Raw genomic sequence first — 70357 nt, 5'->3', positions numbered from 1 at the left:
CCATCTCCCCCCCTCAAGGTTGAATTGAAACTTAAGACAGCTTGCAAACATCCACACCTCTCTCTCTCCTCCCCTGTCTTCATCCCTGTGTGTTTCAATAAAACATGTGAATATTGGCTTCTTGAACGTGTGTGTGTGTGTGTGTGTGTGTGTGACTAAACCACCCCTTGGTGCTGTTTGTTTGTGTGTCCTTGTCCCTCCCACTGCCCCGCCCCCTTCTCATGTTCACACCCCTCTACTTTGTTACCCAGGTGCCCCTTCTGCATCTACTCCACCAATCGGCCGGCGGCCATGGAGTGCCACCTGAAGACGCACTACAAGATAGAGTACAGGTGCCGCATCTGCCAGGCGCTGCGGCCCGACCAGCCGTCGCTGGAGGCGCACGTGCGCGGCCATCGCCTGGGCAACCACTACAAGTGCGAGCAGTGCGGCTACCTGTCCAAGACGGCCAACAAGCTGATCGAGCACGTGCGCGTGCACACGGGCGAGCGGCCCTTCCACTGCGACCGCTGCAGCTACAGCTGCAAGCGCAAGGACAACCTCAACCTGCACAAAAAGCTGAAGCATGCGCCGCGCCAGACCTACGGCTGCCCCGAGTGCCCCTTCGCCACCACGCACCCTTTCGTCTTCACCCGCCACCTCAAGAAACACCCGGCGGGGGGAGGAGGAGGGGGGGGAGTGGGGGGAGGAGGGGTGGGGCCGGGGGTGGGAGGAGGAGTGGGGGGGGGGCGAGGAGGAAGAGGATGAGGAGGAGGCGGCGGCCAGAGAGGCGACGGAGGAGGAGATTGAAGAGCTGCTGCTGCGTGACCAGCTGGGGGGCAGGTCCTCCTCGCCCCAGGGGTCGTCCGCGGGGCGGGTCCAGGAGCACTTCCTCCTGGGGGGCGGGGCTGGGGGCGGGAGCAGCGGGGGCAGCGGCAGCAGCAGCCCCCTGATGAGCCTGACCGCCTCCCAGGCCCTGCAGTCCGTGGCCCTGTCATTCACCCTGGGGAGGTCGGCCCACCAGGAAGTCCCGCCCCCAGCCTCCCAGCACTACCTGGCCAACGCCAACGGAGGCGGGGGCGGCCCCAGCGGCGGCCTCTCCCTCTTCTTCCCTTCCTCCCGCCGCGTCTTCGAGGAGTACAGGAACTGCGAGCGGGCTCACCTGATCCCCCTCACCACCCTCTTTTCCCAGCGCCGTTTCACATTCCACCCCCCGCCCTCCTCCTCTTCTTCCTCCCAGCTCTTGCCCCTCTCCAGACTGCAGAAGTCCACCGGAGCCTCGTCCTTCCTCTCCTCCTCGCCCGCCCCCTCGCCCCCCTCACTCAAACACTCCTTCCTGGCCTACCTGGGACTGACGGAGAGGCCCAAGACCATGTGACCTCGACCGCCCTCTCTGCTCTCTCCGCCTGTTTCTCCTCCGCTCTCTTCGGCCCTCTCTTATTGGACAGTGGTGTGAATGATCCTTAATCCACTGCAACGGGAGACACTTTCCAATCAGACCAGCAAAATAAGCTGGACCAGACAGACTCTATGGTTGTTATTGTAGACAGTGGGGGGGGGGGGGAGATTTATGAGAGAAAAAGGCTGTATGTGCTAAAACGCATTTATATCAAAAAGCTGCTTTTCTTATCTCCTATATCGATTGAATAATGAAAACAGTTTTTTTCCCGTTTTTTGGAATTTTGAATGACCTGGACCCAACTGCATTATCAGAAACGTATCCCTTTTTTTTTTTTTTTTTTTACGTTTCAGTTTGACTCGGTTGTTTGACGAGATAAAATGTGTAAAGAAACAGAACTTGCAAGTGCTACATTTTAGTGCATTTTTGTCTTTTATGCTACGCATCAGAATAGCATGCCTGCCTCTGTGTTTCCGCTAGCTTTGACGTCATTTCAGGGGAGCAGATATGAATTACCCAGAAGTGTTAGCGATATGACCCCTGGACAGAACCAATGAAACGGAGCGCTTTTGTTTTGGGGAAAAAAGCTTGTTTCCAAAGCAACGCCTCAAACCACGCACTTAATTATTTATCAAACATGTATATAGTTTTGTAGCCTTTCCCCCCTTCTCTCTGCTTTGGCCTCTGTTGGTTTTGTATAATGCAGAAATGCTGACTGATATCACCTTGTCTCAGGCAACGGTTGTTGTGGTAGCGCAGCATGGATTTTGCAGTCGATGTCGTACGTTTCATTCTCTTGGCCCAATGGCCAATTAGAACAGCTGTCACTCCTTCGCCACCAATCAGGCCTCAACTCCGACTCCGAGCCCTATCTCCAAGCATATGTTGCCCAAACATGTTCAAAAATTCCACCTAACCATCAAAACAGATAAGCTGGTTCTACAGCCATAGTATGTAATCAGTCTAAGGTTCCAGGTCAATGTGGCGGATGCTATTCAGCTTCCTTAACTCACACCAGAAGAAGACTATCGGCCAGCCCAACCCTGAGATCCAGTGGGTATCAGTCCTGGCGTCTGATGTAGAGCTATGTAGACGCACCTATACTTAGATGAGAAAATATGAGTGAACAGTTTTGTGGAGGTGACCGTGGCTCCGTGGGCCTAACCGGCCCACAGCATCCGGCCACAACAGACCGATTCTATGGTGCTTTTGGGGCTTTTTTGTAATTTTTGTGAAACGGAGAAAAAAAAAAGAAGAAAAATAGAAACAAAACTGTTCCAAAATGACTTGAATGAATGTATGTTTTTCCGTTGATGTATCTGATGAGAGAGTTCTACAGAGGTGTAGCATGGCAGCGTTCTGCCGATAAAGAGGACGAGAGGCGTGCCGGTGGCCTTCTGTGTTTAGCCTTGTTTTTTTTGTTTCTTGTATGTTTTCTTTTTTTACTGAGCCTTTTGATCGTAGGTGGAGAATTTTCTACTAACATCCATTATGAACCCATTGTAAATTAAGGAAAAAAAGGTTCCTGTTGGTGCAATTAAGAAGCGGCCATTGCTCTTGTTCAGGATTGTTCTGTGCCGTAGTTTCTGTAAAGCGGGCAGACATGGTACTCCGTTCCCCCCCAACCCCCCTTCTTTCTGTATCGTTGGACTTTAATTGCACTTATATTAGACACATTTCAAACCAAAAGCACTTAAGACCTATCCTTCACTGACAGCGCAAACTAAACCCGTGTGATGAAATCAGCTGTATCATTCTCTTTTTGAGATGGCTTGGAATGTAGCTGAATCAAACCCTTGACTTTACTTTTGTGTGTAGGCATTTATGGTTTTACAGGGGTCTTCCTCCGCAAAATTGGAGAACACAGATGAAATTCTAATTGCATGAATTAGACTGCAGAAGTCAAGATCTCCCTCCTGGGTACCACAGGGCCCAGGCTAAATTGTGAAAAGCCAATTTTGCACATTGTGGCACTTTTGAATATGAGAAATATGTATTTATCCGTACAAATGGACAAATTGAGAAGGAGAGTACCCATGATACCACGACAGTGTACATTAATACAGGCAAGGCTTTATTTTTATTTTCATGTTACCCATAATTGACAGCGCCTAAGTGGTCTTTAAGCCAAAATGGTTTCTTATTTGTAAAGGGATTATTATTATTCATTTTTTGTTTGTTTGTTGTACTTATTATTTTCTAATAATTTGTTGTTGTGTTTATTTCTTTGTTTTTATACAAAATTAATACAATAAATGGCAATTGAACAGAGAACACGCATTGTCAAGACCAAAATAAAGCTTAGAACAGGATGTGATGTTAGGATTCAATCCGTCACTTCCTGTAGGGTAATGGTTTTAAAGTACCCTCTCCTGCCCCTGTAATGATTTTCCTCAGTTAATTTTGCTGTGTCAATGTTGTCAGGCATGCTGTGCCAGTTGCTGCATCATAGGAGTTCATGGAGCCCTTGTCACCCCCCCCCCACCAACCCCAGTCAGACAGCACCCTCTACTATCTGCGTAATCTTTTATACTATAGTGCCACTTGGTGGAAGGGGACCGACTGTTGAGAATTAGTCTGACTGGTTTTCAGTGTCCAAGCCTCAAGGAAACGGAAAAAAGTAGAAGAAATCTAAGAACAGTGAAGACGCTGCTCAGACTGTCCTGCCTTTTAATACTACATATGACACCATCCGGAATGGCTGCCGTTTCCCTAGGCTCCCCTATCTCCTAGTTAGATGTTGGAAAAAGGCAACAGGGCTCTGACCTTAGTTCGGACAACCAGTATTTCTAAGCACTTATTTCTACGTTTTTATTTTTATTATTTTTGCATAATTGTAAGCAGCACACAGTGACTTTTAATGTTAACCGCGTGACTACCTTTTCAGCACTTCGGAGTATGCATGACATTTGCTCTTCTCTCTCTCTTTCTCTAGTTCTCTGTGCTTCTCTAATCTCAAAACTAACTTTTTTTGGGTTGCATTTAGTTGTTAGGATCGAACTGCACGATCTACAATCTGTTAGCTTTAAGTTCGGTTGTATTTTTATGACTCAACAAGGCTCAACTGTCTTTCATTTCGTTTTTTGGTTAATCTTTTGGCACTCAGTAAAAATTGTATTTGCTGTATAAAGCTTTTTATTACTCCATTGTTAAGGCTGTACAGGGTTGTTTGTGACGATAACTGGTAAATAGACCATTTGTACCTTTTTTGTTTTTTTGTATATTTTTTTTCTTTGTTTGGCATTATTTTATGTTCAAATTGCCAGTTCTAAATGTAACAGGATTTGAAAGTAAAGCTTACATCAGATATTACCGTGGGTGTAATGTTTTATTTTTAACCTTGCTATTTATTTGCGTCACATTGCTTCTGTTGGCTTTCACAAGTTGAAAATGCTCCACTGAAAGTTCTCTTCTTTCCGGGTCTCACAGAAGAATCCTGACACTCAAAGTTTAAATCCTAAACAATCCAACGCTACCACTACCAATTTTTCCCCAGGATCAAGAGATGGTCTGCTTTGCAATCGCAACATAAAAATATGGCTGAACAAAACCATGTGAGAGGAGGATGAAGAATTATTATTCTGAAACGATAAGGACAATAACAATAACATAACAACTCTTAGGTGTTTCAACGAGAGACAGATGTGGATTTACAATGTGGGAAGCATCTCTTCTCTCTGCGTCGTTGCAACAGCAGCAGTAGCACGTTCCCTCCCAGCCAAAGGTTGGTGCTGCCTAATGAAAACAGATGAAGCAGAGATAAAGTGTTTGCAGACATTAAGGGACTCATTTATCACTGTTAAGCCTCAAGCTATAGAACACCTTGGTCCAGAGTTCTCCTTTAAAGGGCCCTGTCTTGCACTAGCACCGGAGGGAGACAGGCTGCATCCTCACGCACTCACACACACACTCACTCTTACTGTTTCTCGTCCTCACATACAGCACACGCACGCTCTCACCATTAGTGTTTTTTTCACATGCACAGAGAGAATCAAAACAGGGTCACTTTCTCCTAACCCTCTCGCTCTGTCTCGCTCTCTCCCTTTCTTTAGTTTTCATTGCAGTACATCATCTTTGGCTGGACCTAAATAACTACTACTGCATGCTGAATTTTACATGCATAATATCAACTCAAAGGGCTTCCCTTAGCAGCTCTGAATCTCCATCTAATTTGCAAGCTTCTGACTTAAGTCAGTGACATTTTAATCCAATGCTTTCACAGATGTACTGTACATGCCTTAAATATTATCCACTACTTTAAAGATACATCTAAAAAGTATGGTTGATGAAAAACGCTTTTGGAGAGATTCAAGCTAATCCAAACATAACCCGTAGATCCCCATGACCCCGATATTGACCTATTTGTGGTTAGAACATCGAGCTCCAGAAAGAGAGTCCTCGGCCTCTTCTTCCTCCCAGACACAGCCATGTTTGCGTTTTGGCCATTCACCTCCTTCTCAGTCTTAATGAATCTTCTCCGCTGTGTTTAAAGCTGCTTAATGAAGTTCAAAGCAGCGCTCGGGGCACCACGCTCCTGCACAACTGACCTCCCTACAAGTGGAAGTGTTGATTAGGCGGTGGAGATGAACCACACTGGTACACACACACGCACACTTCCAGCCCTGTGACATGGATGGAAGGGCTTGTTTTGAATTTTGTGGTTGGGATCTAGGCTTCGATAGTAAAGATATTCATAAACATTTACGGATTCTAACTTTCTAACCCTCGCACTGACCAGTTGAATGACCAATTGTCCAGAATGGAGCATTGTGTAAAAAAAAATTGACACAGGAGCTGGAGTTTTTTGGTGATTTTTTGAAACCTCATCACAATAATAGCCCTTCGCCCCCAGCGCGAGCTGTCTGCACAGAAGCGACCTATCGACACGTCCTCGCCAAAGTTGGCCGGGGCGATCGATAGCGTGTTAGCTTTTTGTTTGTAGGTTCAGGCCGCCTTGGCTTTATTACAGCTGGTGGGAGTCATGGGGGAGTCGCGCGCGGCTTTGCGAGAGGAGCTCCCTCTTGTTTGCCAAAAGTGTAATCCTGCCGTGACCTGGCGTGACCCCGCCCTGAGAGGAAAGCTGCTTAGACAGAAGTGCATGTCTGCGGGAGCTTTCAGCTGCCTGGCTCCTCTCTCTCTCTCTCTCTTTCTCTCTCGTCTTTCTCTCTCTCTCGTCTCTTTCTCTCTCTCTCTCTCTCTCTCTCTCTCTCTCTCTCTCTCTCTCTCTCTCTCTCTCTCTCTCTCGTCTCTCTCTCTCTTTCTCTCTCTCTCATCTCTTTCTCTCTCTCTTTCTCTCTCTCTCTCGTCTCTCTCTCTCTCTCTCTTGTCTCTCTCTCTCTCTCTGTCTCTCTGTCTCTCTGTCTCTGTATCTCATGCTGCTTTTTTTTATTTCTTCTCCCCTCTTGCTCTTAGTCTCTTTCCGTTTCATCTATGTTTTCTCTCCATCTCACCCTTGGTCTCTGTTTTTGCTTGCCACTTGTCTGTTAGTCTTGCTCTCCGTACATCATCTGTAGTTCTTTTCCCGATTCCTCTTTTTCCATTATTTATTTCTCTCTTTCTCTCAAAATACTTTCATCTCTCTCTCCTTCCCCCTACCAGTCACGCTCCCCCTCCCAGCAACAACCCTTCCCAATCTCCCTACTCTTACCCTCTGTTTGCGGTCGGCTTTAGCATGCGAGGACACAGAGACTTTAAGTGAAGACATACAGCGCCCCCCCCCACCCCCCCACCCCCACCCACCGTCTGCACGCAGCAAAGAAAACAAAAACACCAGAGCCATACACAAGGTCTGCCACTGGGAGACTGTGGTTGTGGAGTGGGAGAGAGGAGGGCCACAAGGGCCGAGGAAAGAATCTCTGGAATCAATTTGGTACGGAGCACGAGCCATACTTTGTCGAAGCAGCCTGTCAATCTGTGGGGGGAAAAACCAGTTGTTTTAGTCTAGAAACAGATTATTATTCGTTTATTTTTCCATACACATACGCGGTGTGATACACATTCATTTTTACTTGACGTGGAAGATTGTTTTATCTTATGGAGAACAATGGTACTGTATTACAGTACAAGTAAACTACATACACATAGAAGTAAATGTATATTCTCCATATAACAATTAAAATATTCTTCCATTCCTTAAACGTCAACATTGGGTGTACACAGCAAATTTGGGATATTTCCGTGGATGATCCACAGTCTCATGCGGTGTCTCACTCATTAGACAATTTTGGATCGGCGCAGGCAGGGGCGAGTATTTACATGCTCGCCCACTGGCGCCTGAGCTGGGGGGCATGTGTCACTAGGAGCCCCCGCGCCACCCCCACCCCCTCTGGAAGCCCCAGCTCCCAATCCTCGGGTGAGACATCACTCTGTGGGGTTCAACGACTATCTGATTCAGAAAGCACCATGGGGGGCACCACTGAGGAAGGGGGATTACCCACAAGGCATTGGGGCCTGGCGTGTCCAGACTTGGTGCAGCCTGAGTCGGTAGGGGAGGGTGGGTGCAGGGGGGGGGGGATCATGTGTATACAGGCTTGTGCCTCAGTTTCACTGGGTAAGATACACACACATTCACGCGATCACACACACACAGTTTGCATGCTATGAAGAAGAGAAGGGGATTGTGAAACACATTTTTTTAAGTGTGGGGGGGGACCAATCATACCACTCTGCAAAGAAATCCAATGAAACGAATATTACACACTCTACTGTAATTCCCCTATTGTTAGGCTAGACTGTTACCATGGCATTAGAAGACTACGACCATCCTTAGGTTACTGTGTTTCTATGGTTAGCTGTTGTGAGTCATTACACAATGGCATGAACAGTGCCTTTCATGCCTAATTTGACATTAAGCAAAAAATGTCTGTAATAAGGAACATTTGCGCATCCCTGGGTTTGCTCATGTTATAATCTTCACTCTGGTATTCAGGTTTAATGTGTTTTTGTTAACATTGTTAACATATCAAGTTCCCTGTACACCATTCCTTAAAATAAGATCAAGCATTCCAGTGTTCCAGAATGGATCTGATCCTTGTGTAGCACAAGGCCTGTGTGATATTGATCTACCGTCATGTTAATAAGATATCATGTCTCCATAGAGAAGTGTAGTACAGTAAAGCTGATCTCCCAAGAACGTGGGGAAAAGCTGGTCTTAGTAGAGCTAGCCCAGGCCTCACAGCTGACCTGCAGCACATGTACCTGCACAGGGTCAACATGCCGCTGCAATCAAATCTTTCTTCCAACTTATGTTAATTGGATGTTAAAATAGGATGTTTTAGCGTTGTTGCTTCAGCTCCCTGACGGTTCTGTGGAATGGTGATGGAAATTGAGCATGGCAAGTTCAAGTTTTGGGTCAGTTGCACAGGGTCCATTTCCTGCCTAAAGTAATGCATTGCCTTGGTACGTCACCACGTTGGAGCAGATCTGTGCCCACAAGGCAGCGTGGCAAGCTGTCAGCATTCAGGTTCAGTGTAGCAGCAGCTCATAAACATGTTCATCTAGCCAGCTAGGAGTCATGTTTTCACAGAGAATTGAACAGTATCTAACAGTTCTAGCCTCATCGTCAGCTCAAGTCAAACACTGAGTCGTGTTTTTGGTCCACAGAGGCCATTATTATATTGCCATGACAAATGTTTCATTTAGCTTAATATTGTAACAAGTGGTGTGTCATTTTAGCACTGTATTGCTCTAGGTTTGCCACTCTCTGATGCGGAGAAGCCAGGCATTCACTGACAGCAATGAATGGATCAGAATTTCCCATGTTCTCGTCCTCCTCATTGCATCTGAATCACTCTCCGCAACGTAAAATGGATGTATTTACTTGGATACCCCTAATGTTGACTGTCTGTGCGCCAGAGGGAGTGTTCAGTGATGGGCACTACAGCCCAGAGATGAGGAGCCAGAGCCCTGCACCCAGAGCCCTGCACCCAGACTCCTGCACCCAGACTCCTGCACCCAGAGCCCTGCACCCAGACTCCTGCACCCAGACTCCTGCACCCAGACTCCTGCACCCAGAGCCCTGCACCCAGACTCCTGCACCCAGAGCCCTGCACCCAGACTCCTGCACCCAGACTCCTGCACCCAGACTCCTGCACCCAGACTCCTGCACCCAGACTCCTGCACCCAGAGCCCTACACCCAGACTCCTGCACCCAGACTCCTGCACCCAGAGCCCTGCACCCAGAGCCCTGCAACCAGAGCCCTGCACCCAGACTCCTGCACCCAGAGCCCTGCACCCAGACTCCTGCACCCAGACTCCTGCACCCAGACTCCTGCACCCAGACCCCTGCACACAGACTCCTGCACCCAGACTCCTGCACCCAGACCCCTGCACACAGACTCCTGCACCCAGACTCCTGCACACAGACTCCTGCACACAGACTCCTGCACCCAGACTCCTGCACACAGACTCCTGCACACAGACTCCTGCACACAGACTCCTGCACCCAGACCCCTGCACACAGACTCCTGCACACAGACTCCTGCACCCAGACCCCTGCACCCAGACCCCTGCACCCAGACTCCTGCACCCAGACCCCTGCACCCAGACTCCTGCACCCAGACTCCTGCACACAGAGCCCTGCACCACCACCTGTACAAGCTCGCACGCAGGGTCACAGACGGACACGTCCAATCATCTTCCAGGAGAGGACCAGGTGTGTTGAGTCTCCTGTCTGTACTAAGCTCCGCTTACGCAATGTGCCTAAGAACTGCTTTACAATCCAGAGACGGGAGGAGATTTGATGTCGTACATCAGATATGATGATGTTGGATTGGAACACTGACGGGAACACTAAACTACGTTTTTCTAGTCTTTGGTTATCTGCCGCACTTATTTGCAACATTTTGATGTTGGTTTGCATGAAAGTATCTACTACAAATACATTTATACATACATTTCACAATAGGAACCACAACAGGGAGCTCTGAAATAATTAGTATGGGCTGATTACATCCTGGCTACTTCACTAAATAAATAATCCCATGTACTTGGGCTTTTAATGATTTTCACAATGCGATTCAATTAGCCTAACTGAATTCCTGTCTTCGATCAATTAAGCCACCGTACACTCATCTGTCTCCCAATCAGGACGTTTGGAATCCCGCCATCAATTCTCATTTGGAAGGGAGAGTGGGTCAGACAAATTAGCGTTGATCACATTCATCCAGATGTATGTTTTGTCTTTCTTTTCTGTCGATTCTGTGTGGTTGTTTGAAAGCGAGATGCGTGTTTCCTCATTTCACGTTGTGTTTGGCTGACTCTTAGGCCCTCCTAAAGGAGCATTTCCATCAAACCTGAGAGCATGTAGTCTACATCTATACCCTTGTTATCCTTGTATTCAGTAGCATGGCACGTGTGTGTACATCACCATTGCATCATTCTCTCTCTCTCTCTCTGAGATGAGAGTTATCTCTCATGTGAATGTGATATACACACACAACTATTTCAGCCCCACCTGGTGCCACCTTGTTCACCTTAGCTCTTGAGCTTGACAGATCGTGCAAACTAGTAGTCTTCACCCCTGGTCCTCATACAGTGCTGTATGTTTTATTAGATGTTTCCGTGCTGAACACACCTGATTTAAAGGAATGGATTGTTATCTTCTAGGTCTGCATATATATTATATATTCATATATTTACAAACGTCAGAAAGGCTTCTGCTACATGTTCCAAGAACCCTACATAACTAGGTCTTTATTGCTTATAATAATTTTACCTCAATGAAATAGAGGTGGCAATGCTAACAAACATTTACTCAGCACCTTGGCAGGCAGTATAGTTCACCCGGTTCAGCCCCGACTTCAGGAGAAGTCGCACAGCGATGGTTGCCAAGGTGCCCAGATAGTCATTTAACCCTCATTGGTGGAGAGACAAACGGAGGGCAGAATAGCCTTTTCACACTGTGCTCTTTCCATTTCCATTATCTCCCCTGTCTCAACCCAGATAGCCATAAATATGGATTCTTTGAAGGACTTTAGCATTCTTTTATATGTAAATACCAAGGCCTTCCTCTTTGTAGCTGTGGGGAAGGGAAAGGACATTGGCTTTTGATGTGTTGACAGAGAAATTGCCTGCTTTTCGAAAAATCACCATCGTTTCTAAACGCTATTATTTTGTTTAAGGGCATGATTCTTTGAGGGAATCATTGGAGATATTGAAATACTGTAGCCCTTAAAGAATAACAGATAAAGATTCAAGTTCAAGGTAGTTTGTCATATGACAATAGATGTGGAATAAACATGCCACGTATACACAGAACAATACAATTCGTATTGCGAGTAGGCTCAACATTTTAACGTCAACATAGGACATGTATTAATTAATTTCACTTCATCAATTTCTAAGTAAAGATGCAATATACTTAGAAAGTAGAACACTAAGTAAGCAGTTCTTTACATTTAAATACTCTGTAATTATGTAGTTATATTCTGTATTACGTAATACAGAATTATAATACTGCCTCGATCCACAACACAGATCCTGAATATAACAATTCCAGGTGTCGGTAAATATCATTATGTGGACCCTTGAGCACACACAAGCTCAGTCAGTTCCCAGGGACATAGTATGTGGGTGTGCATACATTTCTGGGCACCACTTTCATTCGACCCACCCCTAAGGCCCTTAAGGAATGGTTATCACAACAATAAGACCGACAAGTCTTTTATAAACCACCCTTGATTTATTTGGTCTGCCTAAGACGAATGTTCATACTGCATGGTTGGCTGAGAGGTGCACTATGGGAAATGACAGGCATATGCGCGTGCCCACACACAGAGCAAGTCATACTGGGGGATTTATTTTGACACGTTAAATGCTGCCTACCACAGTATGACCCCCCCACACACACACACACACGCATGTTCCCCCCCTCCCCTTCCCTGCTTGCACACAGCGAGAGACACCTGGCCCTTCTCTAACTGCCAGAGAGACTGCGCTGTGTCCGGCTGGCTGGTACACACTTGCCAGGGCCAGTGGTCCGGCTTGGTCCAGTGTGCTTGGCACCAAACCCACAGTCCATCTGCCTGCTTTGACTCTCCCGCTCCCTCACCACTTGTCCAGCGCCCTGGCGCAGGTCCCTCAAAGGTCAACCATGGCATGACAGGGCCGGACAGGGCCGGTGCCCCCGTCGTACACAGCCGGCTTTGTGGGGCCAGGCCCCAGGATCAGACGGCCACGCCAGGAACATGCCAGGGCAACCGCGAACAGTGACCAGCTATCTGGGAGCTGCCATCTTGCTGAGGTGTGGCAGAGTGTGAATGTATGGCAGGTAGCCCCAAAACACTGCAGGCCAAACCCCAAGCACTTCAGCCAGACAAAACACCAGTTAAGAAGATATCTTCTTTTAAAGAATGCAGTAACACGCTGGATTGGCAATATTTTTGTCCATAATGTAACCTACACAAAGGCCCCCCCCCCCCCCCCCCCCCCCCCCCCCCCCCAACCACTGTGGCCGGTAAAGGGAGAGCGAGGGAGTGGACTTTAACGGTAGTTAACGACCACTATCCAGTCCAAAATTCTCCTCACAACCGAAAAGGAAAGCAGGGAGTGGGGTGTAAGACAAGAACACTTTTTACTGGTGGCCTGGCCTTTAAGTGCAGCACATTAATGCCCACCATCATGGAAGACCTTTAAAATAGAGACTGGGGCGGGGAACACAATGGGATAAAATAGAAAAGATGTACCACTTTATTTCGGCTTCTTCTCATGGCACAATTATGCTGAGTCTGGGACTGTGGCTGGGGGTTGTTATCCACACACAGCAGCTCTCCGGTGTGTGTGTGTGTGTGTCTGTGTCTGTGTCTGTGTCTGAGCCACTACGTTTATATTGTTATTCTGTGTGTGTGTGTGTGTGTGTGTGTGTATGTGACCCACTGTGTTTATATTGTTATTCTCTGTGTGTGTGTGGCAGTAGTAGAGCTGTGGACAGGTATGTCAGGCTGACCTGCACATGTAGCCAGGGAAGAGTGTGTGGCCCAGTGCTGCCTGTCAAAACATGGCCTGTCTGGGACCCTGGGAGCCAGCCTGGCCAGGCCACTGGGCAGCCAGAGATAATAGAGCCTGGCAAGAGAGGAGGGAGGGAGGGAGGGAGGGAGGGAGGGAGGGAGGGAGGGAGGGAGGGAGGGAGGGAGGGAGGGAGGGAGGGAGGGAGGGGAGGGAGGGAGGGAGGGAGGGAGGGAGGGAGGGAGGGAGGGAGGGGGAAAGCAAGACATCTAGTGACTGAATGAACAGCCAAAGATAATGAGGTAGAGCTGGTGGTTTAAACCACAGAGAACGAGAGAGAGACATTGAGAGATATTGAGAGGGACATAGAGATCGAAAGAAAGAGAGACTGAAAGAAAGAGAGACTGAGACTTGAGACTGAGAGAGACTTGAAAGAGACAGAGAGAGACACAGAGAAAAGAAAGGGAATGAGCAGGAGAGAGAGAGAGAGAGAGATAGAGAGAGAGAGAGAGAGAGAGGAGAGAGAGAGAGAGAGAGAGAGAGAGGAGAGAAGTGGCTGCTTTTCACACTTTCATACAACTTATCTGGAACACAGTCTTGCAAGACAGGGGAAGATGAGACTGAGAAAGGAGAGCGAGAGGGAGAAAGAGAGGAGAGAGTGCAGCGAGGGAGGATTCCATACCAGGACCTCACTGATGCCTTTTGATGTCTCTTTCACAGCTTGAGAACATTTAGTACCCGTTCGCTCTCTGTCTCTTTTTGTCTTTCAGACTCTTAGGGGCAAACCGCTAACTCATGTCTCGCTCTTTCAATACATTGACCCCTATTACAATCCAAACAATGTTAGGTTTTCGGGAAGAATGAGTGGCCATTTTGAAGAGCCTAATTAACATGGCCCTGCCTGTTAAGCGTTACGGTCGTTCCAAAAAATAAAATAACATACCATAGTACCTGGACTGAACAAAAAACATTTCCATAGAGAGAAAGAGAGAAATTGCTGCTCCTTGCTACAGAAAGAGACCCGAAATAAGAGATACCAGGGTCTCATCAATAACTGCGGTGCCTCTCTGATCAGTCTCCCCTTTGCATGTGGGGAGACCAGGCAGCTGGATTCTGTTAATTGAGAGCTGCCAGCGTTGGCGCCTTGCTGCCAGGGTGAGTCACGCCACTGGACCCAACTCTCTCTCCTTCCCTCCCTCTTTCCCTCCTCCAGATCATCTTCCAACCAGAACTACAAATAATTATTCACTCAAATCCATTACTAGGGGTCAATCAAGTTCCCCAATCGCTCCGAAAGTCCAATTACCGGCGCTGAGGAATGTTTTTCGGCTGCGCACACGCGCGCACACGCGCGCACACGCACTGATCTGACCCATAGGCTGTTGACCAAATTATACAGCGCAAACAGAGGTGTGTGTGTACGCGCTTGGGTGTGTTTCTAGAGAATTTAACACTTATCAGGTAGGCCCTAGGTTATAATATGCAGAGATGGGAACTAACGAAGTACAAATAGCCTACTTAGTTACTGTACTTGGGTAGACTTTTCTGGTAGACTATCAGTACTTCTGTATTTTTCGGACAACTCTACTTTCACTCCTTACATTTTGTCCCATACATGAGCTCCCTTGTCCCGTTTATTGACTGCTGATGCAACAGCAGCAGTCCTGATCACAACACTTTACACTTCTTTACTTTAACTTGAGTAAGTATTCTACTTGAGTGAAGGATGAATGTACTTTTGCCATCTCTGATAATATGTGTGGTGGTATGAGCTCCTCCCCTCCCCCCCTCTCCCCCCCTCCCTCCCTCCCTCCCTCCCTCCCTCCCTCCCTCCCTCCCAGGGTACTCAAACCACTGAGTCCAACCCACCGTGTTTGCCAGGTTAAACAGTCACCGCCCACTTCATGACACACTATCAATCCTTAGCCAATCAGCACGCCCCCTTTACATTGGTTGAGAAATGGTTGTTCTGTGCATTGACATCGCGCACCATAGTTGGGCCCGAACCCAATAGGAATGGCACTGTGGAGCACTTTAAAATGTGTAGGCCACTTACAGAATTACAGAGTACAGTTAGAGCATGAACGCACACACCCCATCCTCACCGCCCTCTTGTCCAATCCGGCCCCCATTAGCGGGTGGCTCCTTGGATCGTTTTGCGTCCGTCTTGAAACTGAGCTTCGAGTCTAGAAGAAACACATTGCATACTCATCTGTCATGGCTGCAAGAGAGAGACGGCTAGGAGGGGAGAGGAGGGTGTGTGTGTGTGTGTGTGTGTATGTGTGTGTGTGTCTAAGAAGCGGAGCGAGCGGGGGGGGGGGGGGTGGGCAGGCCAGGTTGAGGGAGAACAGTGTGTGTGTGTGTGTGGGACGGGGGAAAGGAGGAGGGGGTGTGGAGAGTGTGACGAGGAGAGCAAACAACAGGAGGGGGGGGGGGGCTTTGTCAATCGGCAGACCATGACCGTCAGCACACTGTAAAACCCTCTCCCCCTCCCCCCCCCACCACCACACGCCTCCACTGCCCCAAATCAGTGTGTGTGTGTTTAGGGCGGCGTGACATTTTTCATTTGGCTGTGTCGCACGCCTCTCACTCTGATCTGTGTGGATGGAGGAGCACCCAAAAATGGCAGAAACACCCATGACAGAAACACCCATGACAGAAACACCCATGACAGAAACACCCATGACAGAAACACCCATGACAGAAACACCCATGACAGAAACACCCATGACAAAAACACCCATGACAGAAACACGCATGACAGAAACACCCATGACAGAAACACCCATGACAAAAACACCCATGACAGAAACACGCATGACAGAAACACCCATGACAGAAACACCCATGACAGAAACACCCATGACAAAAACACCCATGACAAACAATTTGCTGTCCACAACATGCTGCTTATTTATAATCCCCCCAGCAGTCATTGTCATCAACCATTCTTTGTGATCTGTTTCAATCTGGACTCTTGTGAAACATGAGAGTGAACACATGGTCTGTTTATTGTTGTTCCCGTCTAAAACTGGTGTTTTATTTTATATATGCTGAAACGTGACAGAATTCCCTTTGCAGAGTCAAAGTTCCAGTCTCTGTGTCCTGCCTGCATGGGAGACTGCCCTAACGTGTTTGGGCTAAAATGGCTGAAGATGTATCGTCAGTATTTGAGTTAATCTTCCCTCACTGAAACCGCATGGCGTGTTTACACTGGAGCCTGGCACTGTTTGTGTGTGCGTCTGTGTGTGTTTGCGCTCTTCCGTGTATATGGGTGGTGCCCAGAAAAGCAGGACTGCTTGTTCCCTACCCACAGGGAGAATGGTACAGTGTGTGTGTGTGTTTGTGTCAGGTGTGATGGAGGAGAAGGGTGTTGCTCAGGCCTAATGAATCCATCTGCATTCAAGGGGCATTCTTCTCCCAGGCGCAGACAGGAGCAAACGAATACCGACCTGGGAGTGGGGGATGGGAGGCTCTCGCCTGGTCCTCTGGAACAGACACATGTAGGCGATCAAGGAGAACATCCATGAACCAGGGATTTACTGCTATACACAGGTTCCCTCTCAACAGAGATTGACAACAGGCTGTAATGTCAGAGTTAGAAAAATGGTTCTTTATGAAATGTATCCTTCCTTTGATAATTCCCTGCAGTATGCTATCGAGCTGGCATCAGTGACGAGGTGAACACGAGCTCTGGCACAGCTAAAGCTGACTGGAGGGAGGGAGTCTCTCCGTGACCTGTCACTCTACACGTGTGTGTGGTTGTGTGTGTGGTGGTTGTGTGTCTGGTGTGGTGTCACTCAAATCTTAGGACTCATTAGGGTAATGGACCCAAAGAGCTGGCTTATGGTCAGTGGTGAGAGGGAGACCTCTGGTGGTTAATAAACGTAACTGCAGAACATTATTGGGACTGAAGTACAAGCACACCTGTGGGGGGCTATTGATACTCACTTAACTTCCTTTAAAATTGAAAGAATGAACAAGAGTGTATCGTGTCATTAATTTATCCAAAAACACAGTATGCAAAGTACTCCTGGAGTATAAACTGTATTGTCCAACTAAAATGTCTGAAGGCAGTGTATTAGGGGATTGAAGGTTGTATCTCAGTACTAAAAGATCATCCCCTCCTCTTTGACTACGGTCTAAGTATTGACTTGATTCCTTATAATGCCTTTCCCAGGATTTCCCCCCAATAAATGTGATGTCATGTTTCTCCCTGGGGACCTTCTCCTTCCGGGCGTTCTGAGGAGAGGAGACAGGGAATGAGGGACAGATCCAAGCAGACCCGTCCACAGGCAGCCCCCCTCAGTCACTCTTTCTCGTAAGAGGACACTGAAAACATGCTCACGGTGAAGTGACCTGGTCCTCGTACACCTGTGCTTACAGTCTTCCTTCAATCATAGTCTGGTAGGAACTCAAACCAACACAAGTCAAATCAGTTCCTTCACCCAGATACAGTCCTTATGAGGAAGAGGCGAAGGCTTTTAGGAGCAGGTCGGCAGCCAGGCCTGGTGAGATGGCTCCCCTGGTCACTCTGGCCTCTAGGTGGGGTAGCTCAGCCTGGATGGCTGGGTGGTTCCGGAAGTGCTGGAGGACGTTCTCCTGGATCAGGCTCCACATCCAGACCTTCTGCTGAGCTCTCCTCCGGACCAGCAGCTCCCCGCTGGCCAGGGCAGCGTCCTGGTAGCCCGCTATCTTGCCCCACAGCTCGACGATGCCCTCGCCCGTCTCGGATGACACCCGCACCACCTACAGGGGAGGACACGGGGGGGGGGGGGGGGTACTTGTGAACACACGCATGTACATTCACAGACCCGGCATGTCGAGTCTATACGAGCCCACAGTCACACGTGCAACAGTTTCACACCTTCTCTTCCCACACACACACTCAAACCAGCATTCCCCGCACGCTTACAGACAGACACACACTCCCACAGCAATCAGATACCCAGTGGGGTCTCTGGATTTCCATGTTCCCCCCAGGCGGCAGTCAGCCTGCTTAGACGAGCACTGATGAGGAAATAAGTCACACCTCCAAATCTGGTCAGAGTTCAGTCATATTCAAAACCAGTCTCCCTGAACACTGTCTCAGACCTACAATTATATTAGATGGTAATGGTTTCCCCCAAAATATACTTTTGCTATCCAAGAACAGGCTAGAACCGATAGTCACACAAAAAAAGTTCCATTGGATAGAAATCCTATGATTACGTTCTCAACCAATAGAGTAGAGGGACCCGTAAAATCAATCACGGAGCGGATATTTTGTCTGGAGCTGATTACAGAGAAAGCATAAGAGGTAGATATAGATATAGTGAAACTGAAGGAATGAAAGAGAGAGTGAGTCCTGGAAGGCTTTTTATCTGAGTGGGTGGGCCTCTAATCAGGAAAACGCATGACACAGCAGCTTGCCATTCACAGTTCCCAGCCCTTCCTTCTCCCTCCCAGCAGGAGGGCTGTGTGTGTGCGTGCGTGTGTGCGTGTGTGTGTGTGTGGCCCGATGCCAGCAGAGCAGATGCAGCACGGGGCCGACGGGAGACAAAGGGACCCGGCTGACGACACGGCAGAGTCCCAAAAAAAGACTGCGACACAGAGTTCCTCTCAACAACGCGGCTATTGAGGTAAAACGTTATGACCATCGATTTCATGTCCATGCCTGGTCAACTGACTCCTTCATTGGATGACTTGTTGGGTTATGAGTGTGTGTTGGGGGGCTATAATAAGCCTTTATTTCATAAATTGATTGGAATAACGGCGCTTGAGCCGACCTGCCACACACAGATAGGCAGACTTCCTGACCTTGGGGTTCCAGGACTTGGACTTCTTCCTGAGGAGTTTGAGGGCACTGGTGTACTCTGCCTGGATCCTCCGGGCAGGAACCACCAGGTCTCCGTCTGACTTGGTCACCACCACCAGGTCGGCCATCTCGATGATGCCACGCTTGATGCCCTGCCAAGCAAGTCAGGCCTTCGTCAAAAAGTCTTTTGACTAAAAAGTAACGTTATTTGCAACAAAAAATGATCTGGGATGCATTGACTTAGCAAATTACCAGACCTGTCCCATAATTAACATGTGAGATCAAATAAACACATCCTAGATGACTTGTAGTTGACCCAGGTGCACTATACGGACGGACAAGTTTACATTCATGTAGGAATAATGGGGTAAATTATATGTACTTACGTGTATTTATAACTGGGTTTGTTTACAAGGCTGTGTTTAAAAACAAAAAAATCTGTACTGTTAAATCTGATGTCTAGACATGTAATCTGGTAGAGGGCTGGGGGGGGGGGGGTGGAATCTGAATCTACAGTCTTTAGATCTAGTATCAAAACAGAAAATATAGCAAAAAATATCAGGCTTCATTCAAATTAATTTAAACTATCAATATTCTGAGCAAAAGATTACTTGAGATGGAGGTAGGAAAGCAAGAAATTAGATAAGAGGGCCCCTAAAGCCGTGCTGCCGCTAGTTACCTGGAGTTCATCGCCCCCTGCTGGTGGAATCAGCAACACAAACATGTCCACCATGTCTGCCACAGCAAACTCTGACTGTCCCACACCTGGGGAAAACACAGACCAATATGAATCACACCATGTGAACTAAGATGGCCAAATCAACCTTAGCACACAAGTCTATGAGAATGTCTCCAGCTATGTAATCATCTGTGTCCATAGTGTCATCCGTTAGCAGACGCTTTGTGAGCCGAGCACACAGGGATCCTTACCCACGGTCTCTACGAGCACAACATCGTACCCCGCCCCCTCGCAGAGCACTATGGCCTCATTGGTGGTCCTGGTGACTCCGCCCAGGGTGCCGGAGGTGGGGGAGGGGCGTATGAAGGCACTCATGTCCCTGGAAAGCTCCGTCATACGGGTCTTGTCGCCCATCAGGGATCCTGAGGGAGGGAGGGAGGGAGGGAGGGAGGGAGGGAGGGGGGGGGGAGGGGGGGGGGGTTGGCACCAAAATCCTTCTGAAGCCATGATGTGCTTACTTCAAGCTAGCTGCTACATTTGCATTTCCCAAGAACTGTTTACTTGGTTCTCATGTGTTTTATAAGCCCAAGTAAACTCTGACATTAAAGTGTATTCTACATTGACCTCTTGAAACTCAAAAAACAGACATCACCTTAACCTGATAAACGCTGGTAAAATTGTTCAAAAAGCTACCACTAGAGGAATATCTTTGGATATCAGAAATGGGAAAGGTGAGTTCCAGTGACCTCCTGTGGTGCAGGAAGAGGGGTCGACAGCCAGGACTGACACCTTGTGACCTTGCGCTGTAAGCATTTTCCCCACCACCTCAATGAAGGTGGACTTCCCAGCTCCTGGTGGCCCTGACAAACCTGGAGACACACACAAAACATGTTAACCATTCATGCTCTCTCTTTTAAGCAATCTGAGTGTTCTTATTGACCACCCATCACGGTATCCTTCCAACCACTCAAACCTGCTTCTTTTACAATCGCGCTGACTCCTAGGCTACTTCACCTGTTCATATTGCAGACTAATGGACAATCGTTTACAATTACCGCCCCTGTGAGGACCTACAATGTGCATGACATTTAACCACACTACCTACCAACTCTGAAGGCCAGCGGCTTCCCTCCGTTGTGTTTCTCCTGCTCCCTCCTGTAGGCCAGAACTCTCTGTAGCAGCACCTGGGCCAGCTCTTTCTTCCTGGGATGCTGGGTCTCCACCAAGGTGATAGACTCAGCCAGAGACGCCCTCTGACCCCCGATCAGCCCCTCATACAGCTTATTCAGCAACCTTTTTTCTGGGTCGCTAAGTTCCTGGATGTGCTGGTTTAGAGCTGCTTCCATGCCCAGCCCTCTACGGGGCTGCGAGGTCTGGCCAGGGAAGCAGTTCTGATGCCGGGTCCGGGGACAGGCGAGGAGACCCTGATGGAGACCGCGGGTCCAGGGGGTACGGGTGACGGCTCGTAAGGGGGAGATGGAGCCCAAACGTTGGATGAGGGGGAGGAACCCTGATGGTCCCATGTTTGATTAGCACAGGTGGGGTCTATAACAGAAAATGTGTGGAAACAAATTCAAGGCAAGACGGCTGCATTTAATGTATGATTTCTGACGGGTGCAACACAAATGGGTGCAACTCAATCATCTATTTTAACCAAACGTAGTTCAAGAAAACTCCTTGGCTGCTTGGTTTCTCTTAAACAACCTCCAAACGATTGCATGCAGTGGTTATGTATTCGGACACAAATTAATCGCTCACACCCTTACCTACTTTTCCAAAAACCCAGCTTGTTCAATCTACAGTCGAGTCATGGTCGACCGGATTTTGCTGTGAAAGAACAAAATGACATGTTTGTTTTCATAATGTTTTTGTCCACTGTTATTCAATATAACGCTCACGCGTTGACCTCCGTGCTATTTTGTTACACTGACTTCCTACTTCCGGTGACGTAAGAATACCGCCCCTTTCCATACCACCAATAGGTGGTAGCAAATACACATTTAGTTACAGTATTATTTCTTCTTTTTTTTCAGAGGGTGATGCGAGTCTGTTCCAGGTGTGCTTCACAGGCTATACAAAAAATATCCTTTAATTCCTTGTTCATCTCAAGGGATGTTTGATTATGTTGAAAGTGTTTCTATTGTAAGTGTTTGCCTAGTGCCCTACCAGCCTTGACCTGTCCGGCAGCTCTTCTGACATAGGCCTACATCCCACACTGTACATAGCAAAGCCAGAGCAGGACTTGGACCTTGGATGCAACTTATGCAGCAGTTGTCCACCCTACTCTCATCCTCGCAGTTAACCCTGGATGTGTGCAAAGCCATTCTCCTCTCTGGAGGTGTAACGAGTAAAACGCTCAGACGGCGTGCCAATCGGGGTGAGGTGAGGTTGGAGAGACGCTAGAGCTTTGGTTCAAACCTGTCTATTTTTAATTGGCTAGCAGATGTGTGAAACTATTGTTGAAGAGTTTCTACACCAAGTTGTTTATTTCGTGCATCGAAGTCAGAGTTTAGGACGCTGCTGCTAAATAAGTTTGATGTGTCTATATCCCCATCTGGTGTCAAATTACCCACACTGCACTCTGCAGGTCCAACAACGTCCACAGGAAGATGCTGATGGATCCAAAGATAATTCTATAACTTTTGTGAGGTCCTGCCCTCCTCCCTCAATCCAAGTGAATCAAGTGATAGGCATGCACTAATAACTCAATAACAAATGTCCTCAATAAATGCCATATATTGCACCCATGCCATCTTTTGCACCCACTATTTGCACCAAGCACCCTATTTGTATTTTTATATTGTACATTATAGCTATGTTATACTTTATATTTATTTTATTTTACATGTCCCCTTCGTATTAGTTTGTTTTAGTTAATTAAACATTGAACCTTTTGTATAGTATAGTTAGACTTGTTTAAATATACACCACTTATTTAAGATTTACTCCTATATGTTGAATGTATGTACCTTCCTGCCAAAGTAAATTCCTTGTCTGTGCAAACTTTCATGGCGATTAAAACCCTTTCTGATTCTAAATCAGACAAAGAAATCACATCAACCCTTAATATTTCATGATTGAACCACCACTGCCTCACATCTCACTGACCCAGCCCCTCATCCTTCCATTTCCTATCTGCTCGTCAGTGCTATCTTTGATCAACAACCTTACCTCACATGACCCCAAAACTCCATAACTGGCGCGCGGGGCAAGCGCTGCCAACCGTTTGCCTGTCCCCTCTTCTACATTTACATTACACATTTACATTTAGTCATTTAGCAGACGCTCTTATCCAGAGCGACTTACAGTAAGTACAGGGACATTCCCCCGGAGGCAAGTAGGGTGAAGTGCCTTGCCCAAGGACACAACGTCATTTGGATCGGCGGGGAATCGATCCGGCAACCTTCTAATTACTAGCCCGACTCCTTCACCGCTCAGCCATCTGACTCCCCCCTCTTCCCACCATGAATCACACTCAGACCAGATGGGGTGAAAGTGAACCAGGAGGGTAAAAGCCAAGTGAGTCTCCGACAAACACAGGACTTGACAATTAGGCTTGTGAGAATTGTACTAGAGATGCAAGGTGCTTGAACTCCAGATCACACCTGTGGCTTTAGTCTTGAATGTGAGCGAGTGTGAGCGAAAATTGCTCACTGGGTCAAGTGGTAGAGAACGTGTTTGGAGGTAAAGTCAAATCCACGTGTATATTTATGCACATGTGCACACGGATGAGCTTTCATTTACAGGAACAAGAAATGACCCTGCAGTTAATGAAAAAACTTTATTGAATCTTCCAGTAGAGACTTGATATTCATGGAATAAAACTGCTTTCTGGGATTACTAAGCAAAAACAGCACAAATTAAAAAACAAGAAAAGAGGTGATCTGTGAAAGTGCAGATAAAAAAATACAAAGATACATGTCAAAAAATACAAATAAACTAAAATAAAACAGTTTAATAGTGGATGGGCCTCCTCTAATAATAAAGAGTTGAAAGGCAACAATTTGCATTTAACAAAAACAATAAATGCATTATAGAATCATCAGTAACTTTTACTGATTGCAAATCTTTTTTTTTCAGTCAACAACTTAATATGCCCAGCCAAGAAATGCAATGCAAAAAGTTTCATTTTAACCATCTTTCAGCAAGTTTGCACTGTCATTGTAATAAAAGAATGAGGCATAGGTGAGATGGATCAGTGTCCATATTCTGAACATGAGTCTACTGACACCTTTTGTTTAGCTGCACCCCACACAGCAAGTGACACACAGAACTAGAACCAGGCCTCTGGTTCCACATCTGCTGTGACGTTCCTGCTGTCTACCAGTTGTTTTTGTGATGCTATGTTTACACAACTACGTTTTGCAAAAACAGACTGCACAGCAAATACTCCAATGGTGAGAATACCTAAAACACTATTTTATTGTATTCAGTTGAACACGAGTGTAACACAGCATGAGCAAGATTTATACACTTGTATTCCCCCCCCCCTCCCCATAAAAAAGAATATCTTAAACCCCCCTATGGCGTCGTACCCACCCTCCCTCCCCAATCCCCCCCACTTCCCAACCCCCCCCCCCCCCCCCCCCCTACAAGAATATTTGTCATAAACTGACGAAGGGCGTTCATCTGAAAACCTTGCTACATATTCTGTATGCCAAACCAAAAAAATGAATGAACGCAATTTGATGTCTGAGAAAACACTTGTTGATTATTGACCTTGGTTATTTTCATACCCTCTAAATATGTTTATAAGAAACTTAACACCGCTACAATTAATTTATCTTTCCCCCGCCCACCTATATTGGTCACCTGCCTCCTCCCCCACCCACGACTCTGTAAATGCTCATTTGTAACAACCTGGCAGTCATTAACCCTCCCGGGAATATCCGAGTGTCCAATGAAAACTGGGATGTAAACTGGGATCAAGGGAAGAGAAGGAAAAGTAAAAAGAAGAGAGTATTAACTGCGGTGGCGAGATCAGATCAGGGAGGATACCTGCATTGAAGATGAGTGTGATGGCCTGATTATTACAGTTGGTCACAGTGATCAAGTATCTTCCAGGTGCTTCTATCTCACTTGCCCCATCCCCTGCCATGTCCGTCTGTGAATCTGCAAATGTGCCTGATTCAGACATCCTTCAAGTAGAGTACAAACCCAAATCCCGCCCAAAACAACCCGCCCCTTGTCTAGCCACAAAATCTGAATATGTTCCAGTCAAAATCATCTTGCTTTGACGGAGATAAAACAGATCCAGGATCAGACTACACCCACCACCACCCCACCACCCCACCCCCCTCGCCCGACACCTAAATGCTGGATTTAGACAGCCAACAGGATTGGGGACAGCTGAGTTTAGGACACGGAGGAGATGGGGTTGAGGGGAGAGCCCATTTGTGTGAGCACCTTGTCCAGCCATTGCAGGGGCCCGTGCAGGTGGATCTCGATCCAGCAGGGGGTGCTAGTCACGTCCTGGCGATGGTACTCCGCCCCCCAGCCCTGCAGCACAAGAGAAGAAAACAGTCAACTGTCAGCGAGTACAGTATATACACTGGATGTAGAGCACTATCCCTGTCTTTGTGCATGATCGTTTTTACACGGCTGTAATGCCGCAATCTCGTCTAGGGGATCATTAAAGTAACAATCTAACTATCCTGTACTCTGCAAGGTCAGAGGGTGCCTTTCTACGATGCTCCGCTGTCAGTTAAATGTAATTTCCCCCCCCCCCCCCCCCCCCCCCTCCCCCCTCGGTTACCTTGACGAAGCTCATGCGGATGGTGCACATCTTGGTGAGCTCATAAACAGCCTCGAAGCCGTGGTTGACGGACTGGGCCAGCAGCTCGGCGAACTCCTGGTTGTTGAAGATCTTGAGGCTGCAGCCGCTGGGGATCTTGCACACGGTGGTGGGATGGAAGCCGTGGTGGTAGTTGCAGTTGCGGCTCTGGACGAAGATGCTGCTGTCGCTGAGGCACTCGGCGTAAACCTCCCCTCCCACGTAGTACAGATGGACGCCTGCAGAGGAGAGAGGGAGAGTCGTGCTGAGGTACGGTTTGTGAAAGGAAATTCTGATAATTACCTCAGTCTTTGCTCTTGGCTGGTTCACAACCAACAAGGTTAACCCCTTTTTTAAGACGTAATTCTAAATGTAAAGACCCTGGATACTATATCAATAATAATATATTTAATTATTAAATGAAAATAAAGATGAAAAAGAAAATGTATAATATTCATATAATTTAAACAAATGAAATAGAACATCGATACAGCGCCTATACACATGCCTGTGTCATTCTTTGGAATATTTCCTCAGAATAGCAGCCTATCCCCACGTCGACGACAACTATTGATCCAAGAACGTCTGCACCATGTGGTCGCAAGTTGGAGCCGGCCCTACCTTTGCCGATGTGCCGCCGGGTGTTCTCGATGGTGGAGTTGCGGTTGACATTGGAGAGCAGGCCCAGGCAGAAGCGGTTGCGGTTGTTGGAGGGGTCTGTGAAGCCGTCCACCAGCACGCTGGTGGAGGACGCCTGGAAGGCCTCGCCGACGCGGTTGTTGAGCTCGTAGTACACGATGGAGCACCAGTGTTTAGGCTCCTCGTAGGCCACGGGCTGAACATCTGCACAGGAAACACACACACAAAGGGTAAGATATCCTGTACACGTTGACACGCGGATAATGTGAGCGTACACACATCCACTGCTAAAGACATCTGGACACAAGGACACATACAAGAAATATCTTGGGAGGAGAAATGCATTTTTTGGCGAACAAGTTTAGTAACATAGTAGCTTTAGTAACAAAAACATCATAGTTCTATGCAATGCAGAATGCCCAATCCAGCTTTTTAAGACTGTAGTCCAAGCTACGCTGTAGGGAGTGAAACAGGCAGTCAACAGGAGTAACTAGCTGCCCTGCCTATGTATGGCACATGCCCTCACCCCATGTGTCTACCGTGAGCCCTGTGCCAACTGAGCTTGGCACCCTCTGGATTAGGATATGTATTGTGTTTATCTAAACGTGAACTTCTCCCAAACTTCCTGCCTTCCATGGGTACTGGCTAGCAGGTGTGTTTTGTCTTGCAGTTTCCCAGAACAGACGGCTTACAATGGAGAACCCTCCCTCCCCCCCACCACCACCCACCACCCCCCCCCCCCCTCCCCTGACAGGATGCAGCTTGTGGAGGAGAGAGAACTACTCCCTCATTTTTGCAGCTCTTCCCGCTATCAGTGCCTCTATCTGTGTGTGTGTGTGCGTGTGTGTGTGTGTCGTTCGCTATTAAAAACAAAAGACACTGAGCTTTGGGCTCGAACCAAATCATTCGATATTTACAGTGTGCCACTTCTGTAAGACACAGATCTAAGAATAGTGGCATGGTTGCATGCTCCCAAGTACAACTTCAGTATAAGAACGTAAATAATGACTTGTGTACGTGCGGTTTTGAAGAATTGGCCAAAACCTTCACACAGTTGTGGTTCAACCACACAGTTTGAGGTAGTCACGGTCGAGGCAGGGTTTCAGATATAAAACTGGGAGGTAATTAGCACAGGCAGTGCTTAACGAGCCTTCAGTAATGACCACCGGCAGAGATGACATCAGACAGAGGGTTTTAAAGCACTCGTAAAAAGCTGCATCAAGGCTGACTTTAATTGCTCCAGGCTTTGAACCTTCCCTTGGGTTTCATGCACCCACAGCACATCATGCTCTCTCTACTTGACCCCTAATGACCTTAGAACAGAGGGATGGATGTTTGGTAGTCTTTCTGATGGTAGATAAGGACTTGTTTTAGTTTTGGCTGAACAAAGTTATTCCTCTTGATGTATACTGGTGTATTCCACAATATATAAATACATATTCCCTATGATCCCTGTGTAAATGCTACATGGATGGTATGTAATGTATGACATGCTGAAAAGGCCAGCACCGACAGGTCAAGTGGGCGGTGTCAGAAACTGCCCCCTAATGCACCTTGAAACAGAGTTGTAGGGGATTTAGCCTGGGGGTTGTGAGTGCTGTTTATGTGTGTGTGTGTGTGTTGCCATAGTTACCTGGCCGGTTGCTGATCTCCAGGGGAAGAGCAGGGACCAGCAGGTTGGTGTCCATGGGCTGTGGGCAGTCTTGAGTCATCTGCTCCTCCGGGGGGATGTAGGCAGGAGGGGGGGTCTCTGTAGCAGGCACAGGTCAGGAGATGGAGGGGGTGAAAGATAGATACAATAAGAACACAAAGGAGTTTTGTAAACGGTGTACTAGATCTATCGAACGTGTAACGTTATCGAACACAGTCACGGCGGCTGCCACAGTCGACGGGGGGGGGGGGGGGTTCATTTCAAACGTCAGGCCCGGGTGGAGGGAAGCCCCCATGGCATGGGAACGCACCTGGCATCTGGAAGGGGCTTCCTGGGTCAGTGCTGCTGGGGGAGTGAGGGAAGGTGGCACTGCTCCCGCTGCCTGGAGAGCTGGGGTAGCTGTTTACTGGAGAGGTCGGGGGGAAGGCCGGCGTCAGCGTGTTGGCCTGGGCAAAGGATTCTGGGAAGGTGGCATTCTGCGGCATGTGAGGCTCGGTCTGGTGCAGGGGGTTGCGGAAGCGTGGCAGCATGCTGTGCTTGGCGTTGAACTCGCTGTTCCTCGGCACCAACACCGGGGGCAGCACTGGGAAGAGAGGGAGAAGACATGTCCGGTTGATTGTCATTCAATCCATTTGTCTGTGTGTGCCTTTCAAAATGTCTGCGTTCTCTGGAAACCGTGAGACATCAGACAAAATGGCGCCGTGATGCTATCCAACAGTTAAAGTAGATAGAGTGGGCTTCCATTTTGAGTTACTCAAATGAACGATGTATAAAACTGCACTTCATCAGCAAGAAAAATCTCTTTGAGGATCTACAATCAATATACCACCACACTGACAATAAAACCAGGCTTTGAAATTCCCCGCACACACAGTTACGCGTTCATCTAAAAAGGGCTATTAATTTTCATTGAGGTGTATGAGGCTCCCTTGGTTTGATAAGTGTTGCTCTCTGATGTAACGCTTGACCCTGTCAGTGAGCACAGCCAGGGGGAGCTCAGCCCTCTCTTTGTGTCAGTAAGCCCCTGGAGTCTAGTAGCGCTGCAAAAGCATGCACACACTCATACACACACACACACTTGCTCACACACACGCATGCGCACTACCCAGGCAAACACTCACCAACACACACGTGCATTGACTACACGCACACACACTCGCGCACACACACACACACACACACGCGCGCACACACACACACACACCCTGGACCTTCTTTAGCACAGACTGAGTTCTTTAATGACAGCATCATAAAGAGCCCCTCTCTCTATCTGCTCACTGGGTGCAGATGCCCCTACATTTTTGGGAGTTTTGGCATCCAGCTTGTTGATTTAAGCCAGCCGTATTTGGCCTTAGTGCCAGACATTCTTCTGGGAGAAAGCACCTTTCAAGAGATCCTACTTTGGGGGAATTCATCATGCCGGGGTAAACATTATGGAAGATCATCTTGAAAAAACTCATTCAGATGTGTGAAATTCAGAACCAGAGAGAGATTCTCCACTTGTGTCCAACTACTTGAACCAATAAAGTTTTGTCTATTTAATGCCACAACATTGATGGCATGACTAGGCCACCTGCTGATAAACCAAAACACTATGTGCTTTTCAGCACATCACACCATTAAAATTGGCACATTTCAATTATAGAAATAAAAATAATCAATTATTCTCAAAAATGTATCAATCTTTTGTATAAAAAAACAAGATAGTTTGATTTGATGTAATAGTTTCACTTAGTTCAATGTTAGGCTGAAGTTAAACCAAAATATTTGACGTCAAATGAGTTTGTGTAAGACTAGATGTGTGGCACAATCTTGTGTCAGTGTTTTGGGAAAAGCTTTGAGGTTGGGAGAGAGGATGGGAGTGTGTGTGAAGGGGGGGGGGGTGTGAAGAGGAGGAAGAGGAGAGGATGTGTGTGAACAGACAGCTGTTTCAGATCACGGAGCGTGGACCCTTACACCCCCCCCCCTCTCCTCCTCCTCCACTAAAAGTGTGCGAGGCAGACCACCACTCCTTCCTCCTATTGTATGTGAGTGACAGGCTTCCTGCCCCAGTGTTCCTCACAGCAACACTGTGTGTGTGTGTGTGTGTGTGTGTGTGTCTGTATGAGTGTGTATTCCCCAGCTGGCTGCACAGAGCATGCCCAAAACAAAGCCCCCATTCTCCCTTGGGTGGAATTTCCTGCTAACACACACACACACACACACACACACCGCCCATAGCTTCCCTCCCTTCCTCCAGCACCCTGTGCACAGCTGTTTCTGTGTGGTCAGCTGACACTCATCTTCTGCTTAGTAGACAGACAAAAGGCTGCATTTGATGTCCCCTGCCTCTCCCCTAGCAAGAGAAAATAATATATCTTTGTCTCACACACACACACACGCAGCTGAGACTTCTGAACTGCATCGACAGCCAGGAAACTGTGCTCCTGTGTGTTTGTGCCTGTTCTTGTATGGTGTGTGTCTGTATGTGTGTGTGCATGTGTATCTGCACTAGTCTGTGTCCGTGCTTGACAGGTTTGGGAGATTGAGAGGTTTGTTTTTAAGTATCCCAGTTCAAAAAGACAAGTACCTGGCAGATGGCTGTGAGGGATATAGGAAGAAGATAGGAGAGAGGGAGAAAAAAGAGAGCCTTTTGTCAGCTGGAAACCCACATGCAGAGCAATGATGAACTACACCAGAAGACGATTCAAGCATCTTCGTAAAGTGCAGAGATATGCACGTTTTTGCATTGCCTTTTCAATGAACCCTTTGACCTGCATTGTACCAGAGAGTGTGACAATTCGTCATAACGTGAATCGATTTGAAAGCAGGAGAGCGCAGCTGTGGGTTTGCGTGCGCGGTTGAAATGTTGGACCCACCTGGACTGTCGACCCTCTTGTAGTGGTAGGGGTTGATGCAGACGTCCTTCTGCTTGGAGCCGAAGGGGAACTCGCAGCACTCCAGTGCCTTGAGCTCGTGGTGGGACTGCAGGTCGGGCCAGCGCCACACCCGGCAGTAGATGACATGGGGCAGGCCCTTCCTGTGGGACACCTGGAGCCGTCCGTCCAGGGAGCGAGGGATGGTGACGCAGTTGCTGGGCTGGCCGGGGCAGCTCAGGGCCCTCTCCAACTCCTCCATGGCCCCCTTCTTCTTCTTGAGCTTCTTGACCAGGGCGTCCACCGCCTTCTCGGCCCACTTCTCCTCCTCGTCCCCCTGCTTCCAGCCCAGCAGGCGCTTCACGGCCGGGCTGGTGAAGGAGAAGAGCGACGTGACGTTCATTTTCGGACGGGGAACCCTCCCTCCTCTTCTTCTATCGGTCCCACACGGAGGCTTTTTTGGAAGGGACGGACAGCTGTGTGTGTGTGTCTGTGTGTGTGTGTCTGTGTGTGTGTGTGTCTGTGTGTGTGTGTGTGTGTGTGTGTGTGTGTGTAAAGGAGTTTCAGGAAACTGGGGAGGGATAGTCCAGGGAGAAGAGGGAAAGGGTGAGCGTTGAAGGAGGGATGTTGCTTGTTCTTGTGGGGGGTGAAAGATGGAGCTGCCAGCTTCAGTGTCCCAGAACCAAGAATCGCTTCAACTGTAACCACCTGGAGAGAGAACCAAGACCGGTTTATCACAAATGCATAACAACAGACTCTCAAATTACAGTCACAGACAGACCAGCAGATAAGACAGACAGACAATAAGACCATTGACGAGACACTATAAAACATGCCGCTCAGGGCGCAGCTTCTAAGAACAGTGTAGCTACATATCTTCTGCCTGGAAACCAACCGTACAAATCTCAAAGCCCCGGCCCACTCTATTGGTGCAACCCTGCCTGAGGCAAGGACCAATGATGTCACTCTGTTATGACTTCTTGGAAGTTGCTGCCGGTGTGCCTGACCGCGAACACGCCAACCAGCGCATTCTCCACATGATTTCCTGTCCATATGAATCGTCACATTAGCACTCTCCAATGTCACTGTTGGTTGCGATATGAACACATACTGCCTAACTGATGAGGGTGGTAGCATTTGATCTTGGTCAAACAATTTGACACAACATATGCATTGTTGAGGTACTTGTCTGAGTTGAAATATCAACAACACTTTATTGGTTGCTTTGGTTGAGAGAAATGTTCCATAAAACATCCACCAAAGAGGAGCCTGGCGACATCTGGGACCGTAAAACAAAACAAAGAGGTGTGTGGGTAAATGTGCCTCTTCACTGTGGTCCCCAAACACCCATTTCCTAAGAAGGTGGATGATTATCTCACCTTCAAGGGGAACCAAGGACATTGAATAAATTGTTCCCCTGTCTTTGGAAACTACAAGCAAGTTCAAAATCAGTCAAGGATCACCAAGTGTCTCAACATGAACTGGGAGGTATTTTTGGTATGCCTAGAATCTAAAATAGAATGCGTGCACACACTCGCACAAACACACACACAAATCTTCTCAGTATCTATCATTGCCCTGCTCTTGCACGTACACACACACACAGAATTCGACTTCATCCTTTTATACTCTCTGACTCAAACAAAGCATTCTGACAGTGAACACAGTGACTAGATTAGATTTCCTATTACCAGGAGCCAAAACATCATCAAGCCTTCACTCTGCCTACAACCTCAAGCTTTCACACAAGCTGGTATTTCCGGCTATGTGTGCAGCGGTATAGACAGATAGCCATTTTCTATCTGTGTTGGCTACTGTAAGTGCGGGCTACCAGGTTGGACTGAGGTTCTGTGAGAACAGGTGCTGTTTACAACAGCTGGTGGGTTAGTGTGTGTGTGTTGGGCGAAGTGGGGAGGGGGGCGTCATTGGAGGCTTGCTATCGCTAACCACACTGACAGTAAAGCAGGGAAGTTGCTCCTATATTTAGCCCAGCTGCCCCAATCACATTGGCTAATTTAAAAAGCCAGGGCCTAACTGTTGTCAGGTAGGGGTTGATGGTCTGCGTATGTCTCTCTGCTTATGAGTCTGTGTGTGTGTGTGTGTGTGTGTGTGTGTGTGTGTGTGTGTGTGTGTGTGTGTGTGTGTGTGTGTGTGTGTGTGTGTGTGTGAGGAGCTACATCAAGGGGAGCATGTGAGGCCCGACAGCCTTTGAGTGTGAGGCGTGGCTGGACTCACACCCTCCCAGGCCACCTCGCTGCATTGTTCCAAAGCTCTGCTTCTGGGAGAGGGAGTCAACAGCGCGGCCGTTTATCTCTCCGCCTCTGTCATCGCCGTCCCTGAAGCGCCCTCACTTCCTGCTGGAGGCCCGGAGGCCTCTCTACAGGTGGAGGAAAACGAACGATCCTGGGGCTGGGAGTGAAAACACACTTCCCTCTTGTCCTCTCTCTCTCTCTCTCTCTCCTCTTTTGCTGTCCTTCTTGCTTGACACTTTAGGCTGGAGAAGATACTCAGACCTTCTTCCAAATGCATTTGAAGACGAGGAGAGGGCCAGTAAAGAGGACTGCAGGAGAACAGTCCATTACAAACATCAGCCTTCACAGGTTTACTGAAAGCCCAACTGCATGTTTGAGAGACCAGCTGCAGAGAGACCCAACTACTAACTTTTAATCCAATTCAGATGCAGGATTCCAGGAAAGCACACACTATAACATCTGGACCAGTCGGCACAGTTGCTTACTGTCATCGCTATGCAGCTGGACCCTTCCCCTTCCTCCTCCTCCACCTCCTCTAGGGTATTTCCAAACCTGGGGATCTATAACATCTGACCGCTGTACTGACCACATGTTTACGTAAGCGGCGGAGATCTGAGTTGGTGTTGACGCTTCTCTTTAGACAATGCTAGTTTGAAGTTGCCCATCAGAAAGTCCAAACCAAATGGCGCCACAAAAGGCTCTTCATTTTTCATGCAGTCCACAGTTCACGTTTGAAACAGTTGAAATAAGAAAAAATACATTTTTATGGTAAAGTTTTGCAATGGGACTTCATTTAGGGAACACAACAGATAAGTGTTGATGGTATAGGTATCGGATTAGATAGCCACTTCAGTCATAAAAAAAAAGTTGTTTCACAGTAAGTATACTTTAACTGTCTCAATTTACCCACATTATACGGAACAGTGATTCTCATCGAAGTCAAATGGGTCATCAGTGGGTCCTAGTGAACCTCTACATCAAAGATAATCGGATCCCTAGAAGCTTCCTTCAGCCTAAATCACATTAACATCCTAAGCATCTATCCCTCTGCCTCGCAGTTGTCCTCTTCCTTACCCAACACATTCTTTGAAAACTGCCCCCCACCCCCCAACCCCAACCCCACTCACTCTCTTACACAAGTCCCGCCTACGAAGAATTGCATAAATACCTTGTCCGGACAGGCCAACTTCTACCTCCCCTATTAAACCTGAAACACACACCACCGTTTACACAAGAGCACCATAAAAATCACTCCGGTATCCCCTTCGCTTCAGCCCGCAATTTCCCTCGGTAATGGGTTGGCATTAGCCTGTTAGCCAGCGCTGCGGGCTAAAGGGCTAATCGGAGGCTGAGTGGGATCATGCGACATTGGCGAGCTGTGAGTGGGGTTGACCCGCCTGGCTAGCACTAATGCTAGGTAGCAGTTAGACGCTAGAGACTAGCCGCATGGATCATTTTGCCCTGCTTCAGTGTCTGTTAATCAATTTAGGGCCGGGCTGTGGAGGATGAGGAGGCAGTAACGATGCTCTCCTGGCCCTCCCAGGGGACGGGACATTATGAAGAAGCTACATTATTTATCAGCAGGGCCCTGGATAGGGCCTCCATTAGAGGCCGCTCAATTGAGTCGTTGGCTATAAAACAGGGAGCAGAGAGGAATGAGAGAGGAGAGGGGAGAGAGAGACAGAGAGAGAGAGAGAGAGAGAGAGAGAGAGAGAGAGAGAGGGGGGGGGGTAAGAGTGGGATGGCGAGTGAGGGGGAGGATGGATGGAGAGTTAGAGAGGGCAGAGATGGAGAGAAAAAGAGAATCTGAGAGAAAGAGAGAGATTTTCCTTGTGCATTCATTAGGGAGCATGAGCGACTATATACAGTATGTGTGTGTGTGTGTGTGCGTGTGTGTCTGTCTGTCTGCTTGATGGAGAAGGTGAGGGAGAGATGGAGAGAGTGAGAAATGAGGAAAAAGACTGAAAGGGGATGCAAATTCTACACACACACACACATACACACACACACACACACACACACACACACACCCTGTAGCCTCTCGAGTCAAACCCACCACTTCACACAAGTGTGTTTTCTAACAAGAGTCATGCCTATGTAAATAGTTACTGTTAGACCTCACTGTAATGCACTTCACCATGCGGCCCACACAATTCCATTCAAGTGTGTCACATAACCCGCAGAACAGACAGTACCAAATCTCACGTCTACACACACACACACACACACACACACACACACACACACACACACACAGTACAAAAAGCATTCTTGATAATCAAAGAATGACAAACAAAAACAACCCGCTATACACAGGCCACACGCTGGCAGCTGCAACCATCCACCCACCCAAACCTGACATTCACACAGTATGCGAGCGTCTGTGACGGGGCTAAAAACAGATAAGCTGAAGCAAGTATGAAAGTCAAGCCCTCAAGTAGTAGTCTTAAGCCCCAGTCACCCACAAGTTTCCCGCCTTCTCAGTGTAGTCTACGGCAAGGCCTGAAATAGCCTCAGCTCGGCGTGAGATGCTGTACACCCTGACTAGACGCTGCGTTGACCTAGACAGACCACTACAAGTGGTAAACTAAACTGGGGTCAGTCAACACCCCTGTCAGAGCCGTCACACCACATACCTGGAGGGGACATGCCAAGCTGATCCTGGGTCAGTTCTGCGCCATGAAAAGGCCTCTAACGGCATTGACCCAGACGGGCTGGTGGGACTGAACTGTGGTCAGCTGTTAAACCCAGACAAACCACCTCACAACAATGACCCAAGAGGGCTGCTGTAGCTGATCTAGGCTAGCGTTTCCACCCAGACAGGCCACTCCACACATGTGACCACAGACATAACTCACGCCTGAAACCAACACATGGGCTTCGGGCAGCAATCCCAACCATGCCTGGCACTCAGGGGGTGGGGGGGTGTGGGGGGGGGGGGGGGTTTCTGGGGTTGGTGTTGTGGTGGGGCGGACACCTCGCCTCTACATATGGTGGAGGAGGGCGTCTGGGTTCTACGGATGGGTATTACTGAGGCTGGCGAGCCTAAATCCTGTTATGACTGGCACACAGGCATACGTGTAAAACACTCCAATGTCATTCTGTTTATATCTATGCGGGAGAATTGATTCTGAATTAGTTCATTGGTCTATAACGTGATAGCCGTCTCTCAGACGAAAAGACAGTTGAAAGTAATGCGTTGTTTTCACTTAGTAACAGCTTCAGAGGATGCTACGAAAACTCGGTAGATTTAAGGTTGAAGTGCTCAATGGTTTCAAGGTTAGGCCTTGTAACTCAAATCGAATTATTGCTTCAACATACTGTTCTAGATGCATGTCCAGAGATTGTAAAAGTCCTCATTGATTTCAGCTCTCTGTCACAAGCAACTATATGGCACCTCTGCAGATTCTACTGCCTGCATTTCTCGGACTGACCAAGATACAAAGGCAGATACACAAATAGCCATAACACAAATGAGACAGTGAAAAAACATGTTCATTTGAATGCAACGGAATAAAACAATTGAAGTAAATCACGGACAAGGACAAATTCGTGTCCTTTGGGTAATCTGATATGTCATCTTCAATGATGTCAGGAGATCTGGCCCTGGCTGCCATGGGTCTTTCACTCTTGCTTTCTGTCACACAAACACACACTGAGTTCAGGAGATATGTTGATGCTGCAACCCTGTCTTTCAAAAGCATAGGACCTCCACAAGAGGATGTTAAGACATGTGTAAACTCGCAGACCAACATAAAGTAATTTAGTCATTCTTAGGATTTTGCAGCTCTTTGTGTTGCTAGAACATCAATCAAATCATCCTTTAAGACAAAGATGTACTGTTGGACCAAAAACACTGGCACTAAATCAGTCTGAAAAGGTGAGCAACAAATAATGAATATGATTAGGTACGTCTAAAACCTAAATTGATTGCGTGAGCTAACGCAAAACGACAAGCCTACACAGATAAAACACAAAAGCTCTGTCAGATATCACAATGGTACATCGTCAAGTAATTAGTAGTTCGTAAGAATAGGCTACTTTCCGCGTTTACATTCACACCATCAATCCACACATCAGAAACGTTCACATGTTTTCAAATCTGGTAATGCTGCAGTCATAGTGTTGATAACACTAGATTACAATTAGCGAATGAGTTCCATACACTGCCAATTGACAATATTTTATTCTATCAGACTGATAGAAAAGTTTGAAGGCTTAGAAAGAATGCTAAATTGCTCAAAGTTAAGTGTACGCATGAAGTTTTGTATAAAACGTCCGAAAAGTTGGCAGAAACCCTAAATTGAGTGTAGCCTTCTTTCAATTGCCCTTGCTGAGTATGAGAAATATAAAGTAACAGTACCTTCTGTGCCGCTTTCAATCTTGTCTCCAGTGCTTTCATACGGCTGCCCGTCTTGGGTCTACTCGCGCTGGCGTCAGTGAGTCGCGGGGCCGTCGCACCCTCCGCTGAGCGCCAGTATCATGCCGCGGTACACAGTTTGGGGCGGTCCGTGAATAACAAGCCCTACTTTTACGCATCAAACATTTTCATGCACTCTGTGGAATGGATTATGTAACTGTGAAACAATGTATTCTTTCGTGAAGTTAAAGGGGATTTTTTGCCAGTAAACACACTTGTTTTTTAATGCAGTGCCAGCTTTATTGTTATCTCACAGCTCCTCTTTTGAGAAGCATTTCCATCACAACTGAACCATATAATAGCGTTTTATTGTGTTTAACATAGCTTACTGTGAAATTGGCCAAACTACAACTACATGAATGGGATGATAATAAACAAATAAGCATATGGCCGAAAGCCTATATCCATATACATCCATATACAAAAAGATATTCCACGTGAACTTGTTTTCTGCATTGGGCAAATAAACATCTCTGTTGTGAATCATTTCCACAACAAATCTTCAGCTTGTAAATTTTCCCGAAAAAAGTTCACTTCTTTTGCGGTCTCTTTTCAAAACTATCCACAGAGTATCATGCAACCTTAACAGACAGATATGCTCTCTTGTCTGGTGTTGGTTATCTGATGGCGAACTCCTGAACTGCACTGTGTTAAGCAATCCGCTCTTCTACTTTGATTGTGATATGATAAGCACTATTTACGTTGTCAGGAGAACAAAAGTTTCTTGGGCGAGGGTAAACATTAGAACATGTTCACTCATGTCATACACCATCTCAAATTCTCACCTTTCTGTTTGAGCAAATAGGTCTAAACGGACAGTTCAAGCTAGTCGTAAACAATATTATATATACACAAGAGATTAAAATAGACCAGAGTCTTGATTGTCAGCAAATGGTCTTATAAATGTTGCATATCATGCAACTATAAAAGGGTATAGTTAAAATCTCGTTTCCTCATCTCCTTTCTTGTTCTTGAAACTGGACTCTTTCTGCATAAAGTCTGCATGCATTGAATCATGCGTTGTAATGTTAGTGACTAAATAGTAAAATTGCTAAGAAAATTGCATTCAGTACGCTAGTATTAAAAGATAGACTGTAGGACCTATAACAATGATGCTACTGTAAATCACACAACATAAACACACTGATGCGTACTTCCATGAAAAACTTGGAAATATGGAAAATTCTAGGAATTCTCGTTTATACGTTACAGCATCGCCTACAAATAAATTAAGTCTTTAGTCAAGTTCAAAGGCACCACTGCCAAACTGTGAGAAAAGCCGGTCGCAGGAACCTGTGAAATGGGGAACTATATTATCCTCAAGACGGGCTGATTTAGCGGCGGAGGAGAACCACTGAAAGTGGGCGCTCCTAGCGCAGGTTACGTCACGGAGCTGGCGACAGAATGTCTGAGTAAGGCGAGAGCAAGCTGCACGTGAATGTAAAATCTGGGAAAACAGTGCGATCTGGGGAGCGCGATGGGAGTATTTTAGAGGGAAAGACAGGCACTACAGATGCCAAAATTAGACTTGAATTGTCGGCAAATTTGATTACTTTGCTATTTAGAAAAAGAGTGTCAGTTTGCGCCCCCTCCCCCCCACCCGCACCTCCTGCACTATCCTCTGATCCAGTCACTGCCCTGGGTGCCTTCATCCGACTGAAGCCTACTTTGTTTGTAGAAGAAGCAGGCTGCAATACTTAATGCAAATATTTGCTGAATGATAGCAGCTAAACATGCTTTTTTGTCTTTTGCATCATGGTACAATAAGCAAGCATCTCTTGCAGTAAGTAAATCCATGATGGCAGTGCAGTTTTCCTGCAATCTTAATCAATGTTATCACACTAAAAAATGAAATAGAATTAGTCCTGGTTTGACAGATCAACTGGATTGGATACTGTTAAACTATTAGCTCTTAGTACTGTATTATTGATACTGATGTAATTGCAGTAACACTGCCATAGACATCAACAAAGCTCTCAAAATCAATGTAAATCCCATCCATGAGATAATGCCTTTATGAGAAGAAAACCAAACCCAGAGTGGAACAACTTGAGGAGCCGCTCTCCACCCCATGCCCCTGCCATCCCAGTATTTGATGGTAGTGGGAGAGCTTCTCAGGGAGGTCGTTCCATGACATGTCTTATTGTTTGGCCGTCACACAGCTGGACAGCACTGAGGGAGAGGAGAAAAGGGGTCACCACCTTCCCATCCCCTCCTGCTCTCTCACACTGGTCCACAGGACGGGCTGGGACTACGGTAGGTACTGGGTCTGGTGCTAGGGTCTGGGACGGGCTGGGACTACGGTAGGTACTGGGTCTGGTGCTAGGGTCTGGGACGGGCTGGGACTACGGTAGGTACTGGGTCTGGTGCTAGGGTCTGGGACGGGCTGGGACTACGGTAGGTACTGGGTCTGGTGCTAGGGTCTGGGACGGGCTGGGACTACGGTAGGTACTGGGACTGGTGCTAGGGTCTGGGGCTAGGTCTCGGGCTAGGGATAGGGCTGGGAATTGGGTTAGAACTGGGAGCTGGTACTGGGCCAGTACCACAGCCTACTCTATGGGAAAGATGATGCTCCACTGTCTACTGCCGTGTTCTGACCAGAATATAACCACAGTTCTGTGTGACTGGCCCTACAAGGTAATAACCTCAGGGTCATGAGATACTCCTATAAAATAGTCCTTCAACTAAACCCCCCAACCCTAGCCCCCTGTCGGTAGTGTCCGCTGGTCTGAAGAGTCAGTCAGTCAATGGCCAGTGTGTGGGCACTCCGCCATGGTGAGTTCACTTAGTAGTATCAGGTCAAGGGTTACGGAGAACGGGAGCCATTTAAAACTACTGGATCCCTGCCTGTCTCTGGCCGGCGGGCAGAGGAGGAAGAACATAGCTGAGGGTCGGATACTTTGACATCACAGTCACCACGGAGTACTGTGAACTGGCACGGGGGTGGAAATGCTTGGAGCTGATTGACATACATGCGTTGGGATGACACTCTCTCACACATGCCATTCACCCCCCCCCCCTCCCCCTGGCAGGCAGCATGCAAAGGCGCTTTCTTGGCAGGGGCCGGTGGAGAAACGCTAGTCATCGCCTCGGCAGCCTATCGTCCGGCTCGCGTTTCAAACGGGCGCCTCGCTTGAAGACGCAGCCTTCCGCAAGCCCTAGAAATAATGTGCGGAGGAGCGATATCCCTCCCTCCCCTCCATCCCCAAAGCCCCCTCACTCCACCCACACAGACCCTTGCACCAGACACATACAGTGGCATTGAAGGTGTCAGTCACTTAGGTCATCATGATTGGGGCCCTAGGCACATTGCTGTGTCTCTGGTTGGTTAATGTCAATCATCTCCACATTAAAATGCAATGCCAGGGAGTGAGTCCATACATATGTGAAACAATGAACAAGACAGTCACACACAATCTTTCAGATACTTCTCTCTCTCACACACACGCACCTTACCACCACATCCCTCATTTCTGACCAAATTCAACACAGGCACACTACAAAATGATCTCCTAGATCTCTTAGGCAGCCAAATGCTGTGGATCTCTGTCAGGAAATGCTGACATTTCTAACACTGAACCCATTGTTTAAAAACAGACTCACAGTCAAGTGCCAACTGTGTCTAGAAATCCCTGTTGGAGTCTGATGCACCCCCCCCCCCCCCTTCCACATGCACACCCTTTTCCCCACACAAGAGCTCCCCCGTGACAGGGCACCATGGAGGGTGGTCTGGGTGACACTGAGGAAACAGCAGTCTGGCTCTCTGGGGGCCTCATCAGCTGTCCCCAGGTGGTGAGAATGAGGGAGCTCCAGAGAGGGCTCCTCTGTGGGTCGTCACAGCAGGGGACGACGACACGGCGATGACACGGCGATGACACGGTGAACTTGCGGAGAAGACAACTGTGCTACGGGGGGCTTGGGACTGCAAAATAGAGAGAGTATTCTACAGGTGGACTTCAAAGATTTGAAGAGGAATTGTATTTATTCTGTGTATGTCCATGCCGTTCGGTGCAAGTTGAAAACTTTCCAATGTAGTCGGACTCTGATTTACACATATTTCAATCTTTGTAGTAGTTTAGTTTAGTTTATTTTGTTTATTTTTTCAGAGACAGTGTACATTAATCAACGTTTCAGTAAAAGTGCCGGTTTAGCCAGCTGGCTAATTTTCAACCGCAGTTCTTGGGCAGGTTATTACAGTAAAAACAGTTACAGTACGTATGTATTGTGTATGTACTATGTAGTGTGCATAAAGTGTGCATATTTAACATACAGCATGAAAAACAATAGGTCGTACGAATTCTCAGAATGGATTTTAAGAGAGGCAGCAGGTGGTAGAGAAATGTCGGAAGGAACTCTATAACTTTACATTTACGACTTGTGTTAATCCCTCAAGAAGTGATTCATCTTGGGCGGGAAGAGGAATCTCGCACCTGCACACACACCTAATTCAACTCCAAAGACAGGATTTGGTAAGCGGATTTGATGCAATAGGCCTACTTCACCCCTGAGTCAAAGCTGTGTTTGCCTATGTGGCTGTTTTACAATGGGACTGTATGCAAGTCCTTCCTGCCTGGTCTCATCTCACAGATGTTCCTGCAATACAGTCCAGTGAGGTCATCTCTCACGAGAGGTGGCGGTCTGTACATCTGGGGATGGGGGGAGTGTGTGTATGTGTGTGTGAGGGGGGGGGGGCATTGTAAACGATAGTGTCATGACATCACCTCTTCCTGGATCTGGGCTTCCATACACATATCAGCAGAGGCAGAAAATAGCACGGTTCCCAAAACAAAAGACGCGATGACGGATTTGGTTCAGCCTCAGAATAATCATCATCACCGGTGGATTAGATCATTGCTGCGCTTTTAGGGTCAACTGTCATGGTGCAGGGGTAAACAGGAGGGGAGATAGCTATGTACGTTTTTGGGTGTCAGTGTGTGTGTGTGTGTGTGTGTGTGTGTGTGTATGTGTGTGTGCGGGAGTCAGGTGGCGGTTAGGGAATTGGGCTAGTAATCCGAAGGTTGCTGGTTCGATTCCTGGCTGTGCCAAAATGACGTTATGTCCTTGGGCAAGGCACCCTACTTGCCTCGGGGAGAATGTCTCTGTACTTACTGTAAGTTGCTCTGGATAAGAGCATCTGCTAAATGTCAAATGTAAATGTGTGTGGGAGGGGCAGATGGCTTACAACAGTGAGAGCTAATCAGTAACACAAAGAAGGATGAATAGTTGAAACACTTGGAACAAAACAATGAAGGATGATCCAGAACAGTCTCTAAATGCACTTTCAGATGAACAAGAATGGAAAAACATTTTTATACATAACCGGTATGTGCATGCCTTTGGTAGGACTGATGAAAATATAAATCCATAGCTAATATAAATAGACAGATGCTATGTGAACGAGCTAATGTGCATGAGGACCAGCTTGCCTATATACATGTATGTACATGAGCCTAGTTTCATTGCAAAACACAATGGTGATGCATGTGGGGAATGTCTGAATGCTACACATTTACTACAGCATAAGGTCAGGGACATCCCTTGCTTAATTTGATCTTTAAGACAGAGTGGCACATGCATCGATGATGTCATTTCAAAGTCCTGAACTGATCCCTGGTAGAACGACCACAAGCACCCACACCCCCCCTCAGGCCTGAGGGCTGCAGCTGTGCCCTTTCTATACCCCCTGTGTGTACGGGAGTGTGTGTGTGGTGGTGGGGTTAAGACCTGGTAATGCATTTACAGGGCCGGTTGTAATCTGCTGTAATCTGATTGGATACTCCTTTTAACTGATGTGCCCCCTCCCTTCCCACAGATCCTGTTCAGAGTGGTGTCATGTTTTACTCCCAGTAGACAAAGCATACCCCCTCCCCCCACCCACACTCATCTATTCCTTCTAGCCCCGCACTGCCCCCATTCACTCTACAACCTTCCTTCAAAGTAGTGACCTGTCAATCATGACCCCAGGACTCTCAGGCCGGTACCACCATCCAGCTCCACAATCCAGCCCCACCATCCAGCTCCACCATCCAGCCCCACCATCCAGCTCCACCATCCAGCTCCACCATCCAGCCCCAGCCCATCCTGCCACAACCTCCCTCTCTGGAATGTAGGCTAGAGGCCCGCTCAGACTTCTTGCCCATTGTATATTATTTTTATGGTTACCTTATCTCCATAATCCCGTTGGTAAACTGGCACTTAAAATATATTTACATTTAGCAGACGCTCTTATCCAGAGAGATTTACAGTAAGTACAGGGACATTCCCCCGAGGCAAGTAGGGTGAAGTGCCTTGCCCAAGGACACAGCATCATTTGGCACTGCCGGAAACCGAACCAGCAACCTTCGGATTACTTGCCCAATTCCCTAACCGCTCAGCCACCGGACTATAGAAAAAGAACAAATGTTGAAAAACGTCAGGTTGACCTTTCCAACCACTGGTGGTCCAAATATTTACCCTCTTGTAAAAAGATTGTCCTGGTCATGCATGCAAAACTAGTGGTGTAATGGTCAACTTCTGATGTTATGCATGACTCGCACACCAATTGTAGATAACCACTGCTTTAGCATTGATTATTCTCAAATACCAGCACTTTAAGAAACAGAAAGGAAGACATTGAGACAAAGATACTCTTTTATGGTGATATTTTTTTCTTGTCACACACACTTGCCATTTTGAGTTACAAAACAAGATACGTGTCCATATTGCAGGTATAGGCCCACCAATACAAAAGAGCAGCAAATATGTTTAATATTTAGCCCCATCTAGTGGTTGGTTTGGGAGATGACACTGGTTAAATACACAACCATTTTTTATCAAAGGTGTGATCCATTGATCTGAGAAACTTTTGCAGCAAGCTTCAAATATGCCTTAGCAGCGAACTTAAGATATCACAAGCAGTAGTGAAGAAAACATTAAACTCGGGTGAGAATTTCAGAAATTGAAAATAAAACAATTTCAGTAAAGACCAGAGACCCATTCATCATTTCTATCAATAAAGCATAACTGTACACCTTATATATTTAGCTGTAGCTATGCAGTGAATGTTAAATAACGTATGGTACCTGGAGCAAGTAAGGTCTATGATCCAGAGCAAGTTATGGTAATCTTTCAAGACCATGGTCTGTGCTGCTTACAAGACGTATAGGTTGTCAATATCCATTTCAAATGTACATAGTTGTGATAGGAAATACATGTCATTTTCTTAGTCAATTTATGTTTTCCTTTACTTTTTTAAATATTTTACTTGGGGAAAAAACATGGCCATGCACAGGATATGGGGTCAATTTATTTAATGAGTTATTCTCTTTAAAAATGAGCTAAAACATTCCTTTGGGTCACAAAGGCGTGTGCATGTATATATAACTAGACTCCCTAACCCTTAGCATAGGTTGGAGCTCAGCTAGGATATTCAAAGACATTTCTCAGGGGGACTCACATCCACACATTCTATATGACTTATACTAGCACTTAATGAATATTTTGTCATTTGTTTGGCCATGGGAGGCTCCCCTGGGAAATGGAAAAGGAAACCCTGTTGTAATTCAATGGACCCTGGAAGGCGGGACTTGGCTTGCTGCTGGGCCAGTGTCTTTCTCTCTTCCACTGTAGATGGGGGTGAGGAGGATGGAGATTTCTCTTTCTATGAAGGAGGGAATGGGATTTAGTCGTCCAAGAAGAAGTAGTTGCCACTCTTCTTCTGCTCCACATCCTAGGAGGAGAGAATATGCAGGTGTGAAACAAGTGAAAACACAAATGCAAAAAAAGAACTTATTCGGCAAGGTTGTTTAATATTTGAAGAAACGGAACATCTTTGTTAATTGCGACATGGTACCTTAATGGAATTCATCTTGTTGATTCTTGGTCGGAAGTTGTTGGGGTCTCTTCTGAAGGTGATCTCCAGCTGCGAGAGGAACTTGTTCATCCCAGCGAGCAGGGTCTGCGGCCTGGAGGGTCGGACAGATAAGGGACGCTTCTGGAACCTTCTACACCATCTTAAGTTCACGCTTCTGGAACCTTCTACACCATCTTAAGTTCAAGGTTCTGGAACCTTCTACACCATCTTAAGTTCACAAGTGAGCAACCCTCCTATTCATCCCCACCCAAGTTTTTAAATTTTTATGTAAACTTAGGCCAGTAGATTTACCATCTTTACAAAGGTGTGAAGGTTATTTAACAGAGCGCAGATTGATAAATAGGGCTGGGGATCTAAACATTAAAAAAGGGATCTGGAGTTGTAGAGATTAGTGTGGCCGTGTTGCTAGGCGTCAGGTAAGACGGGGCTTACGTGTTGGCGGCGGTGCTCCTGGATGGGATGCCGTCGAACACGATGACGCGGTCGGCCAGGTAGGTGGCCATGATGAAGTCATGCTCCACCACGAAGGCCGTCTTCTTAGCGTGGAGGATGAAGCTAGGGATGCATGAGGAGACGAAGGCATTAACATACCTAACTTTAGGGTAACTTTACTCACTGAGCTCTAATCAAATCAAACACACGTAACAAGATAACTATAGCTCAAATGACTAAACTAGTCTTGATGCACTCCACCAAATTTGTTTCTAAACGACTCCAGCAGCTGATATCCCAATTCCTGCAAGGCCTCTTATGCCTTGGTATTAAGAATCACGGCAATGTGTACCAGCTGGCTCTAAGGCAACTTCCATGTCAGAGAGCGCCTGCCAGAGCCAGACTGGGGTGCACTGTAGCAGAGCTCAAATTGAGCCAGATCACGTGTCTTTACAGACGACTGGCACAGAGTGTAGCCTGCAGAGCCAGTCCTAGGGATGACTGTGTGGTGTAGCGTCGAGAGGCACTGGACCACCCCCAAGCTGTAGGTGGCGCTCTCCTGAAGTCTGGTCGTACCGTTTGATGACCCTGGCAGCCATGAGACGCTGCTCTGAGTCCAGGTAAGCGGAGGGCTCATCTATAAGGTAGACGTCAGCAGGCTTGCCCAGGCACAGTGCCAGGGCTACTCTCTGGAGCTCACCCCCAGACAGGTTCTGGACCTGGGAGTGGAGGAGGGGGAAGAGGAGGAGGAAAAAGGAAAAAGGACTGGTCAGACAGCACCCATGATAAAATAATCATAAATGATCTAAAAGTTATCTTCTAATACAAAGTAGACTGAAGTCTATGCAAGGGTGGCTAGAGTGGTGCATTGCCATTAGAAAAGCTTGACACGCAGGATCATCTAAAACATGTTGTCCAGTGTTGACATGCTACAAAACCAGCTAACTGCGGCACCTGCGGTCGCCACGACGATGCCAGTATGTCACTTACGTCCTGGTCGATGATGCTCTCGATCTGCATGGGCTTCATGACGTCTGTCACAAACTGTGGGTGCGTGTAGGCGTCCCGGATCTTGTCGTGGAGCAGGGCCCGCACACTGCCCTGTGGGGAGAGAGAGGTGAGGGGTGAGGGGCCAGCCTGGTGTGGTGTGGTGTGGTCCTCAGAAAAGGCAGCTGGGGCTGAATGGGGAGGAGGGACACCTACTTTGAACTTGGGGCTGATCTTCTGGGGCTTGTAGCTGACATTGAGGACAGGCACTTCACCTAAAATGAAGCAGACACAATCAACGTTGATGTTAGAGGATTTACTGAGGTAATAGCAGTGGAGTAGTGGTGTTAAGCAGCTGTTCAAAAGACTGCAGGTGAGGCTTACCTCCTTCATCTGGCTTCAGGCGCCCCGCCAGCATTCTGATGAAAGTTGTTTTACCCGTCCCTGAGAAAGGCAAAACATTTATAATAGTGTCCTGGGCACACACACAGAGAGCAACCTCTTTCTTTCTCTCTTTCACACACACGCGTTACTTACCGTTCTCCCCCAGCATCACCATGATCTCAGAGTCTGTGAACTCTCCCTCCAGGATCTCCAGGGCAAAGTCCCCCATGGCCTTCTTCATGTGGGGGTATTGGTAACGGCACATCTTCTTGATCTCCTCCTCGTTGGCCGTCTCTGCCACCTTGAAGACCAGCGACACCTCACGGAAGCGCAGGTTCTCCGTGGGCACGTAGCCGTCCAGGAAGATGTTGATGCCTGAAGAGAGGGAGGAAGGGAGGGGCGCCAGACGGGCCGGAGAAAATAGGTGTGAGACAGTTTGTAGTTTCAACGTTTGGTAATTGGTTGCATTAGTACAAACCAGTTACACAATCAGAAAAGAAGACCCAAATTTGGCAACATTAACATTATTAACAGAGCCCCCAGGGAGGTCGATGTGCATTCAGAAATCATTCACAACAGGTTAGGTAACAACGCATCAACATTGATGGTGGAGATGTGTACCAGCTGGCTCTAAGGCAACTTCCATGTCAGAGAGTGCCTGCCAAAGCCAGACTGGGGTGCACTGTAGCAGAGCTCAAATTGAGCCAGATCACGTGTCTTTACAGACGACTGGCACAGAGTGTAGCCTGCAGAGCCAGTCCTAGGGATGACTGTATGGTGTAGCGTCGAGAGGCACTGGACTGGGATGTGGGAGCGCTAGGGAAGGGGAGCGTACCTTCCCTGACCCCAAAGGGCATGGTGACCACACCGTAGGCGCTGGGTACGCCGTACAGGCAGCAGATGAAGTCAGACAGGTAGTCCAGCACACTCAGATCGTGCTCCACAACAATGATGTATCTGGGAGGGGACACACGCACAAAACAAACATCTGGGGTCAAGAGTCACGCTCCCGTTTCCCATGGATAGACAGATGTTTTTAGTTGATTTCTTGCCCACCTGTCTGGGGTGATGAGGGAGCGGATGGTGATGGCAGCCTTTAAACGCTGCTTCACATCCAGGTAACTGGACGGCTCGTCGAACATGAAGCTGGAATGACAACGGGAAACCTCAATAGTAACACAGCACTGATCCTAGCTACTCAACAAGGCAGGGCTACTTGGGGTGCGCTTGGTTGAGGCGGCAGTGCCCCTGGACCTACATGTCAGCCCTCTGGATGCAGACCACGGCACAGGCAAAGCGCTGCAGCTCTCCTCCAGAGAGGTCCTCCACGTTCCTGTCCCTTAGGTGAGTCAGATCTGGACACACACAGAAAAGTTCTCAAAATCTGCTCTCTAAACAATTTCCACCATCATTTCTTGGAATAAGTCGGCCTGTAAAATAACATTTCCCACAACAACAACAAAAAAAGGTTTGAACTACATGTGGACACTAGAAAAGGCTACTGGTCTGGGAACAGAAGGAGGAGCCGGCGTACCTAGCATATCACAGACGATGGTCTCCGTCTTGGTGTCATCTTTCCTGCTCAGGATGGAACCCACGGTCCCCTGGTGGCACAACACAGGAACACGGTTACACTTGGCCATAGTAGCGCCTGGCCCGTTGGGACACAAAGCCTTCCTGTTCATGTTTGGTATGCATGTGGCTGGAGATCACATGACTTTGCCACTACTAATATACAGCGTGTAAGGGCAACTACCGCATTGGTTCACCGACCTTCTGGTGGTAGTGTGATTCAACACAGGCTGAGAGGGGGACTGACCTTGACCGTTTTGGGGATCTGGTCGACGTATTGGGGCTTGACGATGGCCTTCAGGTCATCTTCCAGGATCTTGGTGAAGTAGTTCTGCAGCTCCGAGCCCCGGAAGTAGGTGAGGATCTCCTGCCAGTCTGGGGGAGCCTGGGGCACACCAAACATATGTTGACATTAATGTTTCCTTTATTGTGTACGGAGAGTGTTATACTCTCAATGTGAGTCCTGGTTCAGCAGTGTTAATATGAATGCTATGTTCATTTAATTGCGACTTTATAGTTATGGCCGACACACTTGGGCTCTTAAACACGGGTCCTGTTATGACACATGAGGAATGCTACACATGCCATAGCCCCTCTCCCCCATGATCAATCCCTTTAAGAGCTTGTGCTGGGAATGTGGAAGTGAACTGAAATCACTGTGATTGATGTGTGGCCATGTGGGCAGATCTCACTCACATCAAACTTTCCCAGATTGGGCTTCTGTTTTCCAGCTAGGATCTTCAGCGCTGTGGACTTGCCGATGCCGTTGGTTCCCACCAGCCCTAACACCTCCCCAGGTCGAGGTATAGGTAATCTAAAACATGTCCCACACATTGGGTTGTATTTTGGAAAAACAAATCAGACCGAAAGGCTGGATGAAAACTTGTCATGGTGTAGCTCCCCGTGTCTTTAACTTGGGGCTGAACTCACCTATGCAACTTGAAAGAGTTGGCACAGTATCTGTGAGTGGTCTCTTTCTCAAGGTTGCTTGGCAAGTTGACGATGGACAAGGCCCCGAATGGACATTTCTGATGAGGGTGGAGTAAGGGTAGAGTTATCAAGACTTTGCCACATTCAACCAACTACTAAGCATTTCACTGGTCATGGTCAAATTATTATGTTTTACCTTAATGCAGATTCCACAGCCAATACAGAGAGATTCGGAAATCCAGACAATTTTGCTCTGAGCGGTGACCTCTATACACAGTTTGCCTGCATGACAGAAATTAGTACATGAAAGCATCAAAAGGATATTATTTAAAAAATATGATGTTCGGATCTGTGCTTTGGGTCTTGTGTTATGTTGCATACTGTAACTATGGTGACAGATTTCAAGGTTTACGATACATTAATGATTTCCAATCTTACCCATTCGGACCACTGGGCAGCTTTTCTTGCATTCCTGACGACATTTCTTTGGCTTGCACTTGTCATGGTTGACGATGGCGATTCGCGTGTTCTTCTCCGACATTCTGACTACCTCCTATCAGGTCTCGGCAGATCAGGTCCTCTCCCCCTCTGCTGCTGCCGCAGATAGCTAGCTAACAGAGAACAAGGTCGTGAGTCAGCCCAAACTCCATTTTAAACTAACAAGCTAGAGCTAGCTAACAAAGCCGGCAACTGTCACCATAACGGACCCCTAGCGAGTGACAAATGATTTGACTTAAAATTTGAATTCGACACAGGAGTATCGCAAGACTCGTTTGTAAAGTTGGCACAGCTGGGTTAGCACGTAGCCAACCAATAAAACCACTATTAACCGCAAAACGTTCTTGTTAAGAGTCTTAGCCAATTTATAGCTTCATGGACAGATACGCGGTAGAACGTTAAACTGATCAGTTTGCTAATGTCTGCAATTCAGTGTATGTCCCCATACACTGAATTTCCATCTAGTTAACTAATGTACTCCACCTGCTAGACTAGAATAGCTAGCTAACTAGATAGCTAATAGGGTACAGTAGCTAGCGTTGGATGGAACCCAACGTTGGCTAGGCTATACTAGATCGCCCGTTCTTTCAACTTTTCTTTTCTTTTGTCCTAAAACACATCTGGACGACGCTAAATATAGTAACTCAGCTGGGTTTCACGAATTAGCATATATCAATTTATAAAAGACTTCATATTAATCAAGTGCAGCTAGTCTAACCTGACTAGTTAGCTGGCTATCAACAGCTGACACAAGATACGAGAAATGACACATGCTAGCTAGCTTGCAGTCTTAAAATTCACACTAGCTAGCTAGCTACATGATTGCTGACGATAGTTACTCTGACGTTAGCACTGGCTATCCAGTGCGGCCATCCAGCTAAGTAGCTAGCTAGCCTGACGGATAGCTTAGCTAGCTAGTAAATTGGTAGACCCATTGGTAGATCCATTCATTGTTATTATTTTTTTTTTAAATCATTAAATGAATCACTGGCATGATAATTGACTCACCCAAATACGCTACTTTGGTGTTCGTTTCCTTAGAGTTCAAAATTATATCTGTAATGTGACGATATAAATTTGGAGTTTCATGCAACGTGTTCCCAATGAGGACCAAACGCCGGGAGGAAATATGGCGCGCCTGTGCGTAAAATTGAGTACGTAGGTCATGCGTCTGTCTGACGTAGTACCTTTTTAGAAGAAAAAAAAATGCGGGGGTATTTGAGGTAAAAGCAAATGTAGGCCATCTGGTTGAATTTGTCTCATGTTCTCACCAGGGAGTGTGAATTTGTCACCTAATGCTTTGATTGAATAACGTAAATCGTTACATTCGTTTAATAAGCTCTTACAATACCAATTTCTCACAGTAGTATTTCTTCAGGACTCAGACATAATGTTGAGAAAAAAATGAAAATGATATTGAGTAAATTAGTGAAACAAAAAAGTGAAAACAACAGTAAAGACCTATAAAAACGTAGGCTATGCCAATATAGTTGACAGCTCATACTATAATAGTTAAGGAATGTTGGGAGCATAGTTGAAGGCAGAGATGTGTGTTTGGTGACTTTCTAACCTGATTCAGCACATTTTTTGAAAACCCCCAATGTGACTGACCCCTTTTGTGTCCACTGGTAGAGAAGCCACACAATAACCTCCATAGTACTGGGATGCAACTGGTCCGATGAACCGAATGCTCTCTGTTGTGTAACTGTAGATGCAGAAATTATTGTCACATCATTTTTTATCTGAACCATTGCTCATGTAGGGTACTTGGTCTGGCTAGATTCAACAACAAAAAAATTATCTTCAAAACAATAACAATGTATATATATATATATATTTGTTATCTTCTTCTTGCATGCGCTTTCCACATGTGTCCACAAGAGGTCAGTCTAGTATCACTGTGAAACATGAACGTCACAGTTTTGTCTCGGATCTCAAACCGTGTATCAATGGGGCTTTTCAGCGAGTCTTGGCAATATCTGGCGTAAAAGCCAGCACTGGTACCTTTGGGCGGAAAATTGGACTCAAATTCAGGACTCAAGAAACATTCCATGTCAAATGATTTACACTTTCCCATTAAAACAACCTCTACATTTTGAAACCTCTTGTAATCTGAAATATTGTGGCAGTAATTCATTGAGCTAACAGACAGCCAGTGTTGATCTCGGCGGTGCCAAAATAGACAGAAAAAAGTCTAAAGTAAAACGATATCTAAGCCAACGGTTCATAATATCTTGACGTTGGACCGGGCTGTAGTGTGGTTGCAGCGCGGTCATGTTGGGGTGAGGCCTGGGGCTGTGGGCTGCTCCTTGGGTTTAGGCTTGAGTGGAAGTTGAGGTTCGGTTTGGCCCTGGTCGGTAAGTTTTACAAATGGAAGCAGTGAAACCTTCAGAAACCGTTTGGGGATGTTCTAGTTTGCTTAACATACAAGTTTGTACAATAAAATGTTTAAAGTTACTTTTCCATGAAACCGCCTTACTCTGATGAACTCAAAATGCAATTCATATATATCCACGTAAGTCTCAAACATACTACAGTTGGACCCTGTATGTCTCAGTGTGTCTGTGTGTCTGTGCTACCCCCACGAGGGTGATGGCTGGTGACACGGACTTGGCTACAACTCGGTCTCATCGAGTGATCCCCCCTGGGACTTCCAGCCAGCATGCCAGCCAGCGGCCTTCTCAGACATTCCCCAACACCGTGCCCCGCTGCCAACGCAGAGCCGCCCAACCGTGTGTGCCACCCAGCTCTGCCCGGGCAGACCCAGACACCTGAGCTGGCATGGGACCGAAGGAGAGGAGGGGACGGGTGGATGGATGGATGGAGAGAAGGAGGGAGGGATGGAGAGAAGTAGAGTCTTGCCAGAGAACCGTACGTGGCTGTTGCAGCTGTTGCATACTGCTCCACAACGCACCCTCTGTTCCTGCTTCCAATACAGCACTAATTAAAGTTGCACCCATCTCCGTCGCTGCCAGACCATCCCCCCCCCCCCCCCCCCACACATACACAAACTCTTTCCCCGTTAATGCTAACCCCCCACACACACACACACACTCACACACTCACACTCCATCCCACACTCCCCTCCATCCCCACACGGCCCTCCACTGGCAAACCCTTGCAACAGCAGCCTCGCTTTCCATTTGAACTGAGTTATTGACCAGCCTTTTGTGAACTAAATTTACAGCTTTTGCCCCCCTCGTTGATTCCATCTGCATGCAACTGATTCCTTCACAGTGGATCCGCTATCTGCCCCCCCCCTACCCTCCCACCCTGCCACACACACCCTTTCCCCTCCCTTCTAACCCTTCCACCCTCCCATGTACTGCTATTGAGTGCAGGACAGCATGGAAAAAATAACGCAGGGGGTCCGCGGTGGACCCAGCCTGCCAGCCAGGTAAACACCAATCAAGTCATAATACTAGGTGATCTTGTCCTAATTAAAACATAGTTGCATATCATCTCCAAGAGTCAGGAAATAGAAGACGTAAACACAGGAGGAAAAACGTCCGGGCCACCAACTGACGGAGAGAGATCAGGTGTTCATTAAACAACCCTGATGTTGTTCCTGGTTGCCAGCTCACAGGGTTTTTTTTCTTCTTCTTTCGCTTGTGAGACCTGCTTAAGCTGCTGCCACAAAATTACCCAATGCCATAGCCTTCCCTTCTGTAATTTCCAGGCAAATTCGGGTTGTTCCAGGTCAGAAATAGGTTCCTGCCCTCCTTCGACGATGGCCTAATTGCCATACAAAGGAGTAAAGAGCCGCGTTGGCGTCCAAGAGCAACCTCTCGTCCCAGCCACTTCCCTTAGCCCTCTCTCCAGTGGGCATTCCGATATAGATTAGCTGGAAATCTTTCCTTCTCTGTTCAAGGATAATCCCTTCAACAGGGGCCGCTAGGCTCGCATATTAGGAACGATTTAGGCACACTGTATTCCGGTCAGGTCAGGAACCTTCTTTCATGGCATGATTTGGGTGGTTCTGATGGCTTCACATTGTGGAAACGAAGCAGGGGAAGAAAGAGGGGAAGAAGAAAGGGCACGACTTCCACTGTGCAAACAGAGTTCAAAGTCGTCACATGGATGAGAACGATGAATTAGGGTCATTGGTAAAGGTCAGCAGGTCCTTAGAGAGTGAATGTATATGTGTGTGTGGGGTTGGGGTTGGAGGGCGAGAGACAGTGAACTTATTAAGATGTTTGAAGTCGGAGGGTTTCCACATCAGACATCAAGACTACCTACCACATAGCAGAACATCCATCAGGATTATATTAATATGAATGAGAGTTTCAACACAGAGGAATGCCAAAAGAGGGGGGAGATTGAGTGTGTGCACATGGTTCCCTTCTCTAGGGATCACAAAGAGATTAATACACACGTTTTTAAGGCCGACATTGTAGAACACAGGCATGATTACAAAGTCATGGTTAAAGGACATTGCCATTACTGACAACTCAAACTTCAACTCAAATAGGGGACAACGTGACAGGTGCCATGTTATGGTGGTAGGCTGTGTAAGCACAGAGTATCACGCCTGCTTTACCACAAACTAGGGCGGGGTACTGTAAATGAAAAGCAGATGAAATGAGGAGTTGAGGCAGCTTTCTATCAAGAGTTAGAATTTTTGTTGAACTCTTGGGATTGGACTGTATTTACTAATTTATTTCCCTTATTCATTCACCAAAACTATGTGCGTGTGACAGTGTATGTGTAAGACAAGAGAGAGAGAGAGAGAGAGAGAGAGAAAAGGAAAGAGAGAAGGAGAGAGAATGACTGGCTTATTTCAGTCTAAAGCCAATAGGACAGTGTGGGTAAGACAGGGATTTGTGTGGTTTTACAGTTCAGCGGCCGTGTCTGAAAGCGTGCTCTTTCAGCGATGTGGGTGGCAGGACTCCTTACTACCATCGCCCTGCATATTGTCGTTGGCTCTATGCACTTGTCAGCGTCATCGCTCACTTGCTCGGAAAATGTTAATATTGTTTTATAATGAAAGCCACAAGGGTCGTTTGAGTCCTCCCTCTGAGATAAAGAGAGAAAAACAACAAGTTGTTGTCATCACAAAAGGACAAATTGTATTTACATATTTATTGTTTTCTTTTCTTATAGCTCAGAGGGTAGTCCTGCAAATAGGTCCGGTTTCCTTGGCTACTCCACTATGAGATTCCTTATTGTGTCATATATGCAGAATACCAGGAAATAATAAGCGCAAGCAGAAAGAAACCTATTCCCAGCCAAATGATTCTCCTCTTTCTCTCTCCACCCCAACCCTTTGCCCTACCCATCTCTTGTTGTCCTTCATTTGTAGCCTTGCGCTTTGGCTTGAAATCGCATTATTTTTTTGGTAAATAAACCATTTTCTGGTAGCCATTATACATTTCTTGGTGTGAGGTCCTTTTTTTATAAAGGGGGCCTGGAGCCTTTTAACGAAAATGTTTTCTATTTGTGCTTTTGTAAGACACTTTCGACTGCTTTGAAAGAGAGAAACCAGGTTTTTCCTTGCGTTTCTGGGAATGAGGTCGGGGATTTTTTCTCCGCATTGTGGTTAAAGTTATTCGAAGAGGCTGCATTTTTTCCTGATTTACCCTTTTGTTCTCTGTAAGTAGTTCCAGGTCCCCCCACACACCCCCAAGGTGTGTGTATGTATGTCTGTGAATGTGTGTGTGTTGGTTTATGTGTGTGTATGCGCGCGTGGGTGCACGCACACTTGTGAGGGAAATGCAGAGGCCCCGATGTGACACCTGCTGTTGAGATGAATGGAGTCAGTGGCAGCTGCCTGTTCCCACTGCATACACACACACACACACACACACACACACACACACACACACCTTCATCCTAGGCCCAGAGCCACAGCCATCCCAACACTAGGGCCCTCGCGTAGCACTTAGCGCCCCATGCCAACATTTGCAGTCACTGCAGAATCCAAAGGAATGAAATAGAAAAACGACATCTGACTTTATTAACTCTTGCATGCTTTGGGTTCTATAAAGTTTCCTCCTGTATTATCTAGGATCACATCCAAATAATCGAATGTTTTGTATTCTAGAACCTCCAAACGGACAAAATCAGATTAGGGGTGCAATTTCGTCCTGTGTCGTACTAATCTTGGTTAGCACGTGCTTAAACTGCTAACCTTGCAAACTGCAGCAATGCTGATGGAAAAAAGCTATGTTGTGTTTTCCCCTTGTTGGTTTGTTTGGTCTGACCCGTCTGTGCTCTCTTGCTGTGTGGTCAGCTGTCTCATGTGTGATGTCCAGCGTCTGAGAATATCTGGTTTTAGCCAAACATCCTGGCAGAGCAGAGTAGGAGGGTAAAGGCTGAAAGTACAGGACAGGGTAACAAAACTGTCCTTTCATAACCACTGTGACAAACTACACACATACACACACACTTACATGAGCGTGAAAAATGCCAATTTACAACCAACAAATCTCTTTATTGACATAAATGAAAGATCACCTGAAATGCAGACTAATGTCTGCAATTTGGAATCAAAGGTTTCTCTTGGAAACAAATCCACTTTTCCATTCTTGTGAAATAGTGACTGTAAAAAAGATTCTTGATTACATCTCACACATGACGCTTAAAATAACTATATTTCTCCTTATCTTTCCACCAGAGGTCAGCCTTCTATTAACAAATATTGATAAAAATATTTATTTTTTAAGGAATAAACTGGTGCACAACATCTAAATTGGTTTTCTTTGGCTTTGACCCCCAGAACAAATTATAGCAAAGAACATAAAAACATAGATAAAATATTATTCGAGATACATCGTTAGCTGGAAATGTCAAAACAGTGAAAATTGTGTGACAGAGTTATTATCTGGGAACCTGAACAAGTCAAATTGTACGCTGTGACTTTTTGACCAGAAACACACGGAAAGACAAACTCGAGTGTGGTCGGTCATACAGTGTGAAATGAGTGGCTCGACATACATTAAACAACATGACTGCTAATGGTACCATATATCTACACCCTTGTTGACTGGTTGTTGAGGGGGACCAATGACAGGCTTAGTGACCCCACTTTCCAGTTGTATGGCGAATTCTTAACATTACTATGCCTACATTATATTGCCAGAACAAGTGAGAATTAAAAAAAAAATTTTCCCAATGCCTCCTGAATTTTCCTTTGAAGTCCTGATCCCTCACATTTACAAACATCGGCACATTTATCCTCTCAACCCAAAATGGACACTAACTGTTGCTTTGGAATTGGTGTTATCAGAGTCATCCTCACCCCAAAGGTTGTGTGGATTTTGTTCTTTTGGAGAGCTTGTATTTGAAGTACATGGTAGACTTTGACAGAGTGTGCCAGCAGGTGAGCCCATTGCCTGCATACTCCTCCGCACACTGGCAGATGTACGAGCCGTCTGTGTTGACGCACCGGGCGTTCCGGCTGCACCGGTGACTACCGCTCACACACTCGTTGTGGTCTAGACAGGAGCGAAGAAAGAACAGGTGAGAGGAGAATATCACATTTAAATGTGAACACATCTAGGTTTGAGGCCCAGTCCTCTATGAGATGAGCCCAAACAAAAACTTTGGTTGATGGAGTCAACAGGGTTCCCTGGCTGCCAGAGGACTCATTCAGATGCTGCGTCTCTTGGACGGTTAATACACACGAGAGAAACATATGAGGGTGTGCGTTGATCCAGCCAGTCACTGACAGGTCTGACACAAAACAGAGCAGAGGGCTGTGGTTTTGGCTGAAAAAAAGTATCTCTCCTCACAGCTGTAACCCCCCCCCCACCCCCCACGCACACACATGCTCAGCACCACCACCACTACATCTGCATCTTTTTTAAACGAGAAACATGTGGCCAGGCTGCTTAGAGATGCTGGCAGAGGGAGGAACAATATTCATGTGTTTAAGTAGGTCAAACACACACACACACATACCTCGGCACTGCACAGAGTTGTGGAGCATCCCCAACACGAAGCCATCCCTGCACACACACGCAAAACTGCCGAAGGTGTTCTTACAGGTTCGCCGAGGTGGGCATACGTCAGAGAACTCCAAACACTCATTCACGTCTGAAAGATGAACACAACAACACCAGCGCACACTCTCAACATCTTAGAAAAACACTTGTGTAGAATACACAAGGAGGTGAAACAATGTCCAGGGAAGTGTGTGATCGACAATATCCCCCTCACCGTGCGCCTATATTGGACATGGAACACTAAACACACAAGCACACACACACACACAGTCATCCCTGAGACTTTTAAAGGAACGCATGGAAACATGTAGGGAGATCGCCGACAAGACAGAGGGTCATTTTTCCCCAGCTCAAAACAATCATTACCGTCACATCAAAAGGACAGAAAGAGAGAGACAAATGACTAGCTTGTCCCTGTTCTAAGCTCTTTGTACAGCAGCTTTGAAATGAACACCGCTGTTCAACTGAACAACTGAACTTTGCGTGGTGAGTTTGCACCATATCGGCCTCAAAGCAGCCCTCTCCCATTGTCAAAAGTGGTTCATTAGTTAATTGTTCTTGTTAACCTAAACCAGGACACCAGAGTTATGTAAAACCTATACTAAGCTTAACTATGACTGAGTATACACTTGAGAATGGCAAAACCTGTAGGTCTGCAGCACAAAAATAAGTCATACTTAACTGTGCTCACCCAATTGTCTGTTTTTGTTGTAGCGTGCTACCCCCACACACCCCTGAGTACAGTGGGACTCCTGTGGTGCTAATAGCACCTTAGGTAGCTAGGTCTTAATAACAGTGGTGATTTTACTGAGTCCCAGTGGACTTGGTCGTTCCCACACTATGTGAGAATGAGGCTATAACTACCACCAAAAAGAGAGGGGGGGGGGGGGGACCTGTGAGGACTGACTGGCATCGTTAAAACAGCTGGAGGCGTCTAGCTCTTTACGGCCAAGGGGGGACTTTAAGTAAGTGAGTGCTGCTGGTTAGCTGGGTGCTAAAGAGAGTATATAGGAGAGACTGAGGCGGGGTGGGGCTGTTTTCTTAGCAGAGGGGCTAATGGTTCTATGGTTTATCGTCAGAAGGCTAAACTTAGTGGGATGGCGTTGCTGGCCTCGGTGCAGTGTGTGTGTGTGTGGTTGTGTGGTTGGGACACAGCATGTCCTATAAGCAACGCATTGGAACCTGTCTTTCCTCTTCCACCTGTTCTCTAATTGAAGGATAAACACCAATCTGGCAACCTCTGACCATAGCATCCGCTTCATGGGCTGCTAACACAATAAGACTTTAATGATAGATAACAGAACAGAATAACAGTCTGTTGCCGTAAAAACTGGCCATAGCGATGGCGGGGCGAGGGTAGGGGTTACCGATGAAGCCTACCTTCACATGTCCTGTTGTCCTTGGCCAGGTGGAGGCCGGGGGGACACAGACAGTGCACTTCTCCCCCTGTTTCTATCTGGCAACCAAACTGACAACGACCAGAGACACACTCCAGCTCTCCTGTAACACACACACACATGGAGAATCTGGCTTGAAGCTGAGGAGAGACACAGACCATTGGAACACCCCCAGGGAACACATGCCACCATACGTCTGAACATTCTGGTATGTTCCATTCTGCGATGGATGCAAACGTCGGATACGTTTACGGAGGACTTGGCTCCGTGTTCCACGAAGCGGGAATATAGATGTGGAACATGTAGAATATATAATAATAATAATACATTTTATTTAAAGGCGCCTTTCTTGATACCACTGTGAACACTGTACAGGTTTGTCAACCGCGTGTCCCTTTTGGGCGAGCAGGTAGGTGTGTACCTACGGGTGCAGGTGTGTCCGTCTGTGTTGAGGGTGTAGCCGGGGTCACAGTAGCAGCGGTAGCTCCCTGGGAGGTTCATGCAGCGCTGGGAGCACGGCCGCACAGCCATGCCACACTCGTTCACATCTACAGAACGCACACACACACACACACACACACACACACAGGCAAACATTACACACACACACACACAGGTAAACATTACACACACACACACATCCATACATCCACACACACATTTACAGACATTATTTTTACTCTAATGGCAGGTTATGAGGGGTGAAAAGTAGAGGATGGTTTACCTTCTTCACATTGCTGCCCCATGTAACCAGCTATACAGCAGCACTTGTCTGGACCCACACACTCTCCCTTCACACATGGCTTTCCACACACCGCTGTTCAGGCAGATAGATTCACAGAAAAACAGACATGAATGGGGAAATAATTTAACAATAACTTACAAATAAGAGGGTTTAGAATACTTTTGCTTCATAAGTAAAAGTCAATAACTTTATTAATTGTCTCTAGACTTGTTTACTGCCCAAGTGCAAAGACCATTCTGAACTTCCTCTGTGAGGTGGCCTATGGACTCTTCTGCTAGGTATTGCTTTTGTTGCGAACAGATTCAATAGAACTGGATCATTGTTAAGCTTTCCAGGTGACTTACGCTGACAGAGTCCGTTAACATTCCTCCACCCCAAACAACATGCCATGGATCCCCCAAAGCTACAAACCCCTGGTCCAGACAGACCCCTGATACCTCCAGACTCGGTCCTCACAGCGCTTAGAAAAAGAAGAGAGACAAAAAAGTTATTAAGATGTTATTTGAACAATTCAAGGAATAGTTGAATCAGTAGGATAGTACCAGTTTACATTTTTTTGTGTGTATATTTTGCACTTGTTTTGGACAAGTGTAAAAATGTGCATACTCAGGTCTATACACAGGCCTTTGCTCTTTACTAACTAGTCAATTAAGTTGAATCAGCTGGGCTCGCGAGCAGAATTGAACTTAAATATGAGCCAAAAGATTTGAATGGAAAACCATTGTTAAGCCAGACATAACACGATTACAACCTAAAAAATGACGTTTATTTCACTTAGTTTGATTTAAATTGCGAATCCAGTCGGACTAAGATTTCTGGGACGTTAGTACTACTCACGTCAGTACTGCTCTAACGGACTCTCAAAATCATTCAATTACAATGGCCAAATGAAAAACTGTTTTTTAAATATGCCAAATCTGTATCGACCCTACCTTTCGTGCTGGTTAGCAAAGGACAGCGCAATGAAACGCATCGTGATGACCAATAACTGTTGACGCACTGAAAGGCTGCTCACAGTTGTAAATTCCATAGTTTAACGCAGTTTATGGATAACGTATACGTTAAATGACTACCACAGTAAGTGACTACATATTACTAAAATCCCATAACAATTTATTTTGTTGGTGTGCTTGTTTTAAGGAGTATTTCCCCAGGTCTCTAGCGCCAAAGCATGTCACTTAATTGTAGGGTCGAAAATACCTTTGAAATTGTTGTCAACAAACAGGGACACGCTACCAACCTATGCCGGTGGAGAGACATAGAGAGATAAGCAGAGTGAGAGAGCATATTTGAAACGTAGATATCATTTGTCAGGATTTGTTTCAAGGAGACCACAAGACATTAGGTTGCCTGAATCAAGCCAGATCCATGTTTAGTCCTTAATATGTCATGGGCAGCTTTGTGGAAATCAAAGTGTTAATTTGTAAAGGCTTATTTTGTGATTTTAAGGAGGGAAATGACTACTGGCAGGCTAAGAACCAATGCCTTTGAACTGGGAAGCTAAGCCCTTAACTATTTCCAGCAATGATCAGTCAGCAATCAGTTGTATTAGGCTCAAAGGCAGAGTTCATGCGTAATCGCCTGGTGGTCCACTCAATGGAGGAGCAAATGAAACACATGTGCGCACGCATGCAAACACATGGTTGTGCACATTCACACACGCATGCACACACACACGCATGTACACACATATACACACACACACACGCATGCACACCAAATGCACACAGACACACACGCACACACACAGGGGTCCTTTCTTTGTAAATTACCTTTGTGGATAATGGAAATTCTATCATTAGGTCAATGCCAAGTCATTCTTTTCCTCCCCTAAAAAACAGAGACATTTCTCACTCTTTAAAACAGGCCGAATATGATGCTTGTTTAACCAGTGAGCAGTGAACTCAGATCCTTATCAACACAGTAATTTGTCCAGTCCCAAAACAAGTGAAGACTCACTGGAAGTGGCACATACCTGGCAAGCCTTCCCTAGCTCCTTGTGCTAATTATGAGATTACTGCAGCGGTGAAATGGCCCCCGGGGCACCTCCGCCACACCACCGACCCACAATGCACTGCTTCGGGAACACATGGGAGGTATTTGAAACCGTCCCCTGGCATTCCCACAAGTCTGGGAGAATCAACCAGTCAATGGGATCAGTTTGAATTGAGGGCGGTTGGAAGGGATGATATGTGGTGTAGTAGATGGGGGGGGGGGGGGGGGGGGGGGAGAATGGAGGTGAGGATGGGGGGGGAGGCTTATAAGAGAACACTATACTGCCCCCCCCCCCCCCCCCCCCCCCCCCGAGCCCAGACCATATCATGGTGGTGTCTGATCTGCTTTGACTCCCTGCCAAGCCTCAGTTTCTCCATTGCCATGATGATATGGTGAAACACAATGCTGGCTGCCAAGAAAAGATCGTTTGGGGCCTGGGAGGTTGTGGTGGGGGTGGTGGTAAGAGGTGCAGGAAGAGAGGGGAAGGTATATCTTGGTGGTCTTGTTGATGCTGCAGTGTGTGTGGCAAGTGCAGTCTTTCTCTTTATATTTCTCTTTCTCTCTGGTCACCTATGCCCTATTCTCTCTCTCTCTCTCTCTCTCTCTCTCTCTCTCTCTCTCTCTCTCTCTCACACACACACACACACACACACACACGGTAACACACTGCAGAGAAGATTGCTCTCACTCAGATTATGCTCACAAAGTTTGGTGGTGAGAACAGATCCTTTGCAGGCCTCAGACCTTCCCTCGTCCCTCAAAGACCACATCTGATGCTCTGTGCTGTGGTGGTCTCTGAGTCTTCAACCTGGGGGGGCCGTGACCCCATAACCATAGACATATTGAATACCAGGTCTAGACAAGACAGATCAGATGCCTAGCGAAGATGAAAAAAACTCGAACAGTAGCATGTAATTGTGCACTTCATGTCTGGTAGAGGAAAAGGTACAGAAGAACCAGGGCAGTTGAGAAGCAGACAACATGAGATTTTTTGAAAGAGGGAATCTTCTCAAAGTTTCTGTGAAACCTTTTCTGGATACATCATGGGGCAGTTAGGATTGTTTGCTGGTCGGAAGCATCGAAAATCATGCACCTCTGTGGATGAGCCTGGGGGGGTGGGGGGACGGGGGACGGGGGAGACATGTGGACTGTGTCTGGTATGTCTCCCTCTGTCATGGCACGCCAAACTGTCAAAACATGCAACAGGTAGAGAGAACGTTACAACAACAATAAACGGTGTTGATATCTGTTGAGCAACAGTTCTTGGAAATAACATGGTAGTGTGTGAGTTGTGTCGAGGCCTAACCAGCTGATCCCCTTTTACAGGGATGAATGGGTTTAGGTTGAACATTTTGTTTCTTACTTACTTACTGCCATGTAACACAGCTTTACATTAGCAATATGAACATGTGTTTAGAAATTGTTCACCCTTGGCCCAAACTCTTTAGATTTGGAGGCACTTTGGTTCATCGCTACATCTCGTATTAGCAAGAGCCAGAGAGCCAGAGAACCAGAGAACCAGAGAACCAGAGAACCAGAGAACCAGAGAACCAGAGAGCCAGAGAGCCAGACAACCAGAGATGTCTCAGTGGACTTTGAAGTTGTCTCCCCAAGCAGAGCAGTGGGAAGGGACTGCCACCTTCTGTCTGCATGAGAAAAAGGACTTGCTTGCCTTGGGAAAAAGCTGGAAGGTGACGCAGAACATGACTTTCTCTAATTTTTCTCTAATCTTTTGTCAATTTAAATCAATACATAACTACTATCGTTGAAAGATATTTTTCTTGACAACTTAAAAAAGTTAGTGTGTATCTTCCTGCTAGCTATCACAACACCTTAAAACTGAATGGAGAGCTCATATATTATTTGCTGGTTGTCACAGCACACAACTGTACGACACAGACAGAAATATAAATGTATAAACATGTCTGTAACGCCGTGATTCACAGACCCAGGGACACAGACCCAGGGAAGGCTACAGTGCCACCCAGTTCTAATGTGTTTAGCAGCAGAGCCCAGACCACGTGACAGACAGGCAGGGGGTCAAAGTTCGCACCGGGGGGTGTTGTTGTGGGAGTTGCCTAGGTGTGAGGGGGTCAAAGGTGAGGGGGGTTCCGGGGTGAGGTCAACAGACAGGGCACCTGCAAGCAACTGATGAGAGGAACAAGGGGGAGCAGGGCATGAGAGGGGCTGTATGACAGATTGAGGGAGCGATGGTGGTCTCACCCCATCACTCACATTGTAGTCAGTCACCTGGATGTGGGTTTACCACAAAAACACACATGCATGCAAATACACACTTCACACGCGTTCACTCACAGGGACACACATACACACCTGCAAACCCTCAGAATCCTTCACAGGACACCACAAACAGTGTCTCATAGCTGTGCTTCTGTCTGCTAAATGTTCTCTCCCTCCATTGCCAGCACTGCCAGTTGGGCTTGTTTTGACTGGAAGGACATGATGTACACAGAGTCAGCAGGAAGAACATAGGGCTGCCATTGGACACAAAGCTTTAATTGAGAGAGAGAGAGAGAGAGAGAGAGAGAGAGAGAGAGAGAGAGAAGGGGGGGGGGCAGATTAGGATGCACTGGAACACACCACCACAGGCAGTTTCTGTACCAGATCAGGGATTAGGTTTTAGGTATTGAAATGGCAGTGCCACAGAACAACACCATGCGAAATGAGCTCTACAAAAGACTTCGAATTTGTGATTATTATGTCACACCAATGCATGACATTGGACCATGGAGGAGAGAGGACATAAGCAATATTCCATTTGGCTTCTGTTTCTGTGTGAATGTGCATGTGCATGCAAGTGTGTGAGTAGATACATGGTTTGTATATCAGTGGTGGTTTAGCAGTGATCCTACTCTTCCTTCCATGTGAAGACATGTCAGTTTTGAATGTGTGTGTGTGTATGTGGACCAGCAGGAAAGGCCATTCACTGCTGTCATTCAGCAGCACAACAGGAGCCCCATAAACACCTCATCCTCCAGTCCCAGAGAGCTTAGCAATGCACCCACACAGACACATCCACCAAAACAGGAAATAGTTTGCTTTCTCCACTGTCCCCATACACAGGTGCTTCTTGGGGGTAAGCTGTATTTTGATTGGCCGACGGGTTCATGTTGACACACCAGACACAACATGGAACATCCACTGTGACAGATTGATACCATTTCCACTGAAGACAGATGAGATACGGAGACATGGTTACCGTTGTGGGGCATGTTACACCAATCAACAGAGTTTTCAGGACGGTGGAAGGTTGAAGGTGTGTCTGTGTGTGACACAGAGAAAGTGAGAATGTGGTAGAGAGACAGATATGAGGGTGTGTACATGTATGCACCTGTGTGTGTGTTTGTGTGTGTGTGTAACATGCCCTCACACCAAGTGTGTCCTGGTGTGTGATAAGGTGGTTGGCAGGCACAGCGTGGCGTTGGCAGAAGCAGGCGGAGCCTCCACAGATAACAAGACGGCAGGCATCTGGCAGAGTTCTCTAGCCAACATGGACGGACAAACAGACACACGGGTGATGCAAGCCATGGCTTCACATCAGATAGGCACGGGTTGCCAGAACATGGGGGGAAAATAACCCAACCGAGGGTAGCACAGAACTCCAACTGTACTTTCTCACTCCCTTTTTTTTCACCTCGCTCTTTTGAGTGAGCCGGCCCTGCAGTCAAGTCAAAGTTTAAAGTGTTTGAACAGCAAATATGAGACGCAAGTGCAGGGAAAAGGCAAGCTGAGGCAATAAAGGAGGGTTTGCCCTCAAGTCTGGCAACTGGTCTGTTGTAACCTTTTTTGTACTGTACAAATGGATGGAGATGCTCAGAAGCTATAAAAAGAGCAGGAACAAAAGTTTGTTCCGTTCAGGAGGTTGGGCGTGTATATACTGTACACTGTCCACACCAGTGGACAACTGCTGACCTTTACTGGAACTATGCAGTGTCTTAGATGGGAACACACATACACAATGTTAACGGTGGGTCCACACTGCACCGCTACACTGTGGACTCTCCTGATGTAGGCTGTGATGAGCCATGCAGATTAAGAGAATAGGCAAACAAAGGGCTGTGCCAAGATTAGCCACAGTGTATACAGATTAATATAACTATACAAGCACGTAAGTGCTGCCGTAAACCATTTGCATAACTCTTTTTAATGTGTTTGGGAACATTTCTCCGGGTCGGTTTGAAAAGCTACTTTGACGTGGAAAGTTTTACCTAGGTGGTCCATTCCAGCTGACACTACTTGTTTACCTAGCCTGGCTGGAAATCACTGAGACAGGAAGCAGACAGAAAGGAGATGTGTCGTCCTTGACAGCCACCCATGCTCATACACACACACACGCACGTGCACGCACGCACGCACACACACAGGTATATACACACACACACATTCACACACAGGTATACACACACACACACATTCACACACAGGTGTACACACACGTGCACAAACACACATACATTCATGCACACAGTGGTGATAAGACACACAAAGACAGACAGACACACACAGCCCTGGGGGAGCCTGGCTGCTTCGCCCGTGTCTCCCCCAGCCGTGTGTGAGCTGACACGTCCGTCTCAATAAAACATTTACGGGCGCTGCAATAAAGAGCTCCTATCACACTCCTTCCTCTCCCTTCCCTTCCCCTCCTTCACCACACCCACCCTGTCCCCCCAAATCTCTTACCTGTCTCTCTCAGGTTATTCACACAAAAGAACACAACATCTTGGTTGGAGTAGGGGAGTTGTGCATGTGTTTATATGACAGATTGGACCCCAGTGGGAACCTTAATTGCATCATTTCATGGATGCGAATCAGTTCTGAAGCCTGGAGGCAGTAAACAGGCTCTGTATCCAGGACCAGGGAGAGAGGGAGGAAGGAGGAGAGGGAGAAAGGGATGAAGGTAGAAAGGGATAGAAATAGAGAAGAGGGAGGGTGGATTGTGGGGAGAGGTGTGAGAGAAAGAGATTAGGTAAGGGGGAGAGGGGGAAAGTTGCAGGATGGTGAGGGAGGATGGACAGAAACAGAGGAAAGAGATAAACCAAGACAGAAAGATGTGACTTAAAACGCTCATGACAGATAATGACATCATATACACACAGCAGGGGAAGAAAGAACTGCCAGGAAGAGATCAAGAGATGAGAGAAATTAAAATAAAAATTCATATAGAAAAATAAGTCTACTCAGACATGTTGAAACATTTACAAAAGACATTCACATTTCCACTCTTACTACACTGTGGTCAGTCATTTTTTGCCCCTAGTTTTGTTTTGATATGCGATAAGCACTGGATAAACGAGGCAAGGAGAAAAGACAGCAACCTTTGGCTGGAGAGCGTGTCTTCATCAGGGAGGTAGTATCAGACTTCAGCCTGCCTTGGTTGTACATTACACCAGTAGTCCTCCTAGACTCAGCCATAAGTAAACACATGATGTCATAGAACACACCACGCAATTAGGAGTGTGACAACACCAGATATATAACCAGGGATTGACACAAACACACACGCACACACACTCGTAAATGTTTACTTTGGTCAATTACAATGTTCTCACATCAATCAATTTAGCTGGGGCCATGTTTTAAGTCAAAGTCATACAAGAGACACAGGAGACTGTGTGTATATGTCTCAATCAGTATGGCCCATATGGCCCATGCAGCTTGGAGATGACACAATGTAACACATCATTCCCTCTGACATAAGCCTTTACGTTAGACACGTACGACTGGCCTCGCGGTGACTCATTGCGCCTTTGCTCTGCCATTGTAAAATGGAACCGTACAATTAGCTCACACGGAAACAATGAATCACGCGCCACGAGGCTGGCAACAAACATTTCTTTCAGGTGTCGAGGCAGGCCCGGAGCAGACGTCATTGCCGTCAAATCAAGAGTCGGGTGTAGTTACTGTAACTTACTCTATGGTCTGTGGAGCCACCTTTCAGTCTGCTTGTCAGTCAGTAAGTCAGGACTGTCTTCCAGACAGTCTGTCGTTCCTTTTTTCATGTTCTCTCTCTCTCTCCGTCTCTCATCATTCCTGTACATACAGTATACACAATACGAAATTAGCCCACTGTGGTCTCATTTGGCTGGATTTCAGTTTACATTGACACCGTCCTGAAAACATTTAAGCTTGTTAAGAGATTGTTGATTGGTCAACCACAACATTTTCTTGGAAAATAACTGAAACTGAGAGAAGTGAAAAAATATATTTTTTTAATCTAGCTGACTTGATTGTTTTTGTTGTTCTCTCTCCGTCTCCCCTCCTGCCACACCGTAAGTATTGGTTGGACGGACTATTTTCCTGGTGTACACAATAGTAGGCCTATAGCATGCACTTCCAGGCATCTTGGTCCTACAAATATTTAGTATACAGGGTCGCCATGCTTACTGAAAGTGCTGGGTTACATTGTTTATGAAAGATAGCCAGGCGTAGGACCGCTGGGAGGGGAAAAAGAAACCCGTTCCAAATGAAAAAGTCATGATTCATGCCACAGATAGTGTATAAAGCCAAATACTTTGAAGCACAATTGCCCAGTTCCACTTTACGCAATGTTGATTGGCTCCAAACAGTGCGCAGACAACTTAGTGTTGCGTTCCTCTAAATACGTCGAGAGCGCTGAGGTGGGTGGTCTCCACGTTCTCCTCGCACAGCAGCACCTTGATTGATATTTTCGCAAGGAAATGAACAATTCCGGCGACCAAGGAGGTTGCCTTAGTATGCCTGTGTGTGTGATGTGTAGAGATCCATTCATTTGGAATTGAAATGAAGGCTTTGTTCCTTCAATACAAAAGTATGAGGGTCTGTTTAGGAAATCATTCAGACTGTCCTTACACATTCACATATGAAACGTTCACACACATCCAAACTACTGAAAACTCACATCCACATATGTGAAATGCTGGCATAGACACATGTGAAACGCATTCACATGTGAAATGTTCACACGCATTCATACTAATGAAAACTTTTTTCGAAAATATTTTTTCAACCTTTCAAAACTTTTTTTCACGTAAAGTAAACGGAGAGGATAGGAGAGAGGAGGGAAGAGGATAACAAGAAGAGCAGAATACAACAGAGTACAGTAGAGTATAGTAGTCCTCATCAAGTACTCATCAAAGGGTCAAACCTTTTTTCGAAAATAATTCTTAAACCTTTAGGAACTTTTTTTTCATCATAGACAGTATAAGGAGAGGAGAGAGAAGGAGTGGGATGATGAGAACAGAGAACCCTATAACAGAGTAAAGCAGAGCAGAGTACAGTAGAGTCCTCATCAAGTACTCATCAATGATGCAAACCTTTTTTTCCCCAAAACTTTTTTTTCAACCTTTCAAAACCTTTTTTTTCATAACTTATTTTCAAAAATATTGTTTCAACCTTTCAAAACATTTTTCCGTCACACATGAAGTGAAAGGAGAAGATAGGTGGAACGCTGAGAGGAGAACAGAGAAACCTAGAGCAGAGTACATGCTCAAGGCTTCAGTACAGTAGAATACAGTAGTCCTCATCACTGGTGCCTCCCCCTGTGTTGTTACCTTGGCATGGTGGGGAGGCTTGTGTACTTCCATGACCCTAGAGGCTATACCGGCGGGGGTTATACCTCTGGCAGGTCTTACCAAGCCGAGCAGGTCCGACTAAAGGCAACACCTGGTCCTCCAGGTTGGGGGTTGGGCGTGGGGCTAACAACCCCACCCCATAAAACAATACCTGTTACAGATACACAAAAACATCAATGATGCAAACTTTTGTCAAATTGTTTTTTCAACTCTTACATGACAGATTCTTATCGATGTGATGAAATGGGATAAATAGGGGATTTTATTGTCAAAGCCATACCAATTTAGGTTATTGACAATGAATCACTTACTATATCAGAGTGGAATTGATTTTCGTTCTTTCCAGACGTTTCAAATATCAACATTCCTTCTCTCTCTGTACCCTCGGTCAACAGAAGAGACCACCCTTCCCAAACATACTTTTCCATTCAAGCGTTGAGGAAAAACCTTGGGCCGAGGGCCACATTGGCCCAGGTGGTGCCCAATAATTTTCTCAACATCCCTCTCCACTGTACACTTTACCCAGGCAAAGAGAGGTACCCCCTTGACAGGAAATTCTGTGAGTGGCGCCTCAGAAATAAGAACATTCCTGGTATGCCAGAATAGTTAGCTAGACTACAGTTCCTCCATTTTGACAGCTCTCTTGACAAAATCAAACTTG

The 70357-nt window shown here is 46.8% G+C and overlaps 5 protein-coding genes across 11 annotated transcripts in view; 1 reads left to right on the top strand and 4 right to left on the bottom strand.

The window, feature by feature from the left end:
• The window catches only part of znf827 (zinc finger protein 827), a 50442-nt gene extending 47557 nt beyond the window's left edge, over positions 1–2885 (top strand). For 3 of the 5 annotated variants that reach the window (XM_047044402.1, XM_047044403.1, XM_047044401.1), the window contains exon 15: positions 252–340. Coding sequence is in view for 1 of the 5 variants with exons in the window: in XM_047044404.1 (XP_046900360.1) it covers positions 252–678; positions 716–1357 (1069 nt within the window). In the remaining 4 variants the exon portion in view is untranslated. Of the gene's footprint in view, positions 1–251; positions 679–715 lie in introns of those variants that run through there. The other 2 variants (XM_047044404.1, XR_006957923.1) reach the window with 2 other exon arrangements.
• A 14424-nt stretch (positions 2886–17309) lies between these two features.
• mmaa (metabolism of cobalamin associated A) lies at positions 17310–21736 on the bottom strand. Of its 2 annotated transcripts, none has more exons than XM_047045806.1 (7): positions 21564–21736; positions 20903–21342; positions 20544–20666; positions 20049–20219; positions 19798–19883; positions 19121–19270; positions 17310–18070 (listed from the first exon to the last, which is right to left on the bottom strand). In XM_047045806.1, the coding sequence occupies exons 2-7, from the start codon at positions 21318–21320 to the stop codon at positions 17783–17785; spliced, it is 1236 nt and encodes a 411-aa protein (XP_046901762.1). In that variant the 5' UTR covers positions 21321–21342; positions 21564–21736; the 3' UTR covers positions 17310–17782. The 2 variants fall into 2 exon arrangements, with proteins under 2 accessions (XP_046901762.1, XP_046901763.1); XM_047045807.1 differs by having other exon boundaries at positions 21568–21736.
• Positions 21737–24387: 2651 nt separating this feature from the next.
• Positions 24388–37436, bottom strand: smad1 (SMAD family member 1). Its single transcript, XM_047045395.1, has 7 exons — positions 37331–37436; positions 30719–31423; positions 28171–28443; positions 27843–27959; positions 26192–26413; positions 25553–25809; positions 24388–25296 (listed from the first exon to the last, which is right to left on the bottom strand). Exons 2-7 carry the CDS (start codon positions 31116–31118, stop codon positions 25153–25155), a joined length of 1413 nt encoding a protein of 470 aa, XP_046901351.1. The 5' UTR covers positions 31119–31423; positions 37331–37436; the 3' UTR covers positions 24388–25152.
• Positions 37437–44003: 6567 nt separating this feature from the next.
• abce1 (ATP-binding cassette, sub-family E (OABP), member 1) lies at positions 44004–51175 on the bottom strand. 2 transcript variants are annotated; one of them, XM_047045703.1, is made up of 18 exons: positions 51051–51175; positions 49983–50155; positions 49741–49826; positions 49545–49642; positions 49311–49428; positions 48862–48999; positions 48577–48646; positions 48301–48397; positions 48099–48188; positions 47878–47999; positions 47196–47417; positions 47043–47102; positions 46875–46933; positions 46662–46772; positions 46248–46390; positions 45672–45794; positions 45219–45330; positions 44004–45095 (listed from the first exon to the last, which is right to left on the bottom strand). In XM_047045703.1, the coding sequence occupies exons 2-18, from the start codon at positions 50083–50085 to the stop codon at positions 45048–45050; spliced, it is 1800 nt and encodes a 599-aa protein (XP_046901659.1). In that variant the 5' UTR covers positions 50086–50155; positions 51051–51175; the 3' UTR covers positions 44004–45047. The 2 variants fall into 2 exon arrangements, with proteins under 2 accessions (XP_046901659.1, XP_046901660.1); XM_047045704.1 differs by having other exon boundaries at positions 49983–50151.
• Positions 51176–56613: 5438 nt separating this feature from the next.
• LOC124484632 (nephronectin) lies at positions 56614–61302 on the bottom strand. The gene is made up of 7 exons (XM_047045624.1): positions 61063–61302; positions 60475–60590; positions 60110–60202; positions 59811–59933; positions 59369–59488; positions 57945–58079; positions 56614–57478 (listed from the first exon to the last, which is right to left on the bottom strand). Exons 1-7 carry the CDS (start codon positions 61158–61160, stop codon positions 57279–57281), a joined length of 885 nt encoding a protein of 294 aa, XP_046901580.1. The 5' UTR covers positions 61161–61302; the 3' UTR covers positions 56614–57278.
• Between the last annotated feature and the right edge of the window lie 9055 nt (positions 61303–70357).

This window comes from Hypomesus transpacificus, chromosome 22, assembly GCF_021917145.1.
Source record: "Hypomesus transpacificus isolate Combined female chromosome 22, fHypTra1, whole genome shotgun sequence".
In the NCBI taxonomy this organism is placed as follows: domain Eukaryota; kingdom Metazoa; phylum Chordata; class Actinopteri; order Osmeriformes; family Osmeridae; genus Hypomesus; species Hypomesus transpacificus.
The sequence above is the reverse complement of the archived record's forward strand: the minus strand, read 5'-3'. Positions and strand labels throughout refer to the sequence as shown.

Excerpts from the sequence above, each read along its gene's own strand:
- LOC124484632 (XM_047045624.1), bottom strand. The coding sequence starts at position 61,160 with ATGGAATTTACAACTGTGAGCAGCCTTTCAGTGCGTCAACAGTTATTG. Across the intron at positions 60,591-61,062 it reads TTTGCTAACCAGCACGAAAG|CGCTGTGAGGACCGAGTCTG; the intron begins GTAGGGTCGATA and ends TCTTTTTCTAAG. Across the intron at positions 59,489-59,810 it reads AGACGGACACACCTGCACCC|GAGAGCTGGAGTGTGTCTCT; the intron begins GTAGGTACACAC and ends TGTGTGTTACAG.
- abce1 (XM_047045703.1), bottom strand. The coding sequence starts at position 50,085 with ATGTCGGAGAAGAACACGCGAATCGCCATCGTCAACCATGACAAGTGC. Across the intron at positions 49,000-49,310 it reads CCAATCTGGGAAAGTTTGAT|GCTCCCCCAGACTGGCAGGA; the intron begins GTGAGTGAGATC and ends GGTGTGCCCCAG. Across the intron at positions 47,418-47,877 it reads GCCCTTTGGGGTCAGGGAAG|GCATCAACATCTTCCTGGAC; the intron begins GTACGCTCCCCT and ends CCCTCTCTTCAG.
- smad1 (XM_047045395.1), bottom strand. The coding sequence starts at position 31,118 with ATGAACGTCACGTCGCTCTTCTCCTTCACCAGCCCGGCCGTGAAGCGC. Across the intron at positions 28,444-30,718 it reads CAAGAGGGTCGACAGTCCAG|TGCTGCCCCCGGTGTTGGTG; the intron begins GTGGGTCCAACA and ends CTCTCTTCCCAG. Across the intron at positions 27,960-28,170 it reads AAGCCCCTTCCAGATGCCAG|AGACCCCCCCTCCTGCCTAC; the intron begins GTGCGTTCCCAT and ends TGCCTGCTACAG.
- mmaa (XM_047045806.1), bottom strand. The coding sequence starts at position 21,320 with ATGGGACCATCAGGGTTCCTCCCCCTCATCCAACGTTTGGGCTCCATC. Across the intron at positions 20,220-20,543 it reads CTCTTCCTGCACCACAGGAG|GATCCCTGATGGGCGACAAG; the intron begins GTCACTGGAACT and ends TCCCTCCCTCAG. Across the intron at positions 19,271-19,797 it reads CAGGGGGCGATGAACTCCAG|GGCATCAAGCGTGGCATCAT; the intron begins GTAACTAGCGGC and ends CTTGCTTGGCAG.